Source organism: Cnephaeus nilssonii (assembly GCF_951640355.1).
Source record: "Cnephaeus nilssonii genome assembly, contig: SUPER_24_unloc_1, whole genome shotgun sequence".
Classification (NCBI taxonomy): Eukaryota; Metazoa; Chordata; class Mammalia; order Chiroptera; family Vespertilionidae; genus Cnephaeus; species Cnephaeus nilssonii.
This window is the reverse complement of record NW_027645571.1, coordinates 203,683-273,245: the sequence shown is the minus strand read 5'-3', so window position 1 is coordinate 273,245 and position 69,563 is coordinate 203,683. Positions and strand designations below refer to the sequence as shown.

The window sequence follows — 69,563 nt, the reverse complement described above, 5'->3', positions numbered from 1 at the left end:
GGTCGCCAGGCGCCTCAGGGGACGTGAAAAATACCAACACGCCTTTTCCCTTACAAACGCCTCACCTGCGGGGCGCTCACAGGATCCCACCTTTCACACACCCGCTACAAAGGGCCACATCCACTCTCACTGCCCCGCCGGGATCCTGGCCTCACACATAAAGAGGAAATCCCTCCATCAAAAAGTCAAACACAGCCCGAACCGCTTTGGTTCAGTGGAGAAGCGTCGGCCTGCGGACTCGAGGGTCCCGGGCTCACTGCCGGTAAAAGACTTGAACCTTGAGGGCGGCCACATACCCAGGAGGGTGCAGGAGGCGAATGATCGTTACTCTCTTAAAGGGGTTTCTAACTTTCTATCCCTTTCCCTCCTTTTCTATAAAAAATCAATACAATATTTAGGGGGGGGGGACACTCATACACAGACATTTCTCTTCACTGAAGACTTGGCGCCACCTGCTGGGGAAGCTGGACAATGGCTTCACAAGTGGAATCCTCTCAGCACCGTACACAGACACAGTGGCTCGCCTGCACGAAGGTTCCTGGGAAGAACGTCGCAAACATAGGGGGTTCGACTCTCCTACATCATTTCATGCCAAGCAAGAGATGTTCAATACGAAGGCATGTTTTCTTTTAAAAAAGTCTTATCTTTATACAAGACGATTCCCCCATGGAGTGAAACAAAATGAACTACCATGACAACCTTCGGTTTCAAAAAACATCGCTTCTCTTTCGTCTTTACACTTGACACACTTAGTGAATTGGGCCTTTGAGTTTCAAAGGATTCTGAAAGTTCATCAACTAGGAGGATTTCACATTTCACATGCAGAAAACAACACATCAATCATACTTTATCAAATGAAATTTCCAAATCCAATGCCTAGGAATACCAAAGGTTTTTTTTATTCTTATTTTTTTCTTACAGAGCGGAAGGGAGACAGATACCGACTTAGAAACATCAATCGGCTGCCTCCTGCACACCCACCACCAGGGATGCGCCCAAAACCAAACTACATGCCTCTAACCTGAATCGAACCTGAGACCCCCACCGTCCGCAGGCTGACACTATATCCACTGAACAAAACCCGTTTCGGATTCATGTCACATCTTTCTCAGTCAATAGGACCAGTATCACGCTAGTGCTCTGGCCGCCTGCGAAGGGCATTCCTGGGACAACAGGCTACATTCGAATCCCGCCAAAGGACTGGGCGGTAGAGACGCATCGGCGTGAACTCCCCGATTCTGATGCTTGTGCAGGAGGAGACCCTGGTTTATAAGAAATTGCCCCTGGGTATTTGGGAAAAAAATTAATATATTTGCGGGGTAATGGGGTGTCACCTGGGCAATTTCAGATTGCTCACGAAGAGAACTCTCTGTGCCATACTTGGCACTTTTCTGTAGCTTTGCTTCGAGATACGCAATTCCAGATATGTCCACAAGACGGCACCCTAAGACCACAAAACTGGTTAGACTAGGTATAGAGGTTAATAAAGCGGATTGTTTTCCCCTCGATGGAGTTACTAGTAAAGAACTGAAACTTCCCAAAAATGCCTTTTTTTTTCTAGCACTAAACTCGACATTTTTGGCATAAAGATATCTATAACGTTAACGCTTTTAGAAAATGTGACATGAACTTTTGAAGATTGTTGTCAATACAACAAAGTAGCATACATACCAAATTGTATATATATCAATATACGAGTACTTGCCATTTTGCTTGCTGGGCATTATAAAAGGTTTTGTGTGTGTGTGTGTGTGTGTGTGTGTGTGTGTGTGTGTTTTAAATCTGTTATCGATCTCAGAGGGGAAGGGAGAGGGAAAGAGAGAGAAATACCAATGATGAGAGAAACATCAATTGACTTCCCCCTGCACGCCCCACTCTGGGGATGGAGCCCACAACCCGGCATGTGCCCTGACCGGGAATGGAACTGCACGACCACCTGGTTCGTAGGTGGTAGCTCGTCCACTGAGCCACACTGGCCGGAGGGCATGGGTGGCTTTAATGGTCTCCTCTGCAGTCAAAGCTCCAGAGAACAGAGACAAAAGGAACGTTTGCTTGAAAAGCAGAGGCGACCTTACCAGATTGGAGGCTCCGGGGTCTCTGGGAGGGACTGTGTGCTCAAACCCTCGCCCTCCGCCTGTGACCCTGCAGCCACGGTCAGGCGGCCCCACACAGGGTCCTCCTGAGACCCTAGTTCCTCTGCCTCCTGAAGTGCCTCATCCCAGGCCTCCTGCCGCTGCCCTTCCACTGACAGGCCGTCCTGTCCCCACCCGCAGTCCTGCAAGCTGGCACAGCCGCCACCGTTTTCCTCTCTCAAAGAAAATAACACTTTTTTATTGATTTCAGGGAGAGGGATACACACCCACGGTGAGAATCGGCTGCCTCCTGCACCTCCACACCGGGGATGGAGCCCCCAACTCGGGAATCGAACCAGGAATCAACCCGAGACCTCCTGATTCACAGGTCGAAGCTCAACCACTGGGCCTCACTGGCCGGGCGCACCCACGTGTAAGCGCTGCGCCCTGGGAGGAAAGACGCCTGGGCTGTGGGCTGCTAACTCTGTTAACTTAGGGTTCACAGTGCATTAACTCAGGGATAACACCGCATTTGCTCTGAGGGTGTCCTGGGTTTGATCCACCCCTGCGGAGGGGTCGCCCCAGCTCCCGATCTCTTGTGGTTCGGAGGTCCTGGGGGCCTTGGCTACGTCCCCGGTTGGTTACTTTCCGGGGGGCGTCTCTGGAGCCTGGAGGGTCCCTGATTTCGGACATTTGTATCCGCTGATTCAGCGCAGTGTTGAAAGGTTCCAGTCTGTAAAAGGTTCAAGGAGGAGGACTGGCGAGAGATGAAGACTCAATGCAAAGTGCGCCTCTCAAGGGAAGGGCGTGTAAGCTGAGGGGGGGTTGTGTCTCTGGCCGCCTGCGAAGGGCATTCCTGGGACAATGGGGGACATTCGAATCCCGCCAAAGGACTGGGCGGCAGAGACCCATCGGCGTGAACTACCCGATTCTGATGGTTATGCAGGAGGAGGCCCTGGTTTATAGGAAATTGCCCTGGGTATTTGGGAGAAAAAAATTAAAATATTTGCGGGGTCATGGGGTGTCACATGGGAAAGTTCAGATTGCTCACGAAGAGAACTCTCTGTGCTATACTTGGCACTTTTCTGTAGCTTGCTTCGGAGTTCGCAATTCCAGATATGTCCAGAGGACGGCGTCATGCATTGGGTCACTAGGGCTGATGTATTTGTGATGTGATATGTAGCCTCTCTTGTTGTATTGGTACTTCAGAGGTCCACTTGTTCTGGTCGATGGCACACGCACTTACGCACTTCAAAACGTACAAAGAAGTGGAATATTGGGTCTCTGAATGGTCTGCCTCAAGACAAGAAAAGTTCTATTGGTATGTTATCCACCAGTTACCTGAAAGATGGGGGAAATGTGTAGCTCGAGATGGACATTACTTTGAACAAAGCACTTTTGATGTTTCTCTGGAAATTATCTTGTTTTTTTTCTTACTACAAAATTTGCATTTTTAACCCATTCATGGTTAATCTGCATTTTTAACCAGTACACCCAGTAGACACCACTTACTAGTACAGTACAGCGGGACCTGGGCACGAAAACGCCATCCCTATTCCTGGCGGCTGTTCGGAAACCGAGTCATGACTTTCCATGAGAAGTCGGGTAGACGGAGCCAGAAACCTTCGTGTATGGGGACATCGCGCTCACCAACCGAGCCACCAGCCAGGACCACTTCCTCTGCTTTTCAAATTTTATTGATTGTTCATTGACAGTGCACAGTCAACATGACTTTGTATTCCCCCTCACACTCCCCCCAAAAAAGAATTAATTTTTTTAAGCAGTTAATTTTTTTCTCCTGGGGGCAATAGTTTCTCTGTGAATCTAACATACTGGATGTGTATTCAATTGCCTGAATAAATATTTGCCTATTCTATTGATTAAAGGAGGTCATGCACGACTTTTCAAGTTTTTGAATAGTAAGAATTATCAAAGGCAATTCATTTTGTACAGAAATGCTCACGGTCTCCTTTGGAACGGGAAAAAAAACTGTGCTCTTTGATTTTTTTTTTTGCAAGAATTTTGGTCAAGTCACAACCGTGAGCAGTGTCCTAAAATAGCTCTTTGCTGGGAAATTTCGTATGAAATGACGTTGGACGTATAAAAACATTGCATTGTCAGGTCACCCTTGGAACAGGCACAAAGTAGACTTCTCTTGCTTGTGAACAATCAGTGTCAGACACGACGCATGTCAGAGCCATTCTGGCTTTTCTAGAAAGATCTTCGTTTCTCATGTATCAACGTGACATCTTCGATTCATCTGACGTTGTGTGTAGAAACACCAAGGCAACAAATAGCGTTCGTATGCATTATTAAACATGCAAGAATTTCCTGAAAGATGGTATCCTAGGATGGAAAGTCCCTCTAAGATTAGCCCTTCTGGGGAACCATTCCTCGGAAACTATGGCTCTCGGGTTTGGGGGTGAGGAGGCCGGCTTGGGGGGTCGGGGAGGAGGCTGACTGGCGGGGTGGTGGTGGCGGGTAGCCCTACATCTCCTTTCTTACAAATAAAACCACCAGTAAAACAGGTTGAAAATGATGAAGGCGACCGGGAACAGGATTCGGGACATCTGGTCGATCTTGCTGACGCTGTTGTACGTCTTCTCCATCTCGGGGGGCTCCTGGTCCTCGGGAGGGGCTGGCCGGCGCCTGGAGATTGGGGACAAGGTGGCGGCCTGGGCCCCGAGGACCTGCAGGCGGACCTCCTCACCCCGATGGAGACTCTGCATCGGGATCTGCTCCCCTGGGGTGCCGGGCGAGTGGCTCCTCCTCCTGGAGGTGGTGAACAGCCTTCTCCGGCCTAAGAGGCGCTGCTGCTTCTTCAAAGGAGACGAGAACGTCAGGGCGAGCCGTTGGCGGGCGAGGGCCCACGCGCGGACAACAGCTTGTCCGTGGGAAAGGGTAAGCGCCCAGGGCTCGGCCCTGGCCGGCGGCAGACCCCGCGGGCGTGGGGGGGGGGGGAAGGGGTTCGACGGCAGGCAGCGGTATTGATGGTGGAGGGAAGAGCATGGAACCACTGGCGATGCCCTGTCGTGACAGGGGCAACAGGAAGTGTCATGAAAGCCACTCAGGTCCTACAGAGACAAATGAGGTGGCGGAAGGGACTGGAGCCCGACTGGGTTTTTTTCCTACAAACGTAAAACATTCACAAATGTAACAAACCGGTCTACAATTTGTACAAACCTCTTTTATCCACTTAGAAATGACCATCATCAGAATAACTCGACTTCAAGCCTTGCCCTGCAAAAACGTGTCTTCGCACTTTATGCCTTTGACCGTGACAAGCATACTAAAGAAGAGAGAAATCTCCGTGTGACAGATACAATGATCACTTGCCTCTTGCAAGGGTGACTGGGGATGGGGATCAGACCTGCAACCCAGGTATGTGTCCTTGACTGAAAATCGAACCCAAGACCCGCCTGTGTGCTGGCTGACGCTCTAACCACTGACCCACACTGGCCAGGGCTTTTTAAATGAACTCATAAGCCAAGTACAATGACTGGAAGGCAATCATATTTTACAAACATCTTTCAGTTTGTTCTTAAATACTCAGACTTACAAAGAACTTTGTTTCAATTTGTCTTTTTATTATAACACTAGTGGCCCAGTGCACAAAATTTGTGCATGGGGGGGTGTCCCTCATCCCGGCCTGTACCCTTTCCAATCTGGGACTCCTTGGGGGATGTTGGACTCTAAACCAGCAGTCAGACATCCCTCTCGCAATCTGGGACCACTGGCTCCTAACCACTCACCTGCCTGCCTGCCTGTTGCCCCTAACCACTCTGCCTGCCAGCCTGATCACCCCTAACTGTCCCCCTGCTGGCCTGATCACCCCAACTTCCCCCCTGCCAGCCTGATAGCCCCCAACTGCCCCCCTGCAGCCTGCTCACTCCCAACTGCCCCCCATGGTGGCCTGATAGCCCCCAACTTCCCCGCCTGCCCCCCTGCCAGCCTGATCGCGCCTAACCACCTCTGCCTCGGCCCCACCACCATGGCTTTGTCCGGAAGGATGTCCAGAAGGTCTCCCAGTCTAATTAGCATATTACTTTTTTATTAGTATAGATGAGCTAGATTTTAAAAATTACCTTAGTCTTCTTTCTTTCCCAGAGTTGTGAGAAGATCTAAAGGGCAAGGACTCTTTATGAAAATTCACTGGGAAGTACAAGAGCGGATGTAGTCATGGTCCGGGTAGGAAGGGATCAGAGTAACGGGAGGAGGAACCCGCTGGGCAGCCGGACAGAGGCAGGTGGCCTGGCTTCTCACCAGGAAAGGTGCCATCCAGGAAGGCCCTCTCTGTGCAGCGACAAGTCATGGGGAGAAGTGCTCTGTGGGGTGACCTACTACTCTGTGTTGTGTCAACGAGTTGTCATCAGTAACTCAGAGGATTCTTTTCTTAATTTCAGAATTAATTCCTCAGACAGGAGTCACTTTGTAGGTAAATCCAAGAATAATATCTTTGTTCTTTATTTATTTTTTTAAAATGTTTTTATTGATTTCTGAGAGGGAGAGGGAGAGATAGAAACATCAATGATGAAAGCAAATCACGAATCGGCTGCCTCCTGCATACCCCCTGACCGGGGATTGAACCTGCAACCTAGGCATGTGCCCTGACCGGGAATCGAACCGGTGACCCACACCAGCCGGGCTTTGTTCTTTTTTAAAAATAAAAATGACCTAAGACGGGCAGGGACTGATGAAAGTGGGGATAACAAATGTATACGCGTCGGACTTTCATCCCCAATGAAAAAAATAAAGCATTTTTACAGACTTAAACTATCATTAGTGCACTTAGATTTTGGTGAAAGAAAAATTTTAACACCGCTACAACAATACAATGTTAACAAAAATTGGCAGGTACTGAGGTTATTTTAGTGAGCTACCATCATTTAAATATAAGAAAAGTAATTTCTTGGTCCAAATTAGTGAAACCTTAAAAAAGATTGTCTCTAGAGAACATTATTTGAGAACACTGTTTTTTTCCGACACATTCTGACTCTCAAGTTCACTTTATAACAACAATTATCAGCTTTTGATTCTTTCTTTCTTAAAAAGCTGTCAGATTTCCATTTCTTCGGGAGACATTCTCCCCAGTGTGCTGTTCAATCCCACAGGTTAAACTTTCTTCGTTATTAAGAACTTCATACATATTGGTGAGATTGCCATTCATCGCTTTTTCATCTTTTCGGAAAGACACGGGAAGGCTTGCAAGACTAAAGCTGACGTCTTTAAAGGCGTGCAACAAGAATATCCCCACAATGATGGTGCAGAAGCCACTCAAGGTGCCGATGACGTCGTCCACAGGCATGTCCTGCCACTCCTTAAAGAGAATGGCCGAGCAGGTCAGCACGGAGGTGGTGAAGAAGACGTAGTAGATGGGGGTGACGAGGGAGGTGTTGAATATGTCCAGAGCCCTGTTCAGGTAGTTGATCTGCGTGCTCACACAGACGAGGAGGCTCAGCAGCAGGGCCCAGGCCAGGGGGTGCTGCAGCACAGGCTGGCCAGCAAACAGCTCCTTGATCGCTATGCCCAGGCCCTTCACACAGGAGACCGAAAACGCTCCGATCACAGAGCAGATGGTGATATACACGAGAATGTTCGTCTGTCCATGGCGGGGTCCCACCACGAAGATGAGTATCAGGGACACAATGACCACAAGTGTTGCGAAGACCACAAAACCTGGAGAAGGCAAAGACAAGTTATGTTTATGTCTTTACTAATTTTTGTTTTTTAGAGAGAAAGGGAGAGGGATAGAAACATCAAGGAGAGAGAAACGTCAGCAATCGGCTGCCTCTTGCACACCCCCTACTGGGGATTGAGCCCACAACCCAGGCATGTGCCCGGACCAGGAATTGAACCAGTGACTTCCTGGTTCATAGGTCGACACTCAACTGCTGAGGCACACCGGCCGGGCAACACAAGTTATATTTAGTCAAATGTTTAAACACTAAAAGGAAACTGAGAAGCCAAAACAAAATATTAACTCAATAGGAAGGCGAGGGGTGGCCCTACAATAAAAACATCTTCTGCCCTAGCTGGTTTGGCTCAGTGGAGCACGTTGGCCTGTGATCGGAAAGGTCCCGGGGTTGATTCTGGTCAAGGACACGTGCCTGGGTTGCGGGCTCGATCCCCAACAGGGGGCGTGCAGGAGGCAGCCGATCCATGATTCTCTCTCATCATTGATGTTTCTCTCTCTTGCTCCCTCTCCCTTCCTCTCTGAAACCGATAAAAATACATTTTAAAACAAATAAACAAAATACCAGCTTCTGCTGCTGCCCCAGCAACAGCACTCATCACACTCCAGTCAGAAGATGAAACAGATTCCGCCAACTCTGACCTGAGTGCACCTTCACCACAGCCTTCCCGGCTCAGTTCCTTCCAGGCCTCTCTCACCCACGTCAGCCTGATTTCAGTTCCTTTGTCGGGCTTTGCAGACCTTCACCATCTCATCCCGCCTTCACTCTCGAGCCTGACTTCCCCCTCTGCTGTAAATACCCTCTGCTCCAGTCAGACCTGCTCCTACCCCACAGCTCACACACTCCTGCCCCCTGGACTTCTTTCAAGGTCTGATTTTAAATCTTCCTTTTAAAGAATGGTTATCTAGTTGTTTATTTTCTTTTAGCACCAGAACCTCTCCTTATTCCCTCCCCATTAGGCAACATTAATTTTTTTTGTTTGTGTGGCTCTTGCAAAATAAATATTTTTGTGTGCTACAAAGACAAAACAAAACAGACCGCCAACTACCCAGCACAATGGATAAAAACTGACCCACATGTAGGCAAATTTCAGACAGTGAGCGCCAAGAGGATACCTTAACAGGTTCCCCAAGTCAAATGACTGATTACATATAAAACAAAGATAAAGGATCAACTGTGTCTGGCTGGTCGGCAAGCAAGTGAGGAGACAAGGTAGACGAGAGACATCTGGATATGAGCGCGGATTCAAAAAGGCCCTCTCTTCTGTGCCTCTGCGCCTCCTGCAAAAGTGGCTTTACCAGAAGGAGGGGCAAACCCACGATTCAGGGAACAAGAGGTCCAGGGAAAAGCAGGAGTGACAGGGACCCCGGATGCTGATGAAGGAAACCAGGGTGACCCCCAGACAGCATTGAGTGTGAGGCCAGCAGGCTCTGGGAGAGGTTCCCAAGAGCTGAAACAGCAAGAACTCAGTGTCTGAGATTACCAACAGAGAATCAGACCCCTGAGTGAGCATTCCCGGATGGATGGACTCATTTTCACAGAAAACTAAGCAGACGAGATCACTATCTGCTCAGGGAAAACTCAAAACAAGAAAGGAAAAGTCACGCCAGAGGGACTGGTTGCCAGAGGGGAGGGTGAAGGGAAGCGGTAAGTCTGCGAGTGACGGTTACTCAACTCAGTGTGGCCACCACACCCTAAGGCATGTATGTGCATGTTAGATCACGCTACCGTGCACACAAAACTAACCTAATGTTGTATACAGACTCCACTTAAATATGAAAACCAAGAAAAAGTAATCGATAAGTTGTATGTCTAAGCTGAGGATAAAAATTATGTACTGATAATGTAAACACATCACTTAAGGAAAACCAGATAGATACAAGTAAGAGATGTCAGAGATAATGCCTGCAGCCGAGGAAGTAACCAGCCATGCAGAACAATCTGCCTCTTTGTATACACGTAACTTTTCCTTTAAGTCCTCACCCGAGTATATTTTTTCCATTGATTTATTTAGAGTGGAAGGGAGGGTGGAGGGGAGAGAAAGAGACACTGATGTGAGAGACGCATCAATTGGTTGCTTCCCACAGGCGCCCTGACCCGGGCCAAAGACTGAACCTGCAACTCAGGTATGTGCTCTCGACCGGGAATTAAACCCTCAACCCCTCAATGTGCGGGCCGACGCTCTAACCATTGAACCACCAGCCACGGCTTAAAGTTAGGATTAAAATTTAAAAAATAAAGAGTGAAAAGGCAGTAAGACTAATGAAGCTTTTAGTTTTTTTCTGACCTGGATCCCCGAGCTTGTGTGACATCTCGTTTAAAGTCTCGATCTCCTCTTCCTTTGGCGCGTGAATGACCATCACTGTGGAGCCCAGAATGCTCAGCAAGCACCCAATCTTCCCGTGAAGGTTCAGCCTTTCATTGAGGAAGTATGAAGAAAGAATGGCACTAAAAGGGGGGAGCGGGGGAAGGTGGCTAAGATTAGAATAATGGGCTACTTTTCTCATTTTTAAACATCAACACAATTCTGATTTCGAATAACGGAACTCGAACTGAAACACGGTAAGTTTATAAAGATTCTGGCTTTCGGTTAAGGTATAGAAAATGTCTCCAACCATAAAATGGAAGTTTCTAGGGAAACACCTGCTTCACCACACACTACACCGGTACAGCAACCATTTTAGGCTGCTGTCGGAAATCAATATGAAACTTACAATAAATGGAGCCAGGTAAGAATTTATATCCTACTCAAGAATCTATGTTCAAGCCAATGCTTAATATTTACTCAGCTTTAATCTGTCCTTCCTCATGGAAGCAGCCTTCTTAGATGTTCATTGAATTCTATATGATTTGCCTGTTGTCAAGTTTAAATACTTTATAGCTAGTTTTATCCAAATACAATATAAATGTATAAACATAATAATGGCAACATATACACAAAAATAAGGGTCAAAGACATACACCCTATCTTCATATACAGTATATGCACATACACGCGCACACACACACAAATCTTGTGGGTGGTGGGGGAGAAGGATACAAATCCCTGTCAATCAACTTTGGGAACAGTAGCCAGAATCCAGGCTTCCTCCTTACACATGTGGGGTCAGCTGTTCGACGAGTCTGGGACTGCTCCTTCCAGGCAAGCACCCGGCCAGTCTCAGAGGCACTTTTCCTGCCCCATCAATGACCATCTATCATTGGTATAGAAACCTACTCACCCACCACGTGCACATGGGTCAGATGATAACCGTAGTGACAAGTGCAGCTTGGAATTTTAACAAGTTCAAATCAGAGTCAAACTAGTGCTGGCTCTGAACACACAGAGACAAAGCATGAAAGCATTTTGCCCCACAAATGGACACCTTGCCTATCCACAGAAGATAACCTTTTAAAGCAAATTACGACAGCCATTTAGCAGTTCTCAAGGGTTACGTGTAAATCACACGGACGCTACTGAGTACATCCCGGTCTAACACACTGACTGCTATTCTCCCGTGCAGCAGTGTCCTTACCTGACTAGGACGCTGAGCGCTCCCAGCGGAGTCACGAGGGTGGCCGGGGCAAAGGCGTACGCGGCAAAGTTGGCCACCTCACCGGCTCCCACTTGGAGATGGACAACAAAAGAAAACTCTCAGACAGGAGCACAGCTACTCACCATGGAGAACCTGCATTCACTTACACACACCTGCATACACTAAGCGTGAAGTGACAGTGCTTCTCACGTCGTTCCCACTGGCTCTTACCACTTACCTGGGCTGCAAGCTGGATCCCTGGCCCAGCTGGGGTGTGTGAGGGAGGCAACCAATCAATGTCTCTCTCTCATAGCGATGTTTCTCTCTCTCTCACTCCTCCCTCCTACTCTCTCTAAAGAAAAATTGGAAAACTATCCTTGGGTGAGGATTAACAAAAAATAAAAAATAAAATAAAACAAAACCAATAAAAACATATCCTTGGCCGAGTCTTACAAAATCTTTTGGAGCGAGGAGTCCCGCACTGTGAGAGGGTGCAGGCTGGGCTGAGGGACACCCACCCAGTGCAAGAATTTCGTGCACCGGGCCTCTAGTATAAATATGTATGGGTATATTTTTAAACATATTTTTATTGATCTCAGAGAGGAAGGGAAAGGGAGAGAGAGATAGAAACATCAATGATAAGAGACATTGATCTGCTGCCTCCAGCTTGTCCCACACTAGGGATCGAGCCTGCAACCCGGCATATTCCCTTGATTGGAATCAAACCCGCCACCCTTCAGTCTGCAAGTTGAGATGCTCTATCCACTGAGCAAAACCAGCTAGGGCTAAATATATATTTTAAGTGACTTTAACCCTTTGCACTCGCTTTTTTCTCGATTCCTTTATTCTACTCGGGATTTAATTTTTTAAATACCCCAGACTTTACAAAGCGCGACAGTAGAATAAAAAACTGGAGTATCTTTTCATACAAACTTATTTATTTGGATTTTTTTTGTATTTCAAATTATTGATACATTCAAAGAGTATAAAAAGAGCTGCTACAGATGCTAACCATGTCGAGTCACACTCGACATCCGAGTGCAAAAGGTTAAAGTTTTAAAATTTGCTAGTAATATGAAACTGTAACTGTATCTGCAAACATTCAGTATACAACGACAACATTTCCTTGAAACAGTCTCCATACATACTTGAGAGCAGTCCAGCCCACCACAGCCACTCTTTAAGATACGCATGGCCACCTTGACCTGTGGATGAAACGACGTTTTACTTCCTTGGGAAATTATCAGATGTCCACAAACTTATGACAACTATCAGTAACGACAGACTTTAAAATCTCATGTTAATTACTACGGCTTTGAATAAAGGTTCCATCGTCTATAAAGGGATATCTTAGATAACATATTTAAGATTATACAAGAAAAGAGGATGTGAGGGTCATCAATATATTAAAAATGTTTAGGTTTGTTGAGTGAAGGGATTAAATCAATCTTATACTTCCTTGTCTTCACGCAGCTTTAGTAAACAAAATGAGCCAGTAAGAAGTAGCCCAACTTCTAAAGGGTTAGTCTGCCAGCAGACCAGTCATTTAGGAATGGTCACCCCACATCTGAGCGGTGACCTTGGAGAAAGGAGGTCCCTTACTGCCCAGACGTGAAAAGGCCGAGCGCGGCTCAGTCTGGGCTGCTGCTGCGCTCCTCCTGCCTTTTCACCCAACTTTCATCCCAACCAAAGCAACACGATCAGCAAGTGGCAGGTAAGCCACCGCCATCAGGAAACGTGCAAACGAGGCACCGACAGTGTCTCCCCGGGGCGAGTGCCCGCCTGGGTCTGACCAGGAGTGAGGGGCAACCTGCTCAAGCAGCACAGGCCAGTCTGTCTCCTCTGCCCACGGAACTGCAGCAGAGACTCAGTGTCAGCTGCCTGCTCAGGGCTAGCCATGGCGATGGCACAGGAAACGGGGAGGTGGTATTTTCCTGCCAAAGGAGGTCACCGGAGGTCAGAACCGGATTTAGAGCTGCCTCGGAGGCTGAAGGCAGAACGTGACCAGATGTCACACAACCCTGGCAACTGTCACGAGTGCCCAGGCCAGAGTGGGGTCCTGCCACACCAGGGTCCCCCAGGGTCTCCTGTCAGCAGGAACTGGGGAGACACCCGCCCCCACCCTTCAGAAGTTCACTGACGGAGGACTCTTCAACCCAGGGAAGCCCACTCATCAGGAACAAAGCCCAAGGTAAAAACCCAGTTTCTCCTGTCACAGAGGAAGCCCCGCCTTCGAAGGACTCTCCGGTTCAGACCCCACCTGCTCTGCAGACACCACAAGGGTTAGAGAAAGGGCCAAGTGCCCAGTGGCCACTGGTCCCCAGTTTGGTAATAACCGCAGGAGTACTTTACTCTTCTTGACATTTTCTCGCTTATTTTCCTGTTTAGAAGCTGGTTTGATTCTCCATAAACATTTACAGCTCTTGCAGCTGCCGGTGTTGACCACACTCACGAGGGAGGAAGAGGCGGGCTCTGCAGGCCCAGCCTGAGCACACCCCCGGGCGCCCGGCAGAGGCCCCGGGGCAGGACCTACCTGCTCTCATGGAGCCTTTGCGGGCCAGTCGCAGAAGGCCTTTCTTCTTCAGAATGAAGCTCCCTCCGATGAAGATGCTGGAGCTCATGGCCAGCCCCAGACCGATGCAGAAGTCATACTTTCCTCGCCCCGGGCTCATCTCGTTTGCTGTGGAAGAGGTGTCGGGAGTCACATGGATCACAGGACTGCGATGCTGGTGCTGCAGGCGAGGATGCGGTTTTCAAACCTGCAGGAGGCCAAACGAGATCCTCATGGGATGATCAGGACAGCACATGCCCAACCCACACGGAGCCCACTTCCCTCTCACAGAGGACACCCTGTTGTTCACCACGATCAAAGCAATGCGCTCGGTGCTGAGACGATGGCACCGTAAAATAAAGCCACTAGAGGCCGATGCATGACGTTCGTAGGCCCTCCTTCCTCCCCGCTGCCCGCACCGGCTTCCCTCTGGCAACCAGGACCCAGGCTTCCCTCCAGCTGCCAAACTCATGGGACCAGAGAACAAAGTGGGGGTACCAGTAGGGGACTAGGGGGTGGTGGGATGGGCGAAGGGGCCAAAGTTACAAACTCCCAGTTATAAGTCAGTCCTGGGGGTGTGATGTACAGCATGGGGACTATATTTAACAATGCTGTCCTGTACATTAGTAAGTGGCTAAGAGAGTGGACCTTAAAAAATATCTACATTGATTTTATAAACTCTGGTTTCATATTTTTAAAATGTTTCCAATCTTAACTGACTGTCCACAGTGACAAAACTAAGCTTCCAAGAAAAAAAAAATTCTACAAAATAAAAGTCAGGCATAAATACACAACTAGTTCATAAACACATTTACTAATTTCACAAACGTGTCCTTTGGGATAGTCTATATAAACAAACTCAAAAATTTCTCACCCCTACATTTTCTTCTCAGAAACCCACATGGATATCAGCTTATAGTAATTTCTCATCTGGTCTATGTGGGTGGGGGGTTGGGTGTGGGGAGAAGGCAGAGCTGACATTATTTTGTGATGAGGATTGCGACTTGAGCAGACAGGCGTTTTTATTCTGAGGATCAGCTACGGGGGGCAGGTTTAAAGACAGCGCAACAAAAATACTTGCTAAGTTCCACTTCAACCAGGTTCCTAAGCCAGAGATGACCTGCCCATCATTCCGCTCAGGACTGGGGTGAAGGCCCCTATCCCCATACCCACCGCACCCGCAGCCGTCCCTGTGGTTCATGTGGCAAACGCTATGCTGAGAAGTCAAGCTTCTGTGAAGGGCACCGGGGAGCTGGCTTGGAGGTTTGTACCTTAAGGATGTGGACTAGGAGGCCCAGTGAAGTAGGTGGTAACACTGAGCCAAGTTGGACAGAGACGGAAAACAGCGCTGAGAGAGAAGCAAGCGCAAAGGCACTGGGCCCTGGGCAGGCAGGCAGCTCCATATAAAAGGAAGGCCATGGAGCCCGGGCGGTTGCTCAGTGGTTAGAGCACCCTCCTGCACACGGAGGGGTCTCAGGTTCGGTTCCCAGTCAAGGCCACGAACCTGGGCGGCAGGCTTGAACCCGGCACCCTCCCTCTCTCTCTCAGCCCCTTCCACTCCTTCTAAAAACCAATGGGAACAATATCCTCGGGGAGGGTTAACAAACAAATAAGAAGAGGGCCACTGTGGCCGACACTGACTGAGTGGGCAGGGACCCACAGCTGGGAACTCTTGTGCAATACACGTACCCTAAAAACGCCTGCCATTCTCTTACCTCGTGGCTTCTGCCGAATAGCAAGAGCCACCGTGACTGAACACCTTCGGGGGCACTGTTCCCTGGACCGATACACATTATTTCCATTCGATAATGAGAAGATAATATCATTACCCCTCACCTTACCGCCAAAGAAACCAGCCCTCCCAGAGGTGAAGGCGCATGCAGAGGACCCCAAAGAAAGCCCACAGCCCCACTCGGACCCCACGTGTCAACGAGACTCCACTTCCACGCCGCCCGCGCCAGGGGACACTGCAGAGTTCTCCGTCCACACGTCAGCTCCGTGTCCACAGTTCTGAGTTGTCCAACCTCTCATCTGGCTAATTGTTTTTAAAAGGAGCACTTGTCAACACTGCAGAGCCTACCCTAAGTCTCCAACCCTAACTGGGCAAGGTTCGCTATAAATTAAGGTTTTAACTCACGTACAGGTTTACTATGCTCTCTCTTATGAAAAGATTTTAAAAAAAAGGCCGAAGCGGTAGAGACGACTCCGCTCTCATTGCCTAGCAAGTAATACATACCCTTTATTGCCATTTGAACTTTTAAACCCTGGCAGACTGGCTCCGGCCAGGAAAGAAGAAAACACGGAACTAGGAAAAAAAGTCTGACCAGTTCCTAAGGGTAAAAAATCTGGTTCCTCGGGTGGGGTAAGGGGGAAGAGATCAACCAAAGGACTTGTATGCATGCATATAAGCCTAACCAGTGGACACAGACAACAGGGAAGGTGAGGGCATGAGTGGAGGTTTTTCTTTGGGGGGGGGGGGGTAATGGGGGAATAAGGAAACATATGTAATACCTAAATCAATAAAGAAATTTAAAAAAATCTGGTTCCTCGCCTCCACGAAACAAACCTTTAGTCTCTCATTTTTCCTCTTACTCCTAAAAAAAAGGACTACCTGGGCACATGGCATGTAGAGGATTTCGAGAAACAGAAGTAAAAGCAGCTTTGTATTAGTCGAACTGGAAAAGCGAGTGAAGAGGCTAAACAAACACAAGACTCTGCGTCTCTCGAGTTCCGTGCGGAGCGGGAAAGGGGATGCGGTGACTTTATAACCAACTTCGGCGATTCCGACAGCCTCGTCGCAAACGCGTCAGCCGACGACTCCGGCTGTGTCTCGGCAGCAGCGAGAACCCCCGCCACCGCTCCCCGCCCAAGGCGACTCCTTGAGGGACCGGAGGGACGCGCGCCCACGCCAGGTGTCCGTGCCCCTCCCGGCGCCCCGTCCCGGGGAGATTCCTCGAGGCCGGGTGCGAGGAAACACCCGCTTCCACCCAGAACAGGCCGGCGCGGCGTCCCAGGGCAGGCAGGAGCCACGGAGTGCCCGCCCGCCCCGTCTCCGAGTGGCGGCCTCACCCCGTGGGCAGGCCGACGGCGCGGCTTCCCCTCGGGTCACCGCCGCTCACCTCACTCAGGCCGAGGGGGCCGACCTCCCCTGCGCTCGCGCGGCCAGCGCCTCCGTCGCCGTCCAGTGGGAGGTGCAAGCATCCGGGGCTGCAGCCGGGCGCGCCGTCTCCTCCATGGGGAGTCCCGAGGGCAAGGAGCCCGGGACAAACTCCAGTCCCGGCAACCGCCCGCTCGTACCAGGGACCGCGCCAAGCGGAAGCGCAGAACCTGGGCGCGGCCGAATGACGCAGGGGGCGGCACGCGCAGACTCAGTGCAGCCCGGCGAAGGCCCCCCCCCACCCGCGGGCTGTCGTGTCGACTTCCGGTTTCTTTACCAGGCCCTGATTAGCGGGCTTGGTGGGAATGGGCGGGCCGAGGGGACAAGTACGGGAAGCAATATTTTGTAAGATGACGTTCGCCTACCAAGTGATCAAAATCTAAGTACTGTGTGTCGCTTACAATGTCAACGCCAACGCGCGGTCAGTGTGTGAAACTACACTTTAAGCAGCGACCTTAGGGATCCCTTACGGAAGCCGTCACTCAGCGGGCCAGGGGCGGGGCTATAGCGGGACCCGGAAGAAAGAGTATTTGGGAACGCGGAGAGGCGGGACCAAGTTCTCGGGCGTGGCTATACTGGAGTCCAGATATCTGAGGTGCCGGACAACGCTGATAGGCTGGACCAGGACTGTGGGTGGGACCTCGTGCTGGAGGCGGGATTAGGTCAGAGCCCGGATGTCCGGGGTTGTTCGTCAGCGCCTATTGGCTGGACCAAATGGGTGTCGAAGAATGAGGATAGGCTATACCAGCGTAATGGGCGGGACCAAGTGTAGGAGGTGGGACTAGATCAGGACCAGGATATTCGGTGGTGGATGAAAACGCGGATAGGCTGTATAAGAGATTTGGGCGAGACCAAGTGCTGGAGGCGGGACTAGATCAGAGCCCGGATATCCGTGGTAGTCGGACAGCGTCGATAGGCTGGAAATGTCGATTGGGCGGGACCAACTGCGTGTCGGACAATGCGGATAGGCTGGACCAGGGCTATAGGCGGGATCAAGTGGTACGGGGCGGAACTAGACCTGATCCCGGATATTTGGGGGTGGCAGGCAACGCCGATAGGCTGGAAGAGTGAATGGGTGGGGGGGGGGGGGAATGTGTTTGTGTGTCCGACAACGCAGAGAGGCTGGACCAGGGCCGTGGGCGGGACCAAGTGCTGGAGCCGGGAATAGACCAGATCCTAGAGATTCGGGGAGTGGCAGACAACAGGGATAGGCTGGACCAGGGCCGTGGGCGGGACCAAGTGCTACGGGGCGGAACTAGACCTGATCCCGGATATTTGGGGGTGGCAGGCAACAGGATAGGCTGGACCAGGGCTGTGGGCGGGGCGTGTTTGGGAAAGCAGGAGGGCTGGACCAATTGCTGGGGGGCGGGGGGCCCTAGTCAGTTGGGGAACAGAGGTGAGGCCAAGTGCTTGGGGCTGGGTGGGGCTCAGGTTAGGGCTCTTTTGGTAGGAATCCGGGAATAATTGCAGGTTTGTTTTTACGTTCTGCATAAAATTTATAGCAGACTATTACCATAAAGCTGTGATTCTCAAAGGTGAGAGTGTGCACAAGTATTTCCTTAGTTCGTGTTAAAATTCAGTAAATTTACTGTGAAACCCCAGAATCTGAGCTTTAACAGGCACACACGCACACCCTACCCCACCACCAACACCACAAACAACAAAACAAACAAAAAACGTTAAACCAGTGATCCCTGGTCCTGGTCGGGGCAAATGGCAGGAGGCAACCAGTCAATGTGTCTCTCTCACATCCATATTTCTCTTTCTTTCTCCCCCTCCCATCCACTCTCTCTATAAATTATGGGAAAAATACCCTCAGGTGAGAATTAACAAAACAAACAAGCAAAACATAAAACAAAAAATAACACAATATCTAGCTAATATATGTGTCAGTGCCATTTTTCGCCAGACACTGGTGTTTGTATGTATGGAGATAAATATAGATACCAATAAAGATGTTTATATGTGTACTAGAGGCTCAGTGCATGAAATTTGTCCACAGGTAGGGTCCCTAGGCCTGACCGGCGATCAGGGCCCATCTGTGGGGCAACTCGCAGGGCATTTAGGGCCCCCACTCGCACCCACCTTGGCCTGGTGCCGCCCGCTCACCTGTTCCACCATCCCACCAGTCCTGCTCTCATCGAGCAAGGCCCATCGGGCTGGCAGTGCCTACACTGCTGCCCACTGCCAGTGCCTTGTCGCTGATGCCCACCATGTTCTTCGCTGCCCCCTGGTGGTCATTGCACATCTAACTCCAGGTCGGTCTAACTCCTGCCAGTGGGGACAATTTGCATGTTAGCCTTTTATTTTATAGGATGATATAGGATATACTCATGTATCAGTGCCTAGTTAAAAACTTCTAGTTACATATGCACGGTTTATTTCAAATAATACCCCAGAATAAAACATGTATAACATATATATGATGTCCTTCAAGTAAGTTACTGATTATAGTGTACATGTCTACAGATCTGTAGACTTACTACCCTATAACTCAGGACTGTGCTCAGCCAATTCCTGTGCAAACATGATCCTCTGCTGTCCTCCTGGGGCCGTTCAAGAAATAACATGAGAGCCACTAAGTCTCTGTCCCCAGTGCTGAGCTCCCGGGCGGAAATCCCCGGCTCCGCTTCCAACCAGGGGGAGCCAAGTCCGCCTGGAGGACACGTGCTTGCACATCTCATTGTCCCTGATGGAGGGACTTCCCTCCCGCCCAGGATCTCAGGACGTTCACGGGCACTGACCCCACAGCTGCCCCTCTGGAGGTTGTGGAGGAAAGGGGGGGTCCTGTCACCACCTCCCAGCTCACCTGCTCCTCTGGGAAAAGGTCTCCCCCTACTTGGCATGTCCCCTGAGGCACATGGTCGCCCTCTACTACCCGGGCTTTTCAGGAAAAGTGGAGATTGCACTGACCCAGTGGAGTCAAGGACAGGGAGTACTTCTCCCATGAAGCATCTCCATTCAAGTGCTACCACCCCACCCGCCCGCCTCCCGATGACCTGGCAGTATGAAAATTTACAGAGTATAGATTCTGGCATCAGGACATATAGATATTTTCAGAATAGCAAAAGGAAATTTCTCGACCAGGTTCTCAGCCATGGTAATTTTTCTGATACACCTGAACACTTTCCAAGGGAAGTAAAGGGCAAAGGGATTCTTTTAACCCTGGAGAGTCCAGTCATGTTTCTAGGGAATGACTTACACTGACCTTATAGCAGCCTTCATCCCCCTCCCTCATACCAACACAGTGTTTTAACAAACCCAAAGTTTAATGATCAAGCATCACAAAGTAATTTGGGGCCATAGAGTCAAGCAGCCCAAGGGTGGGCTTCCACTTTGGCCTGTAGAAGTGAGGAGGAAGGAGACAGGCAAGATGAGATGGCATTTTGGTCCTATCAGAGGGTCTATATGGTCATGGGAAGGGGCAGACACAGCACTGGGACTATAAGAGGGGAGGTATTCACAGAAGGTGGGGGTTAGGGTGTCAAACGTTGTCTTCTCATAGTTTTCCAGAGACTCCTGCCGAGAAGGGAGCAGGGAGATCCTGTCATCTGAAACATCCCAAGCCCTCTATATTCAGGGAGCATGGGTTTCTGTGTTGTTCTGCCCCATCCCGTTCTTTCCCCAGCTTTCTGTTGCTCCCTACTCACCATTCCTCCACTCTGGCCATTTTCTTCCTCATCAGAGTCCAAAACCAAGTCCCCTCTGGTAATGACAGGGCTGCACAGAGATGGAGAACACACTGCAAGAAGGAAACCAGAATCAAAGTACTCTTCTAGATGAACACAGGCCCTCAAGAGTCCCAAGAGAGGAGGCTGTCTGATCCAGTCCTGACTCAGTATACAATCTCAGAGGCTCCATGGAGCAGTCCCAGAAATTCCTGGGGTGGGAACAAGCAAAGAAGATAGGATGAAGGGAAAGAAGGCAAGGAATGTGCTGCTAGTAGGCAGAAGCAACGGTTCCACTCACTCCTTCTGCTCCGAGGCGGACACGTCACCTGGGTTCTCCTTCACAGTCCTTCCGCCCAGGGTCTGGGACGGACTCCTGGACTTCCCAATGGAGGCTGCTTCTGTGCCTCCATCTCCTGCTGGAACTGCTATGCGTGTCCCTTGTTCTTTCCTGTTCTGGGTTGACAGATGACCTGGGTGGGTGAACTCAGATTCTGAAAGGGGAACAGCATGACTGTGGGGGGCTCCGCATGGCCTACCCTCCTGGATGCCCATGGGGCCTGGGTTCTTCACTGGCCCAGAGGGGCCAGATTGAAGTGGTGGGCAGCCAGAGGTTCTGGGTGCTTTCTTGAGGCTGGTCCCTGAGGAAGGGGTGGGGCGGGGCTGGTTTTTGGCGCAGGTTGATGGCGTGCTGGTCTTGGTTGCTGCGGAGGACTGGGCTCCATGGGCTCTGACATGTTCATTGGGTTAGTAACAGAGCACTCTAAAAAGAAAAGAATGTTCCTTATAAAGAGAACAGACAGTAACACATAAACTCAGTCTGGGAAAATCAGGAATTTGGGGGTCTCAAGCCCATGTAATCCTTGGGTTTCTTGGGTCTCAAGCCCATGTAATCCTTCTAATGGGTTGGCTGTCTCAAAAGATCTCAGGCTACATATTCCACCCCCAAATTCCTAATTTTTCCAGATGGTCCTGGTACCTGGAAGTGGCCACCCCATGTCCACACTATATTGGCTCAAAGCAAAGGAAGACGTGACAGACATCCCAGGCTGCATCCAGCTCAGCACATCCTGAAGCTGTGGGCAAGGAGAGAGCATGAAGACCACAGTCCTGGATCCAACCACCCCACTCTCTGCCCTCTGTGCTTTGCCCTAGGAAAACCTGCTGTGTCTGTGGGGTAGGCAGTGCTTTTTCCAGCCGACACAAGTATTCAAAAAACAGCTTTTCCATAGCAGCCAGAAAGGGCTCCCCATACTCTTGTTCAAGTTCCTGCAGACAGAAAAAAAGCTGGTCAGAAAAGGACTAGAAAAGAAAGCCACATCACAGCTTCCAAAATTAGTTAGTCTCACCAGCAACTTCCAATCCAAATCCTCAGGGGCCTCTGCCAGCAGCTTTACCTGCCGGTGAAAGGCTTCCTGTGCCTCTGAGATGATCTTCAGATCCTGCTCTGTCTGTGGAAGGCAAAGAAGGCAGACAAATTAGGGGCACCAAGGATTAACCGTGGGTGGGGACTGTTCCAGGGATTACTCACAGCTTTGGGGTCCCGCACGACAGCAGGTCCAGACACTGGAAAGTGGAGATACAAGGCATTCAGGACTTGGGCCCAACGCCGGCCCTGAAGGATCAGCTCCACCACCACCTGGAAAGGCGGCTGAGCTCAGAATTCCCACTTCGGAGCAGGCTTCCCTTTCGCAGCCGCTCCCACCCCACAAGCGGCTTTTTTCCCCCAGTCTGATCCTTGCACCCCGCCCCTTCCCCTCGGCGCGTTCCCGGTCCCAGTGGCTCTAACACCTTGGCCTTCAGGCCCATACACAGGCGCTCGTGGTGGCGGTAGCGAACCAAGCCAGGAGCAGCAGCGCGCAGGGTCCGCAGAAACTCCAACACTCGCGGGAAATATTCCACGTGGCGTCCGCGCACGACTCTCCAGCAGGCAGCGGCAGCCAAGCGCAGGGCGGCGGGGCCTGCGCCCGGGGGCTCCGCCATGGCAGGCGCGCTCCGCCGCGGGGGCGGGACTTCGGTTGTTTCCTCCGAGAGGCGCTCTGGCCCCGCCCAGGGGCGGGGCTTCCGGTGGACCGCAGAGGCTCGGCGGGGCTTCCGGTGGACCGCAGAGGCTCGGCGGGGCTTCCGGTGGACCGCGGAGGCTCGGGCGCCGTTTGCTTCGCGGTCCTCAGCGCCCTTCTATAGGCCGTCAGGACTTTGTAGGTTTTTTTCCAATTTGGGCCGGAGCCTGGGTGAAGAACCTAGCGGCTCCAATGGTACCAGGACGCTCGCTCTCCCTTAAACGGCGCCGTTGTCTCGAACCCGAGGGCCACCGCGCTTCCGGCCGTGCCACCAGTTTTTCTTGCCCCGGAAAAGGGCGATAATGGAAAGCCAATGGGTCCCCCCGGAGGCGGGGGAACGTGAGCGCGCGTCCGGAAGCCCCGCCCCGCCCGCTCCATCAGATCCTCGGCGGTAGCGAGGCCCCTTCACGGCCGGTCAGGGCCCTCCCGGCCCTGCGGTTCTTGGCGAACGTGCTTGGAAGTCACGTCCCTGTCTTGGGGGCTTGACTTTCTATTCTGTACAGCGGGATCATACGGCTTGTCCTCTCCACCATCATCATCACCCACGGAAATTCCTTAAACCCCAGACCTCCACCCGGAGCTGCATCTCCCGGAACTGAATGACTGCCTCATTAATGGCGGCCTGCAGGTTACTGGCTGCCTCATTAAGAGCGTCCTGTTTGGTACTGGCCGCTTTCGTTAGCGGTGGCTTCCCCCGTACGGAACACCTCAATAATGGCGGCTTCCATGTTACGGCAAGCCCCCAAAATGGCGGCCTCTCGCGAGGACGCTGAGTCTCGCGACACTCCTAGCACCTCGCTGTACGGACTGGCTGCCTCAATAATGGCGGCCTCCTAGGTACTGACGGCAGCCTCTAGGTTACGGACTGACATCGCAAACGCACAGCTTCCTGATGTCAGTGCAGCAGCCAAGGCTCCCTTTGTAGGGCTGGGGCGGGAAGGGGTGCACAATCCAGACCCGTGGCTTCAGTGCAATCATAAATAAATAAAAATGATTGCCGCCCTGGACAGCCTCGATGATTTTGTCGGTGTTTTTTTCTTTTCTTCCCCCCCCCCCCCCCCCCGGTAGAATTTTTCGTCGTGTTCACAGGGCAATAGCGGGGGTTTCAGCACCACGGACAGAAGCACAAAGGTGTCATTCCTTGAATGGCCGCAAGAGGGTAGCAGAGGATCGTGTTTGCAAAGGAATTGGTTGACAGTCCTTTGAGGTTTGTGTAGTAAGTACAGGGCACATCCCCAGTGGGAGGTGTGCAGGAGGCAGCTGATGGATGTTTCTCTCTCATCGATGTTTCTAACTCTATCCCTCTCCCTTCTTCTCTGTAAAAAATCAATAAAATATATTTAAAAAAATTTTATCTTTGGATTTGGGTCTCTTATTACACCTTCTATTCTGTTCCATTAATTTTTCTATTGGGCCCTGCCAGTGTGGCTCAGTGGTTGAGCATCAACCTATAACCAGGAGGTTCAATTAGCATCTTAGAGCACTTGTGTTTTCCATAAGTGATTACTACCTTTGGTTTGGTTTCTAACACTGCTAAAACGCAGGAATCTGAGTTAGGTCATCATCACAGTCATTTTTCATGAGATTCTAGCCTTTCACTATGCGCTGAGGACAGATACTGCCTCCATCAGAATGCGGGTTGGTCCCAAGGTTAGCAGTTCACAAGAAAACACTTCCATGTTGAGCGGCACAGGGAACATCTCACCCTGGTTCCTGTAGTCGGTGCTCTGTGTCCAGACACAGATAACTTGCTCCTTCTCCCAGGCCATGGTGGCCGAGACTCAGACTCCAAGGGCCCAGGTAAGCAGACAAAGTGCCTTGTCCAAGCACACACACACAGGTGGTCACAGCACATGAAGGAAAGCAAGGAGATTCCATTCCTTTCATTTCTACATCCTTTAAATTAGGGGTCCTCAAACTTTTTAAACAGGGGGCCAGTTCACTGTCCTTCAGACCGTTGGAGGGCCGGACTATAGTTTAAAAAAAAACACTATGAACAAATTCCTATGCACACTGCACATATCTTATTTTGAAGTAAAAAAACAAAACGGCAAAAACACCCGCATGTGGCCCGCGGGCCGTAGTTTGAGGACATCTGATTTAAATCATCCCTCGCAAATTAGACGTTGTTACAAGTGGATTTAGTAGAAACAAGGAGTCAAGTTCACTATTTTCTTAAAGAATTTACACAAATAGAGAAGGAAAGAATGACTTTAATTCATAAAAGACCATTAGCAAAAGGCCTAACAAAAGCTAAAGAATCATTAACTTCCATTCTAATTGGTAACGACTTTTATTACAATTAGCTATCCATGTTCCCTTGCTGAAGTTCATGAATCTTTCCCTAAACTTCTCTGACCCTTTGCCGAGGAATACAGGGATGACCCCCGGCGGCACTTGGACATTACACAGGAAAACAGAAAATAAATGTAAGAACGGGAAGGCAGCAATCGGCAGCCGACAGTCTCAGACTTCCTAATTACCAAAAGCATAGACAATTTTAGGCTAGAAAAATAAGTCGATTTTATAAATTTAGGCTTTCCGATCGAAAAGTGCCCTTTCACAGGTACAAGGACACTGGCAAATAGTCCCTACAAATCTCACTGGCTTGTGACAAGAAAAACATGCCCTACAGTGACAAACGCAGCCGGGACCGGGACTCCCAACGCAGGCCACAGGCGCGTCCTCAGTTGCTGGCCAGCGACTGGTGGATCGGGGGCTGGAAGCAGCGCACGTGCTCCACGGGCGTGCTCTCCCCATCGCCAGACTTCAGGTACTTGTCCAAGACGGTGATGATCTCGTCGTTCAGGATCTGGAACTTGCGAATTCTCTCCACCATCTTCTTCAAAGGCTGCAACAGGGAAACGAGAGAGAGAGATACGTAAATAGATAATGTCTGAGTGTTTTCGAGAATCTAATGACAAACATTTCAGAAAATGAAAAAGACAAAAAGATCTAAAGAGCAGCCAAAAAGCGCACTCCGACGACCGCAAAGCAAGCCAGGAGACCAGGCGGGAGGCCAAGGGCCTGAGCGCAGGTCCCAGGAGGCTCCACATTGGGACACAGACCCAAGAACCCCGAAGAGGATAAAAATGGGCGACTTGGCATTTTCACAGTCAGACTGCTCGACTCTCCAATTTCATGACGATGCCTTTTAAAAAAAATATACATTTTTTTGATTTTTTACAGAGAGGAAGGGAGAGAGATAGAGAGTTAGAAACATCGATGAGAGAGAAACATCGATCAGCTGCCTCCTGCACACCCCCCACTGGGGATGTGCCCGCAACCAAGGTACATGCCCTTGACCGGAATCGAACCTGGGACCCTTCAGTCCACAGGCTGACGCTCTATCCACTGAGCCACACCGGTTTCGGCATGACGATGCATTTTGAGAACGAAAGGGAAGCTTCACTCGGCGGCACCTTATGTGCAGGGATGGAAAACATCGCCCGAGGAAGAAGCTGTCATAGACAGAAAGCATGCTTTACCGTGAAACTTCACCGCAGGACCCAGGGCTTTCGTCCACGTACCACGTTTTTGATGATCTCATCTTTGCCATCGTGTTTCTGGACTTTAAGCAGATGGTAGCAGAAATCCAGGATAGCAAAGCGCCGCTGCTGCCCGAGGAGAACGATGATCATGCAGCCGGCCCAGTGCAGTCCGTCGCCAAAGCACTGCCTGCAAACAAGAAGCCATAAGCACCCGGCCAGTGTGGCTCGGCAGTTGAGCGTCAACCTGTGAACCAGGAGGTCAGGGTTCGATTCCCGCCAGGTCACATGCCAGGGTTGCAGGCTTGATCCCCACTGAGGGGTTTGCAGGAGGCAGCTGATCAACGATTCTCTCCTTGTTGATGTTTCTCTCTCTCTCTCAATTTCCCTTCCACTCTCTCTAAAATGAATGGAAAAATATCAAGTGAGGACTAAAAAACAAGAAGCCCTGAGCAGAATGGGCGACCAATGAAAGTCTTTCCTGCATCTGACTCTGTCTCCACGATCCAGCCACCTGCTGGGGAAACTGGGCAGGCGGCAGCGTGTCCATTTCTGGTGAAGACCCCTCCGGGTTCCTCTGGCACCCCATTTCCTAACCCATTTTTAGATCGCAGACCCTCCTGGAAGGACTTCATGAGGCTGGGGCCCTGGCTGGAGGAATGCACACCCACGTGCCGAAGTTTCCAGGGTCGACCCCCAGAGGCCGAGCCCCGAGCCACGCGAGAACCTGCACCGAAGTAGCTTTAAAGCAGCTCAGCACCCACCTCCCCGTGCCCAGAGCGCACACTTACTCGACCGTGAACTCGTGCGTGCCCACGGGGATGCAGTACACAAACTGCATGGCGCTCCACAGCCTGTGGAACTCGACACACTCGTCCACGTGCATGACCCCGTTGCTGGGCAGAGGCCCGCGCCAGATGGGGTCGTCCAGGAAGGTCCGGATCCGCGTCAGGATGACCTCGAACATGGACAGGCCGCAGCACAGACGCTCCTTGGTCAGCAGGTCCCCCTCTTTCGCTATGGCGATTTGCTGCGGGAAGGACAGCACACGATGGGGCCCCACGGGAGGTCGCGGCTGAACCCACGAGCCCCGTTTTCCTTCTGACTTCGTGGGAAACGATCTTCACTCGCAGAAGCACCAGACAAGAGAAAGGTCAGGATTCCCCGTCTTACAAGATTCAGTGGGGTGCCCGGTGGAGGACAGAACGATGGCGCCTGCAGAGCACCGTGGCCACGTGTGCAGACACGTGCATCGCCACCACACGGGGCGAGTCTAGGGGCGGCTAACGGGCAGAGGCCAGGGACACGGCGTCACAGCCGACAAGTCACGGGAAAGCCCCACAACAAAGCACCGTCTGGTCCGAAAGGGTGACGTGCTGAGACCAAGGACCGTGGACCAGCGGAGAATTCCCCCCCCCCCCCCCCCCCCCGCTTGTTCTTAAACGCCCGGGACCAAGCCTTCGTCACGAGAGATGGACTCCGGAGCGGGCGACCCCTCTGCAGGCGTCTCACCTGCCGGGAGGGGTTCTACGCCCATTCCAGACGCAGCGATTCGAAATGCCCCGGGGCCAGGTCCTGTGACGGACCCGCTGGAGACCCTGGGCCGAGTGGAGCCATCCAGCCGCCTGCAGATGCCTCCTGGTCCGGGCCCCCCGGAGCCGGCCCACCGGCCTCACCCAGACCCGGCGTGGACGCCCCATGAACAACAGCGGCTGCCGACCCAGATTACCTGGGGGGTCCCCAGCCTCTCAATCAGAGGGACGAGGTGCAGGGGCGCGTACTTGGCTTCCAGCCGCTTCATCTTGGCATCGAGTCGCTCTCCCTCTGCAGTGGGAAAAAGCGGCAGACACTCTGTCTCGTGTGTGAAAAGCGGTCACGGCGGTTAGTTTATACAAACAGACCCGGGAAGGTTGTGAAAGGAACATGGCACATGCAGGTTATCGCTGGAAGTTCACGCACAGAACCGACCCCTTCGCTGTTTTCACAGCGGCAGGAATGAGTTTCTGTCCAACCTTCACTTTTGAAAATTTACTGAAAAATACAAATGCAATAAACAGCAAAGCCCAGGAGAGTGACCTTCTGCATTTCCAACTCCAGTCACGCTGGGCTCACACCCCGCACCCAGCCCGTCTGCTCTGGAGCCCGTGGAAGAGATCACATCACAGAGAGCCTGACACGCTTCCGTGTTCCACACTCACGTCACTGCGCGGTGTCCCAGCTCACCTTTCACGTGGACCCGCGGCAGGATGTTCTGGAAGGGGGCTGCGTGCAGCAGGTCACACACTTCTTCTAGAGACTAGGACGGAGCAGGAGAAGGCGGCGTGAGGGGGTCAGTTCGCAGGAGACGGGCAGAGCCGTCGGGGGCTGGTGGCGGGGGGGGTGGGGGGGGCGCGCGCTGATCGGGTGTGAGCGACGCGGTACACTGACACGTGGACTTCTCCGCGGAGACGCCCAGTTCACACCCATGTTGAGGGTCAGCTCCATATATGGGGGCCCTGTGTTGCTGTTCACCATGCTCACGCACTAAAACGTTCTCACACGCACTACACGGCACTTTGGGGTTTCCAGGGCAGGAACGTAATTAAAATGAGAGTCTAAAGCAGGGGTCCTCCAACTTTTTAAACAGGGGGCCAGCTCACTGTCCCTCAGACCGTTGGAGGGCCGGACTATAGTTTAAAAAAAACTATGAACAAATTCCTATGCACACTGCACATATCTTATTTTGAAGTAAAAAAACAAAACGGCAAAAACACCTGCATGTGGCCCGCGGGCCGTAGTTTGAGGACGCCCGGTCTAAAGCGTCGTGAATAAGAGGGTGCAGTCCTGCCTACCCCCTGAATGACCCCATAGACGAAGCCTCTCCCAACGCCCTCTGTCCCCCTGGGGGTGATGGCCATGCTGGGGGTGATGTCCCTCTGGGGGTGACGGCCATGCTGTGGGGGGGTGATGGCCGTGCTGGGGGCGGGGGGAGGGGGCGGCGCTCGCTCACCAGGCTCTGCTCGATGAGCAGGCAGAAGAGGACGGCGTTGCCCACCTCCCGCAGGTTCTGGAAGCACACCGTCTTCAGCTCCGCGTACTCCACGATGTCCTTCAGCTGGTGGTGGAAGAACTCCAGGATGCCTGGAGGCGAGGGGGGCAGGTTGGGGGGTGTTGGAGGGGCCCGAACCCCCCACGGCACAGCTGGGCCCACAGAGCGCCCTCTGGCACCGCCCCCAGGCCCAGGAAGGAGACGCCGCTGCCCGACACCAACCTCTCCCGCAGGGGGGGGTCCGTGTAGGCCGGGCACCGCCCCTGGGCTCCACAGCCTCTCCCCCATCCACCCCACGCCTTCCAGGGAGACGCCCGCACTCACCCGGGGAGCCGTACTCGTGCCGGGGCAGGCGGCAGATCTTGGGCATCACCTCCATCAGCGTCTTCACGTACTGCAGGATGGTGCCCTGCAGCTGCGGAGACAGGGGCTGCGTCCGCCACAGGCCGGGCCTGTCCCCGAGGGGGGACGGCCCACGGGACCCGTGACACGGGGTCTAAGACGCAGGGCGATGCGAAGGACTGACAGCCCTCCGGGCTGTGAAACCGGGGAGCGCAGGGTCGGAAGCAGCTCCCTGCAGAGGCTGTGGCCACGCGCGTGGCTGGAGGCGTGGCCCGGGGAGGGCAGGGCGCGAGGCAGCGGCACCCGCCAGGCCCGTGTCCGGACTCCTCAGCTAAACAGAGACCGGGTCACCTTGGGCCCCAACCACCTGCCAAGGGGCACAGCTTTGAGGGAGGCCACACGGGGGTCCTGGCGGGGGTCTGTCATGGGTCACGGCTGAGGCCAGTGACCCCGCTCATCTGTATTCTAACTGCTTCTGGGTCCTGACCCACCTAGCTTAGATTCTGTCATCTTAGAATTCTATCCGCTTCTGCGTTAACAGCTTTAATTACATGGACAGAAACGGAGCGTCAAGCTTCCTCTTGGTTAGTTTATAACACATGGGAAGACATGAAAATCTTGAAAACAATGGGCTCAGGATTAAGATTTTACCAAGTTCCCTCGGATAAGAGCACGGAACAGGTATCCAGGACGGCCTGCTCACCTGGGAGGAACTAGTTGCCTGAGTCCCGTGAGCTGCTCTAGCAACTGAACCCGGGGGGCGGGGGGGCGGGGAGGGGACGGGGTGGCAGGAGCCTCTGGCTGATGGCAGCTGGTCGGGAGGCGCAGGCGACAGCCCGGACATGCGGGTGGAGTCTGGGGGTCTGGAGGGCAGTCTTGTGGGACTGAGCCCTTAACCTGGGGGATCTGAAGGGAACTGGGCAGTGTCAGATCTGAGCTGCACGCCAGCTGGTGTCTGAGCATTTCGTGGGAGGGGGCAGGACCCTTCACGGGGCAGAGGCGGTGCAGCGAGGGAGCGTACCAGGCTCTTGACGACCTTCAGCAGCTCCTCCATGACGACCGCGATGCCCTGGTAGCCGAGCAGCCGGCAGATGACCTGGAAGTGGGGGGGGCCCACGAAGTTCCGGTAGCTGCCGTAAATGCTGGAGTAGGCCAGGTTCAGAGCCTGTGGACACAGGACGCGTGCTGTGAGAACTCCCGTGGTGCACTGACAAGGGGCCCCTACACACGACGATGGAGCATTACTGTGCACAGGCGCCCTCAACACACAGCACCCTTGGGGGTGGGGAGGGGGCACCCACGGAATCTGATGGGCCTGAAGACAAGCTTCGGACACAGGAAATATAAACTGGGATCTCAGTGTGCTTTTCTCTTCCCTTCTAGTTGTAGAATTTCCACTCAGCCAGCCTTCCTGTGGTTCTGGAGGATGTCCGTTTTGCCTTGTAGTTGTAGTTTTGAAATCGTTGTGCGAGGCAGCAGTTCAGGTGTTTACCTGTGCCGCCATCTTGGTTTCTCTAAACTGGGTTTTCAACCTTATTTAAGTGGCCATTCCACAGATGCCACTTCGAGGTCCTGGACTGAGACCGGAATACATCTTAGCGCCTTACTGCTGCAACAGGGCGGCCCCCAGCCTCCGGGGGACACCCTGGAGGACAGACCCCGAGGGGCAGTGGGAGCTGGGAAAGCAGCCCCTCAGGGTGGGCGCGTGATCAAGGTGCTCGGCGTGGTTTTCGGTCGACGGGGACTGCAAAGCCGTCTAAGGACGTGGGCTCACACGCAGCAGGAAGCACCCAGGCTATGCATTTCCCTCTCGGGACGTCTGTAGCTGCACCGCACACACCTTGATATATTTGCACTTGACAGCTTAATATCTTTTTATTAATATACATTTTTTTAAATATGTTTTTTATTGATTTTTTATAGAGAGGAAGGGAGAAGGATGGAGAGCTAGAAACATCGATGAGAGAGAAACATCGACCAGCTGCCTCCTGCACTCCCCCTACTGGGGATGTGCCCGCAACCAAGGTACATGCCCTTGACCGGAATCGAACCTGGGACCTTTCAGTCCGCAGGCCGACGCTCTATCCACTGAGCCAAACCGATTTCGGCTTTATTAATATTTTTAATGATTTCAGGGAGAGGAAGGGAGAAGGAGAGACAGAAACATTGCACATAATAAAAGCCTACTATGCAAATTGTCCCCTGGGGTGGGCATTCCACTGGGCGTTTGACCGGGAGTTCGAAAGACTGGGAGTTCGACCGCTCACTATGACGTGTGCTGACCACCAGGGGCGGCGTGGAACATGGCGGGCATCAGATATGATGCTGGCAGTGGAGGCACTGCTGGCCCTGATGGGCCCCGAAGAGAGTAGGACAGCGGTGGAGCAGGTTAGGGGGCAGCGCCAGGCCAAGGCGGGGTGCCCGGTGGGGCTGCGAGGCTGGCTGTAAGGCTGGGGGTGCGAGCTGGGCCCGATCCCCGCAGGCCACCACGAAGGACCCCACCCGTGCACGAATTCGTGCACTGGGCCTCTAGCCAATGATAAGAATGATTGATCAGGCACCTCCTTCACGCCACCTACTAGGGATCGAGCCCACAACCCGGGCATGCGCCCCGAGAGTCATGGGAGGCAACCAATCAATGCGTTTCTGTCCCTCTCTTTCTCTCTCTCTCTATCTCTCTCTCCCCTACCCTCTCCCTCCCACTCTCTCTAAATATCAATGGCAAAATGTCCTCCATGAGGATGAACAAAACAAAACACAGAACGAGTCTCCGAAGCCTCTGACCCCGAGACACACAGACGCCTCTGGGCAGCAGCAGGACTGAGAACAGAGCTGTGGGGACGTCTCTCAGAACCAACCCAGGAAGCTACCCCTTGAGATGGCATGACCCCCCGCTCCGGCCAGAGGCTGCGCAGACCTGGGGTCAGTCCCCGAACGCCCTCCCTTCCAAGGCCAGACTTCTGGCTCCTCCTCAGCCCCTCAGACGCCGGGGCAGGAGGAAGTGAGGACGCGACCAGGAAAACCAGCTCGGCTCCCGGTTCCTCTTTCCCACGGACCCCTCGGTGCCGTAAGCGCACGGCGGGCCGTAGCAGCCTCACTCTCCGCTCGAAATCCCACGTGTCCCCGGGAACCAGGCCGCTTCTCCCTCCGCCAGCCCCGGCTTCCCGTTCACCCGACACCCGCCTGCCGGCCCCGCGGACACGCACCGTGTCTTTCCCCTGAGAGGCCTGAAGGGGCCCTCTGTGTCGTTAGGTGAGCAGGCTCCTCGCGCGCCTGTGAGGAGGACGTCCTGCCCGAATCTCAGCCCCGAGCTTCCCGTCAGAGCCCAGGGCTGCTCAGCCCGCAGGGGCCACCCCCTCGGAGGAAGAGCACCAACACCACCCCCGAGGGCGCGGGGAAGAGGAAGCCGGTCGTGCCCGGCCCTCCCTGAGAAGCTGCGTCCTAACCCCGTGCTGTTTCCAGTGGGTGTGTCTTTTTATCTTTTTCTGGTAGAAAAGCAGGAATTTGTTGACTGAAGCAAAAAGACATTTAGAACAAGGAAGAGCCCAGAAGAAGCAAAAGCAGAGCCCGGAGAAGCCAGAGCGAAGGGGCCTGAGAGGCAGGTTCAGGGGGTCGTCCAGGACGACCTGCCGCTGCCCACTGCTCCCCCGGTTGCAAGTCTTGGGAGGTCCCTTGGAGTTTAGCAGATATGTGCCTGAGGGGGAAGGAGAGGGGGATGGGAAGGGCAGGGCCATGCTCCTCGGAGGGAGAGCACATTATTATTATTGTTATTTTTTTTAATAGTTTATTGATTGTTTTTTGAAGAGAGAGGAAGAAAGAGGGAAAGAGAAATACAACCCTGGCACGTGCACAGGCCTGGAACTGAACCAGAGACCTTACGGTGCACGAGACGACACCCAACCAGCAGAGCCAGGGCTAAGGGTGTGTCTTCGTCATCTGAGTCACTGTGCTTGGAGTTTGATTTTTTTTAACTCAATAAAATACAGCCCTGTTTCCCCAGTAACATCAGCTGTGGTGAGATGATTGTGCACCCAGTGGATAAAAAGATAAACAAACAAAAACCCAGTAACGCTTTGCCCTGTCTGGTGAGGCTCCGGCGGGTGTTGTCCGGGCACCAAAGGGCTGCCTATTCGACGCCCGGGCAGGCCAGGGCCGTGCCGGGGTTGCAGGCTCAGGGGCGTGCCGGGGGCAGCGGACTGACATTTCCCTCACACGCCAATGTTTCTCTCTCCCTCCTCCCTCCCTCTCTTTCTAAAAATCAACCCATCAATAAAACAATAACATTTCATACCTGGCATGATAGAGTTAAACCATCGTAACTGAATTGATTTAAAGTGAACTTCAAAATCTGCTAAAGTGTGACCTTAAAAATCATAACACACACACATACACAAAAAAAAAATCATAACACACACACACACACACACAAAACCATAACACACACAAAAGCCTACCTTGGACCCATGCAAATACTGGGGCTGTGCATTTGGCTGTTTGTCCCTTTGAAATTCCTGAGAAAACGGTAATACTGTCCGAACAAATCTAAAGAAGAACAAGGAAAAAGAAAATGTAACGATTTTTAAATATTCATCATTTTTCCATTTAAACAATCAGTTAAACCTCCCTCCTCGTTAACTGAAATAATAATCATAGAAAAACTCCAGGAAATCTACACCAGAACATGCCCGAGACACAAACACCGTGACGGCCGGTAAATGTGCCCGGAGTTCAGAAACGAAGAGCGTCAGGGAGCCCAGGAAACAGTCTCCAAGCCCAGGCGGCCGGGTCCGTGGGCAGCGAGGACCGCGACCGAGGACCTGGTGGGGCCTGGCCTGGCCTGCTCAGACCCCTGGGTGGGGCGCCGGGACCCGCCTGGCGGTGCTCACCGGTTGGTGGAGCCGTTGTAGCAGTAGTTGGGCAGGAAGTCGTAGTTGAGCTCCCAGAAGACGTGCAGGGTGATCCTCCCGTACGGCGCGGACACGTTGTGGTTGGCCTCCCGGAACATGGCGTCGAAGCTGTCCAGCGACAGGTACCTGCTCAGCAACTGGTGTGTCATGCGGTTGATTCCCAAGAGGCCGTCCAGCTCCTGCGGAACACAGGACGGGAGTGAGGACGGAATGAGGCCCGGACAGTGGCATCCCCTCCCAACAGGGCCAGCGCCACGGGGTGGCGGGACGGAGCTGGACACAGCGGGGTGTGTTCAGCGAGCCGGCTCACGAATGCATGAGGCGGGGTCTTCCAGGCACCGGGAGTGGGTTTCTTACACCCTCTCAGTTGCCTTTAACATGCCCCTCCTGCCCGGCTGGCATGGCTCAGTGATTAAGCATCACCTATGAACCAGGAGGTCACGCAGGGTTTGATTCCCGGTCAGGGCACATGCCAGTGTGGGGAGTTGCAGGAGGCAGCTGATGGATGTTTCTCTCTGACATCTATGTTTCTCTTTCTCCCTCTCTCTCTAAAATCAATAAAAACATATTTTAAAAATTTTACATGTTGGGTCCATGCTGTTGCTTTGCTTTTCCTTCTTCAGGGACCCTACGATATGTGTGTTGGACCTCCGTTGCCTATCTACTATATGAAATTCTCTCTCAAAGAATTCCCTGCTAAAAGAAGGCCAAGCTTAATCGGAGCCTATGATTTCATTGGTTCAATGTATCGATAAGGACGGAAATAAAATCAGCTATAACCCTCGTGACCCGAATCCAACCCCCGGCCGAGCCTGAGGGAAGGAAGGGCACGTACGACGATCGAGGTCAGGTCTTCACTTTCAAACCGTCCGATAGCCAGTTCCAGAGACTTGTACATGGCCACCGAGACGCGCTGGGTGATCAGGCGATTGAGGTCGATGGACCTGCCCAGGAGCTGGGGGTGAGAGGGTGGAGAGAGTGAACGCTAAAACAAGCAAGAATATATGTACATGTCCCCTCCAGAAACTTACCCTAATATATAAAACCCCTGGGTCGTAACGACCAGTAATGACCGGAGGCTGAACAACTGGAAGTCAGTGCTGGCCCTGCCCCCAAGCAAGCGGTTAGGGGCAATCAGGCAGGCAGACAGAGTGATTAGGGGCAGTTAGGGGTGATTAGGTAGGTAGGTGAGTGGTTAGGGGAGATCAGGTAAGCAGATGGCCCCTCGCAGGGCTGGGCCCACCCCCCAGCAAAGAAAGAGGGAGGCCTAGGCCAGCCAAGCCATTGCACCCCAGCCTGTCGCCTGCAGAGGGAGGCCACCGGTGGCAGGGCAGGGGGGCAGTGCTGCACAGATGGCAAGCAGTGGCCGCGGCGGGGGTGGGGCCAGCTGCCTGCAGCCCGGGGAAGAAAAGCCCCGATAGGCCCTGATCTCAGGCCAGGCCTAGGGACCCTACCCGCGGGATCCCGGATTGTGAGAGGGTGCAGGCCGGGCTGAGGGACCCCCCCACCCCTCAAATGCATGAATTTTCATGCACTGGGCCTCTAGTAAGAAGACAAGAAGACATAATGCACATTTAAACATGTTTTGCTCCAACCTCAATGCTTCTCTCTTTTTCCCCCTCTCCCTTTCTCTCTCTCTAAAAATCATTAAAAAGATAATTTTTGAAAAAAAAGGAGCCTGGGCAGGGCAGGTGCACAGCGCTGCACGTCTTCCCTCATGCTGCAGGTCCTCCAACAGGAACCGTCTGCCTTTGAACTCTCAGCACCTCATGAGGCAGTTTCCAATCACTCGCCATACGGACTCCTACTAAAATCCCGCGAACGCTAAGAAAACCTGGCTATTTCAGAGGCGGGTCCGGGAGCGCCGGGCAAGGCCCTCACCTGCACATGCCTCTGTTTGAGCAGCGTCTCGTAGCGGTTGGAGGGCGGGAGGTGGATCGTGGCCCCCTGGTTCTTGCATTCGGATCGTAGCCGTTTGTCAAGAAGCAAGCTAGAACGGAAGGAAGGGAGGACGCTGCTCACCTGCTCCGAGTTTTCATGCGAACATCAGATCGAGCTACTCCAGGTTCCATCCCCAAACCACAAAACACGTACCTCCCGGCCATGACCTTGTAATACGCAAATATCTGGTCAGCCAACTTGTAAACAAACTGGTCAAAGCACAGATTCACCTGAAGAAGAATAAAGCAGACATTGCACTTTGATTCCCTAAGCTGAGATCAGATAACGCACTCGATAAAGAAAACGTGATATCTTCAAGGTGGGGCAAAAGTAGGTTTACAGCTGTGAATACACGAAACACAGGATTTATTGTTTTGTTGAATTTATTGGAGTGACGCTTGTGAGCAAAATTATAGAGGTTTCAAATGTATCGTTTATAACACATCATCTGTCCATTGCATTGTGTTCACCACCCCAAGTCAAGTCTCCTTCCATCACCATTTACCCCCCTTTTCCCTCTTCTACCTGCTCCCACCCCCTTTCTCTCTGGCCCTCATGCTAGTGTTGTCTGTGCAGAGTTCATTCTGGTATTATTATTCTCTGTTCATTGCTATATTATTTTCCACATGACAACGGTAAACCTACTTTTGCCACACCCTGTATATACAATGGGATATTATACAGCCAGAAAAATAAAAAAAATCTTGCCTTTTGCGCAACATGGACGGATGTTGAAGGCATTATGCTAAGTGCAATACACTGGACAGAGACAAGTACTGTATGGTCTCACTTACAGGTGTAATTTTAACAAAACAACGAACTCAAAGGCAGAAAAGAGAGTGGGGGTTGCCAGAGGCACAGGGTGAAGGTAGTCAGAAGGTTGAACTTCCAGCTTTAACGCAAGTGAGGCCAATCAGGCCAGGGGATGCAAGTGACGCAACTGTGAAGGCAACTAGCAAAGGCTCCTGGGAGGAAGAGGCACGCGAGGGGCCGTCCCTGTGCTTGGAGCTCTTGTCAGAGCCGCCACCACGGGCGGGCGAGCCGCCGGGAGAACTGGCTCACCCCCCTCCGGCTCCTGGTCACGGAGCAGCCGCACGGAGAGGCGTGCAGACAGAAGGGCTGCCCCCAAACTCTCTTTCCCGCCTTCGCTGCTCTGCTTCACCCTCCTGTGTTGGAGGGGAGGCTTGCTGCCTGCAGCCCTCCGCCAAAGGACACGGCAGAGCCTGTTTCAGGGGTGGGAGCTCACCTCGGCCTCGATCTCGTCGTAGAGAAACTGCTTGTTGAACCTGGTGAGGGCGTAGTGGGCGCTGTCGTTGTAAAGGTCCAGGGAGTAGAGGACATACCTGCAGAGGGAGCCGTCAGCCAGCCTCGCACTCGCAGCTCCCCCAACCCCGAGCACCACCCGCTCCGCTCTCCTCTCCTCTCCTCTCCCGAGGAGAACCGATCCCGTCAAGTGCCAGGCTCGGCTCCTGCGAGGCCGGGGGAACAGCCTGGGCAGCGAACCCACCCCGTGGGCGGGGCACCAGACCCAGGCCACGCCCTAGTCACGGGCCTCCAGCAACTGCACCTTCTCCTTTATCCTGTCTCAAAGGTTTTTGCCAAAAGGATGTAGCATCCTATCCTATATAATAAAAACCTAATATGCAAATCGACCAAACGGCAAAATGACCGGTCGCTATGATGTGCACTGACCACCTGGGGGGGCAGACACTCAACGCAGGAGCTGCCCCCAGCCCGCGGCGGTGGCAGGGGGTGGGGCTGGCGAGCAGGTGGTGCCAGGCCGCCGCCAGGCCGCCAGCCAAGGAGGATGCCAGCGGGGGACCCCGATCACCCCGCCAGTCACCCCACAGAGGGAGGCGATGGGTGGCAGGGGCCGGGGCGGGCGAGTGGGCAGCATCAGGCCAGCCAGGGCGGGTGTGAGCGGGGGCTGATCCCCCCACCGGTTGCCCCACAGATCGGCCCTGATCACCAGCCAGGCCGAGGGACCCTACCTGGGCACGAATTTGTGCACTGGGCCTCTACGTTTTTTTAATAAGCACAACAATGAGGACTTTTTTTATTTTTAGCAGTATACTATTTTTGCCCGGCTGGTATGACTCAGTGGCTGAGTGTTGACCTATGAACCAGGAAGTCATAGTTCGATTCCCGGTTCGGGCACATGCCCAGGTCGCAGGTTGGATACCCAGTGGGGGCTGTGCGGGAGGCAGCTGATCGATGATTCTCTCCCATCATGGATGTTTCTCTGTCACTCCCTCTCCCAACTTCGATAGAAACATTAAAAAAAAAAAAAAAATTTAAGAAACCTGTCCCTTGGACGACTCTCTCGTCTCTCCCCTCGAATCGCGGCGTCAAATTAAGCAATGCGAGCAGCCAGGCCGCCTCGACCTCTCCCCTCCCCAAAGCCAACGAAGAGCCCCCGTCGCCACGAGCAAAGAGCCAGCAGGGCCCCGGGCACTCACTCCATCATGGACGCCTCCTTGGTCTCCAGGATGTGGTCGGTCAGGATCCAGGGCATGGACATCTCGATGGGGAACTGGATGCGCCGGCCCATGGTGAGCTCCAGGAAGAACTCGCGGAACCACAGCTGCGAGAGGTCGCAGCACTGCTGCAGGGTCTCTGGGGGGCGCACACGGCGGTGGGTCAGTCTCCGCCAACGGCACGGACGCACCGGCAAAAAGCAGACAGACGGGCGGACAGGGCGAGGGCCGTGCACCAGGCGCCAGCTCCGTTGCCATCAGCCCGGAGCCATGCGGGGTGGTGAGTGGACAGGGTCCCGGGGCACCTAACACTAGGGACGGGCGCCTGACCGCAGGCAAGCCACCGGGACTGTGCCCGTCTCACCCCGGGAAGAACAGGCGGCATCTGGGCTGCGGGTCCGACAGGGACATCGGTGCCTCTCGTGGGCCCTGTCGACCCTGGAGCCTCGGGGGCGGGGAGGAAATGTGCTCATGAAAAGGAGCAGCGAGACCGGGATGGGGGCCAGACGCAGCATTGCGTGCCCACTCCGTGTGCGTCTGCCTAGTACAAAAGGACTGCTCTTTACGCTCCTGCCCTGTGACGGAGCGAGAAGCAAAAAGCTCGCCATTCACTGCAAACCTGCAGCTCGCAGCCAAGACGCGGCCTCCCGTTCGGAGCACACGGCCGTGACGGGATAACCAAGGGCATCCACCCAGCAGCCTGGTCCCGGGGACCTGTCAGCCCGGGGCAGCGGCCTGAGCCGGGGACCTGCTCACGGCCCAGGTGGCCGCCGGAGGGGACGTTCGCCTGGTTGTCAGGCCCTGAGTGGCGAAGGACCAGCTCCGGCCCCACGGCCCTCGCCCTTCCCAAGGCCACGCCACTCGAGGGAGCACCCGGCCGGCCATGCGTTTACAGCAACAGGTGGAGGCGGCTACGGGGTCACCACACGTCACCACCTGGTGCGGGTGCAGGAGGGGGCCTTGGCGGGGACGGTCAGCAGGCGGAAGCGCTCTGGACGGTGTTAGCGGTGTTAGAGCATGCTGGGCCGGGCGTGGTCAGCAGGTCTCTTACCGCTGAAATTTATCAAGTGAGTGTAGAAGAAGGACTCCCGGTGGAACTTTTCTATGTCCAATATGGTGGGCCCCTCAAGGCTACTCCTCAGGGTTTTCTTGGAGCCACTTTTGTCTGCAATGAGGGACTCTAGCATGGTTCTCACCATGTAAAGCTGCGGTATCCGGGGACACGTTTGCGGGAGAGAACACACAGGAGCATTAGTTGCACCAGATGCTGCTCGGCCCCCGGAGGGCTGCTCCGAGGCCCTGACCTGAGCCGGGCTCCCCCGGCTCCGCTAAGGGGTCCGGGCGCCCGTCTACGTGGCCGCGTGGCTGCTGCCTGGGAGGAAGGACTGCGAAGGAGGCACCTCGCCTCCGTGCCCTGAACGTCAGCAAGGTAAACGAACGGTGTCTTACCCCCGAAGGTTAAGAGAGGCGGATAGGTGTAGGACTGCCTCAGAAACGCGTTAACCACATGCACCAGCCTCTCCATGCCCAGAGACTTGAGCTGCCGCAGCAGCTCAGCGGAGCTCAAGGACTCTGCCATGGTGCGCACCAGGTACAGCTAGACACGGACAGACACGGGAGAGGCGGAGAGAGCGTTAGTCACACGACACGCAGAGCGGGGGACACACACACACGGGACGTAGGGCATACACCGCAGGCGGGCCCCGGACGGGGCTTCCTCCCAGATACGGACGGAGTGTCCCCTTCACAGCCAGCAACGTGCTTTGCTGGGGATCCTGGTGACCGGCAGGCAGGGCCGGGCCCCCATGGGAGGAGAAAGCAGAGGGCGGAGGGGCAGGTGTGAGTCAGGAGAAAGCTGCTTTTTGGGGGGAGGCACGAACGAGAGAAACAACTTGAGCGGTGGTGACTCAAGTCCGGGACACACAAAAGCTGCATTTTTAAGTCTCTCCAAGTTGTCTCTTCAGGAATGACACTCTGCAGCACAACATGGAAGTCGTACCCATGCCCCGAAACAGCCACCGAGAGACAGGTGAACACAGACACAGAGGGTCACCCACACTTTGGACTCGGGCACTGGGCCATCAGATTAAGGTCTGCATGCACGTGGGCGAACCGGGCAGTCCCCACGCGGTCCCGGCCAGCACTCGGACCCACGCGGGCCGCGGACAGAGGGGCCGGAGACCCAGGCGAGACGGGATGTGCCCAAGAGTAGAGGGGACCCCGTGTCACCCCTGGCTGCGCTTCCCGACCCCCCGCGCAGGGTTGGCCCTCTTGTGGGACGGCAGAGGCGGAGGACAAGGGGCGAGAACCTGCGTGCTGGAGGGTCCCACGGCGCGGCGGGGCACTTTAATGTCGAAGCCGCTCTTGGGGTCCTTCTCGCCCCGCAGGGCCGGGTCGTTGAAGGGCTCGTGCCCCGTCTCCCAGTCGCACACGGTCTTCCTGATGGCCTGCAGGACACTGAACACGGGCAGGAGCGCTGACGCCGTGGGGACACTGACAATCACAGCGTCTCACCTGACGCTCACCCAGCTCCACAGGAAATTTAAAAAATAGACGGTTGCCCGGCTGCAGTGGCTCTGTGTTTGAGTGTCGACCCATGAACCCGGAGGTCACGGTTCTATTCCCGGTCAGGGCACAGGCCCAGGCTGTGGGCTCCATCCCCAGTGTGGGGCGTACAGGAGGCAGCCAATGAATGTTTCTCTCTCTCTCCCCCTTCTTCTCTCTCTAATACCAATAATATACATATATATACATATATATCTTAATATATAAAAAGCCAGGTGCCACCATGACCTAAACGACTGGATGGACGACCAAACAGCAGGCTAGGGAGCTGTGGGCCCCGGCCGGCCAGGGCACAGCGGCACTCTGGGTCTCGTGTGATCAGGGGCATGGTCGGCCTTCAAACGGACCCTGACAGGAGGGAGGAGGGGGCCCCATTCCTTGCAGAATTGGCCGTTGGTCAGCTTGCTGTCAGTGGCAGCCAGCCAGGAATCCCATTCACCTGCACCCCAGACCCTACCTTGGGAGGGCATTGGGGGCAATCAGGCAGGCGAGTGGTTAGGAGCCAGCAGTCCCCGATTGTGAAAGGGATGTTCCAGATTGGAAAAGGTGCAGGCTGGCCTGAGGGACACACCTCCAGTGCACGAATTTCGTGTACCAGGCCTCTAGTATATATATATATATAAAACCCTAATGTGCAAATAGATCGAACGGCGGAACAACCAGTCACTATGATGTGCGCTGACCACCAGGGGGCGCGCGCGGAACATAGCGGGCGTTGGCCGCGGCAGGATGGTGGAGCAGGTGAGTGGGGGTGCTAGTCCAACCGTCATTAAGACGAGACTCTGGTGGTTACTGAAAATTCTTTGCTACTGCGTGCCACGGTCCTGACTGCCACTCACACCTGCTGCTGGCACCGGCCCCCATCGCTCCGCGCCGTCAGTGGTTACGAGTGGGGCCGGCGCGGGAGCGCGTGGGAGCAGCGGCGACAGGAGTGGGGCTGCAGGCAGACAGGGGACTGGCTAGGGGCTGGGTAGGGGCGTGGAGGATGGGGCGAGACCTGCTCCTGTGCCCACTGCAGCCTCGCGGCCCACAGTTCCTTTAAAGGAGCATGCATTCATGCACTGGGCCCTCGTCTGTAATCATAAAATCGTAATACGCAAATCAACCAAACAGCCGACCAGCAGAACGACCATCCAGACGACCACACTGTGACACGCACTGGCACCAGGTCCGTCAGTCAGGGCGGGTGCGATGAGGTTGGTCGGGGGGCCGACATCATCCCACGATCGCCCAGCAGAGGGAGGCCAGGCCACTCTCTGAGGGGCGATCAATACGGGGGGGGGGGGGGGGGGCCCCTCCTCAATTGATCAGCCCACAGAGGGAGGCCTGGGCCACCGGCTGGCGGGTCGATCGATGTAGGGGGAGTTCTGCAATTGCTCCAAAGAGGGTGTCCCAGGCCACCCTCTGCGGGGTGACCCATCAGGGGGCTCCATGGAACTGGGGGTGTGTGACGGCAGACGCGGGCAGCGCCAGGCCAAGGCGGGTGCGGGCGGGGGTCGGGGCTGCGAAGGCCTACCCTTGCATGAATTTCGTGTACCAGGCCTCTAGTGCGTACATAAAGGAAATTACTGACTGCACGGCCACGTACACCTACACCGACCCTCTGACCCAGGCCCCGAGCGCAGGGCGCTGACCTCTGGATGACGTTCTTCTTCTTCTTGATGGCCTGCCGCAGCGGCTCCCGCAGCGTGACCTGGGAGAAATCCTGCAGGGCGGCGTAGACCGTGTGCCGGATGGCATGGTTGAACACGCTCTCCATCCTGCCCATCAGCACCTGCAGGCCCTTGATCATGGCGATCACCTGCGGGGACACCAGGCTCGGGGGGTGACTGACGGACGGGGGGTGCACATGCCGGTCTCCCCCCACCCCCTGCGCTCCTGCTCGGGTTTGTTTAACGAATGTGTTGCCTTTTTAAATAGAAGATAAATTTCTATTAATAAAAAAAAAACAAGCAGCAAATCCTGCCCTGGCCAGTGTGGCTCAGTTGTTTGGGACACTATCCCATACACAAGATCGTGGGTTCGATTCCTGCTCAGGATTGATGATTCCTCGTCGATGTTTCTCTCTCTCTCTCTCTCCCCCTTTCCCTTCCTCTCTGTCAATAGAAACATATTTTTTTTTAAAAATAGGAAACTGTAAGGGAAATGAACAACGTGTGTTCACCAAGACGCCCGAGGACAGAGGGCGCCCAGGTGCCCACCACCCCAGGCACCTGGCAGAGCCTGGGAACTGGGGCTCCCGGGGGGCAGAGGGCGGGACTCCTGGCTCTCAGATGCCAGGTTGCTGCTTGTCCCCCTCGATCTGCCCACGGGAGCTGTCGGCAGAGATCGGTACCCACGGCCAACGGTGAGATGCCAAAGGGCTGCCCCGCGGAGAAGCAAAGACAATGCAGGCAGTGTATTCCCATTTCCCTCTCCCTTGGGAAAGGGAGCCCACGGGAGCCCACGGGAGCCCAGGGGCGACGGAGGCAGAGACCACCGACAGACGCACCTCCACGAGGGCGAACTTCTCCTCGCTGGTGTAGTTGTAGCGCGTGGCGCGCTCATACTCCTCGGCGTTGTCGGGGCAGTCCTTGTTGGAGTACTTGTCCGTCGGGTGCACGAGTTTCCAGGAATACTGGTCAGAGAGACGGGGGTAAACAGACTGTACGCGCTCCGATACCGTTCGTGCAGGAGGTAGACAGACACGGGCCGTGGGAAGGACAGGCACACAGACACGGGCCGTGGGAAGGACAGGCAGACAGACACGGGCCGTGGGAAGGACAGGCACACAGACTCGGGCCGTGGGAAGGACAGGCAGACAGACACGGGCCGTGGGAAGGACAGGCAGACAGACACGGGCCGTGGGAAGGACAGGCACACAGACTCGGGCCGTGGGAAGGACAGGCAGACAGACACAGGCCGTGGGAAGGACAGGCACACAGACTCGGGCCGTGGGAAGGACAGGCAGACAGACACGGGCCGTGGGAAGGACAGGCACACAGACACGGGCCGTGGGAAGGACAGGCAGACAGACACGGGCCGTGGGAAGGACAGGCACACAGACACGGGCCGTGGGAAGGACAGGCAGACAGACACGGGCCGTGGGAAGGACAGGCACACAGACTCGGGCCGTGGGAAGGACAGGCAGACAGACATGGGCACTGGGAAGGACAGGCACACAGACACGGGCCGTGGGAAGGACAGGCAGACAGACACGGGCCGTGGGAAGGACAGGCACACAGACTCGGGCCGTGGGAAGGACAGGCACACAGACACGGGCCGTGGGAAGGACAAGCCAGGGATGCGAGGTCACCGGGGCGGAAAGCAACGGGCAGGATTGGGGCCTACAAGAGGCAGCTGATCAATGTTCCACTGTCACATCGATGTTTCTCTCCCTTCCTCTCTCTGAAATCAATAAAAATATATTTTAAAAAATATCGTAACGTTACAATTTAAAGTCTATCAATGCTAACAGATGAGGCCATTGATTTGTAACATGGGTGCATGAACCGTATGTTCAGTTGTCTTCCATTTAAATTGATATGTAACCTTATTTCTAGGGCCCAAAATAAAAAGCCAATTTGTTCTTGATCCAAGAACCAAAGTTAATGGAGAAAAAGTATCATTTAGTCTATTTTTTTAATAGGAAAGGGACTGAAGCTCTTTTTTTAAAAATATATTTTATTTCATTGATTTCTTACAGAGAGGAAGGGAGAGGGATAGAGAGTTAGAAACATCGATGAGAGAGAAACATCGATCAGCTGCCTCCCACACACCTCCTACTGGGGATGTGCCCGCAACCAAGGTACATGCCCTTGACCGCAATCGAACCTGGGACCCTTGAGTCCACAGGCCGACGCTCTATCCACTGAGCCACACCGGTCAGGGCATTTAGTCCATTTCTTGATGAGTCTGGGGGGTGGGGAGGGGAGGACGCTGTCCAGGTTCCCTGTGTTCCCGCCTCCTTGCAAGCGAGCAAGGGCACCTACCACTTCCATCACGTGCGCGCTCCACTGGGACAGCAGCTGCAGGCCCTGCAGCGCCAGGTCGAAGAGCTTCCGGTACTCGGCGTCTGTCTTCTGGGCCTCCTGGCGGCCGGAGCCTGTGACAACCTGGAGCATCACAGGAGCATCGAAAAGTCGTCCCAAATCCGGAAATCTGGCCCCGAGTCTCCCCCGTCCCCACTCTAGGGACCCACCCCAAGGGCACTGGCCCAGAAATGTGACGTGACGGGGCACACAATCCATCTGGGCCCTGCCAGTGCTGCTCAGTGGTTAGAGCCTCAGCCTGAGCCCTGAAGGGTCCAGGGTTCGATTCCCGGTCAAGGGCGCGTGCCTGAGTTGCAGGTTCCATCCCCAGCTCCCCCCTCAGGGCACATGTGGAAAGCAGCCAATCAATGTAATCCAATGTGTTTCTCACACATCGATGTTTCTCTCTCTTTCTCCCCCCTCCCCCACTCACTCTAAAAATGGATGGGAAAAATATTATTGGATGAGGATTAACACACAAACAAACAAGACATCCATCATTAATAAACAGGCTGCAGCTACACAAGCAAAGGGCAAGTCGAGTGCCTGTAGGGAAAGTCCTGGCTGACCCCCCCGCCCCCCGCCACTCTTCACTGCCCCTGCCCTTACCCGCTGTCCTAACCCCCTAAGTCCCCAGTAGGGGGTGATCTTCCCTGGTGAAGAGGGTACCTGCTAAACCCACACCCACAGCCCCTCCTGGCCGCTCTCTGCACCTCGTGTGGGACCCCCAGGGCCCTTTCCCCTGCAGGACTGCGAGGGATGCACCTAGTTCTTCCTGAGCCCAATGATGGCTGTGGTGGAGGTGGCCCTGCATTCCCAGTACGACCCCCAGGCTGGCCTGCCCACCTCGCTGTTGCTGTAGCGCGCCAGCTCGGAGATGAAGCGCATGTGGTCCTCGCGGATCTGGATCATCTGCTCGCAGATGTTGTACTGGGGGCTGCTGCTGGAGGACGTGCACGTCCACCTGGCGGGAGGGGAGCAGGGGAGCAGGTCAGCGGGTCAGCGGGCGGGCGGGCGCCTGCCCCCCTCCCGCCTGCTTCTAAAACGTCGTCGTGAATTCTCCTTCGTCACCAAACTGCTTCCCGACAAGTGCAGCACAGGGAATAGTCCGTCACGTGGGACAGCTGTGTGTGGGGCCAGCTGGGTGCTGGGCACGTCCGGGGGTCCCCTTGGTGAAGGACATGATTATCTAACCCCCTCGCTGCCCAGGGAAAGCAATGCAAAGTCATGCTGCATGTCACCTGGGACGGAAAGGTAACACGAGCCCTGGCCAGTGTGCATCAACGGTCAGAGCACCGGCCTGCACACCAAACGGCTGTGGGTTCAATTCCTGGTCATGGGCAGGTACCTGGGCTGCAGGTTAAATCCCTGCATAAATAAATTGGGGAGCATTTCTACATAAATAAATTGGGGAGCATTCGAGAGGTCACCAATTGATGTTTCTATCTCACATAGGTCTCTCTCTCTCTCTCTCTCTCTCTCTCCCCCCCTCCCTCTCCCTCCATCCCTCCCTGCGATGGAAAACATAGCCTAAGCTGTGGGTTTGATCCCCAGTTGGTGTATGTAGGGGAGGCAGCTGATCGATGTTCCTTTCTCATGTCAATGTTTCTTTCCCTCCCTCTGTCTTAAAACACACACAAAACAACGACAATAGAAACATCTCAGAACATTCTAACTGGGCAGCTCACGCCTGTACCGAGATTTGTTTTCCTCGTAGTGGGCGCTGGTCTTGATGTATCTTGCGAGTTCTATCTGCATGTCCCCGAACAGTGGAACCACCTGGAGCTGCTGTAGTCAAAGAAAAAAAAAAATAGGGTCATCATGTATGTTTAGTGACCAAATGTATAATACGTGAATGAATAATGCCATTGATTGTTGATGGTTAAAAGCATTCTCTGCAAATCATTTAGTGCAAAAAAAGTGGTGAACAACTTCTACATTCACTTCAAGAACAAAATACAAGTACCAACATTCATAAAATCATTTAAACTATTTTAAATGTGGAAATTAACCTGACTCTGGCTTGATCCATGGTCAAGCATTTCTACATAAATGAAAAAATTCAACTGCATTTCTACATACTAGCAACAACTAGAAAATGAAAATTTAAGGAGAGAATTTGCAAAAGCATCCAAAAATTTTAAAAAATGTATGAATACATTAAACAAAATATAGACAATACCTCTAAGCAAAAATACTACCAAAAATTCCAGAGAATATGTAAAGTTTTAAGTGAATGGAGACATATATCAGGTTCACGTATTGGAAGACTTGGTATTTTAACAAAGTCCATTCTCCCTGAATTAATCTGTACATGCAATGGAACCCCAAACAATATCCCAGGAGGAAGGTGGTTTACGAGTGGTGAGCGATCACAAGCCAGTTCTAAATGCATTTTGAAAGGTGAAGGGATGATACGCACGAAAATCCTGAAGAACATAACTGAAGACTTCCTGGTGAGCAGACCTACTCTACTGGGAAGCCACAGCCACTAGGACAGTGTGGCCTTGGAGCATGGATGGAGACCAGTGGGGCAGGACAGAGGACCTAAGACAGAGCCACAGACAGACAGACACCTGGTTTATGACCCACCAAACACAGAACAACGTGGGAAAAGATCGTCTCTGCAATGAAAGGACACGTCAGCTAGATCTCCATATGGAGAAAAAAAATCCAAGAATGTCAACCCCTAGCCCTGGCCGGTGCGGCTCAGTTGGTTGAGCGTGGTTCCATGCACAAAAGGGTTGCAGATTCGATTCCCAGCAGGGCACATGCCTGGGTTGCAGGCTCAATCCTCAGTAGGGGGTGATCATGAGGGAGCCAATCGATGATTCTCTCTCATCATTGATGTTTCTATCTCTCTCTCCCTCTCCCTTCCTCTCTGAAATCAATAAAGATATTAAAATACTCACAATGATCCTAACTGGTTTGGCTCAGTGTATAGATTGTCTGCCTACGGACTCAAGGGTCCCAGGTTCAATTCCAGTCAAGGGCATGCACCTTGGTTGCGGGCATGTGCCCAGTGGTGGGGGGTTGGGGGTGCAGGAGGCAGCTGATTGATGTTTCTCTCTCATAGATGTTTCTAACTCTCTCTCCCTCTCCCTTCTTCTGTAAAAAATCAATAAAATATATTAAAAAACAAAAACAAAACTAATCACAATGAGAGAGAGACAGAGAAGAATGCCAACCCCTACCTCATGCCGTACAGAGACCAGTTCCAAGGGAAACTATAGGTCCAGATGGAAAGGGAGAGTGATGTGTCCCAAAGCTAGCACGAGAAAATCCCACTGTATGGGGAAAATCCCTGCTGTATGGAAACATTTCCTAAAGTAGACATTAAAGGCGGACACATGGGATTACAATAAAACGAAGAACCTCTGTTCATCAAAGGACACCTTTAAGGAAGTGGACGGAGCCGCGTAGGGGAATGGCTGCATTTTGGGGCACATGCACCTAGAATACGTGCAGAAACAAGTCACAGGGAAAAACCAAGAACAGTCAAGTGACGCTCCATAAAACACACCAAGGGCTGAGGCGTCGGGGGCCCAACAAGCGCAGCGGCACGCCCGCCCGCCCTGCAGGACGCCCGCGCCCAAAGGTGCTGGCGAGGAAGCAGAGCAAGGGGAACAAGGGGAACGCTCGCTCACTGCCGGCAGGGAGGCCCACGGAAAACGGTTAGGCCGTGTCTACAAACACGGAAAACCTTTACGCTCGCGACCCCAATCCCAGCCCCGGGCTAGCGTCCAACGGACGTGCGCAGACGTGCCCTCAACCTGAGCGGCCCTGTGCTCACCAGTGAGGACCCAGAAACCACCTCCTGCCCATCACGACAGAATGGACCGACAGACGGTGGTGTGACCATCCGGCGGCCTGCGACCCCACGATGGAGCCAAGGACTGCCGCTGTGGGCGCCCACAGGGACAAGTCTAACAGAGCGACCAGCCAGACCAGGGACGCAAGGCGTGGTCCCCTTCGTTCGGGACCACAGCCCGGCAGAGCCTGTGTGGGGAGGAGGGGCGGGAGCAGGCACAACGTCCCAGGACCCCTCACGGTCACACGTCTATAGAAATGTCACTCACTCACCTTGAAAAACTTGTCGATTTTGGACAAGTTTATTCTTTTCTTGGCGTCTAGTTTATAGATGTTGCTGACACTCCCATCCATCAAGTACAGACCAAATCCCATGACCTGAGGAAGCACAAATGGCACAGGAAGCTCAGACCCACAAGCACCTCCAGACATGACACTTCACTCTTTCTCCAGAAAAGCCACTTCAGCCCTGGCCCAGGGGTTGAGTGTCGACCTAGGAACCAGGAGGCCATGGTTCCATTTCTGGTCGGGGCACAGGCCCAGGTCGCAGGCTCGATCCCCAGTAGGGGGCGTGCAGGAGGCAGTTGGTCAATGATTCTCTCTCGTCATTGATGTTTCCCTCTCCCTCTACCTTCCTCTCTGAAATCAACAACAACATATATATATATACAAAAAGGTTGACGAAAGGATCGCAGACCCTGGCTGTCCCTCTCTCCTGGGTCCCTCCCGCCGCGAGGCCCTCGACAGCCGTCCCCGCCCGCGTACTTTGAGGAGCATGTGTTTCTCGCTGGGCGTCAGGTACATCCTGTTCTCGTAGTAATCCACACACAGGTTCACGATGTCCGCCAGGAGCTCTTCGTAGCCAGAGATGACTTCAAGCTGTTGCTGCAGAGACTGGAAGAGGGGAGCCCCATGTCACCAGCTGCTGCAGGTCCTCTGGCCCCCGGAACCCCAGCCATGCCCCCCATCCGCCAGAGCAGGAGCGCACGAGCCTCACCTGTGTGATCTTGTTGTGGTTGGCCAGGAACATGGACAGGTTCTGTGACTCCTGGATGGACTGCGGGTCTGCCATTTTCCGTAGAAACTGAGCAGCCCTGTGCGAGCCGGAGAAAAGAAAACAGTTAATCCGCTAACATGCTTCATGACTCAGAAAAAGAAGAGCCCAGCTGGGGCGGCTCAGTGGTGGAGGCTGGACCCATGAACCGGGAGGTCACAGTTGGATTCCCGGTCAGGGCATAGGCCCGGGTTGTGGGCTCGATCCCCAGTGGGGGGCGTGAGGAGGAAGCCAATCGATGATGCGCCCCATCCGATGTCCATTTCATTTTAAAGACACAGCAGCAGTCGCATGATTTCAGAGGCCATGTAACTACAGCCTATTCAGAGGCAAAGTAAAAACTCTTCCAACTGAATTTTAGAGCTCCGATTCCTGGTGTGGCACGAGGGAACATCAGCCGGCACCTTGTCATCTTGTTCTAGCCAGCCATGACGTCAGCAGGACTGAGGACGGACTCTAGAGAAAGTCTGTCCGTAGACAGCTGGCTCTGCTCTGACCGCCCACCTCCCCGTCCTTGCCACCAGCCACCCACACGTGTTCCAGAAGCACACACCACGCCATGCCCGCCTTTTCCAATCATCTCCTCCGCATTCAAGAAGAAAACCGCCCTGGAGGAGAGCGGGTCTGGGAAACTGGGAAGCTCCACGTGACCGCACGGTGCCAGTCCACAGGGCCAGCTCCACCCACTGCTGGGATGGCACCCTCAGGCTGCAGACCCCACCTGCCCCTTGCCAAACGCCCGTACAGTGACCCCACGGCTCTGTGAGCAGGAAATGGTCTTGTGTGCTTCTGTCTTCCAAGGGTGCTGAGCACCCAACACACACGTGAGTCAAGGGCACATCCAATCCTCGGTTCCAGGCAAAACCCCTGGCCCCGGTCAGGGAGCATGCAGGAGACGACCAATCGATGTGTCTCTCACATCAATGTTTCTCTCTCTCCTTCCTCCCTTTCACTCTCTCTAAAAATCAGTGGAAAAACGCAGTCAGGCGAGGATTCACAAACAACAGCACAGTCCTGGGCCTGGCCAGTCAGCACCGCCAGCCAGCGGCAGTCACTTCCGCACCCCTGGATGCACACCCACCGTGTGCAGGAAGCACAGCTCACCAGGCACTCCCGGGCGCCCTCAGAGGGGCTCAGGCGCAGGGCACGGCTCACCTCTTGTAGGCCGAGTGGTCGTTCTTCACGCTGCACTTCATGTTCTTCAGCTCGTCCAGCACGGCGAACATGTTGATGAACTTGCCCAGCGTGACCAGGTAGGCCTCGGACACGAAGTCCTTCCTCCGCTCCGCGTGGCACAGGCGCCGCACCTCCCCACAAAAACGCTCGATGGCGTTTCTCTGGCGGAAAGAGGGGGGCCAGGAAAATCACTGCCAGCACGGGCAGCCCCATGTGTGGCTTTAACTGCAGAGTCCAGACCCACTCGTAAGACACCACCCGCCCTGCAGGCTGGCCTGCATCCTGGAGGGTCGTGGGTCCCATTCCTGGTCAAAGGCACGTACCCGGGTTACAGGTTCAAACCGGGACCCATGTGGGAGGCCACCCATCGACGTGTCTCTCTCACATCCATGTTTCTCTCTTTCTTCCCATCCCCTCCCTTCCACTCTCTCTAAAAATAAATAGGAAAAATATCCTCGAGTGAGGATTAACCAAGAAATTAAAATTAAAAAAAAAATAAAGTCCTGTCCCTGCGGCCACTCTGCCTAACCAAGGAGCTAGAGGAGCCAAGGCCAGGGAGAGGACCACGTGAGCGAGGGATCAGGGTGAGTTTGAGGAAGAAAACACCCAAAAACCGGATGACTGTAAAGTATAAACCGGCAGAAAGACAAAAGCACCTGGAACCGAGAAAGCAATCTTTACACTCTAGCCGGTTTGGCTCAGTGGATAGAACGTGGGCCTGCGGACTGAAGGGTCCCAGATTCAAGGCCCAGTCAGGGAACACACCCATGTGGCACGCTTGATCGCCAGTGTGGGGCGTGCAGGAGGCAGCCGGTCAATGATTCTCTCTCATCATTGGTTTCTCTCTCCCTCTTCCTCTCCCTTCCTCCCTGAAATCAATAAAAATATTTTTTAAAAATTAATAAGTAAATAAAATACAGAATTCTGCATCCCTCTCAAAACGAAAAACAAGTAACGCAGTCTTCGTGAAGAAACACGAACTGGCTCTCAGAGAAGAGAAGTGAAACGAAAGTGTTTCTTCTGAAATAGCAGGCCACCCTTTCCCCTGCCCGAGGCTCAGCTCCCTTCTGTCTCTGAAGGATTGTGGCTGCTGTGACTCACACGCAGGTGGCTTACTGGGACCCTAGCCCCTGGACCAAACCCTAGGGACATTCTGCTGCCTTACCTGGAAGTACATAAAATTCATCAGTTTTGTGACCTCAGGCTCAAGGACCTCCACGGTTTTCTCGTAAATTTCCACTCTGTTAGGTTGCTCATTACATTTCACCTGGGAATAAACAGGTATGACAAAAGTAAGGCTTCAGCCAGCTAGAAACGAGGGAGGGAAGGCGCTGCCAGCGCTGGGGGTCCCTGACTTCTCATGGGTAGAATTCAGGTGGGGCTGGGCTGTGCAGGTTGGGGGCGCCACCTTGCTGAGCGTGGCCTTGTTGGGCGGGACTGGAGAGGGGGCGTGGCCTGGCTGGGTGAGGCAGGACAGCAGAGTACCTGTGGGATGGCCCGAGAGCAGCTCCTCCAGGTATACAGCATGACGGCGTACCCCTGGCCCTCTTCCAGCATCTCGTTCTGTAAGGGGGCGCAGGGCAAATGTGAGGCACGCAGGGGAGCAACCCTAGCAAAGGAGACGCCACACCGCTCACAGCTACAGGAGCAACCTATCCTGACTCTGCCTTTCACAGACACCACCAGGAGCGTCCTGCTGGGTAGGAGACAGCTGTTAGGAGCTGGTGTCACCGATGCAGTGGTGTGGCTATGACGACCACACCGCTCCTCCCTGCACCCAAAGGTCACGGGTTCGATTCCCAGTCAGGGCACATACCCAGGTTGTGGGTTGGATCCCCGGCCAGGAAGCCGAAGAGAGGCAGTCCATCAATGTTACTCTCTCACCTCTCTCTCTTTCTCTCTCTAAAAAATCAATGAATATGTCATCACGTGAGGATAAAAAAAAGTTACATTGTAGACGTTTACAAAATGTGAAATCTTAAAAATACATAATTAGAACAATGCACTTCATTTACACCATCTGCATCACAAAGGGGTGCATGCATGCAGGGACATGAGAGGGAGAGAAAATGGGCGTCCTCAAAATTCTCTCTGGGCCGTCCGATGATACATTTTCAGAAAGAGCAGGTATTGTTTTATAACAAGAAAAAAAAAGGCTTTTTAAAAAAACAACAACGAGGCATTTCATTCACTCTCTTCTTCCCCAGCAGGCACCCTTTCTGGGTGATACAAAAACGGGGTCACCTGCCACTCGATGTGCCATTACCCCACGCGGGGGGCGGGGGGCGGGGGGCTTACCATGCCAGAATGCACGGTCGCTTGTTCAATGTATCTTGCAATACCCGTGACAAATGCATTTCTGTCTTCAAAGTTCGTGTTGAAATTTGGCTGAAGGGAAGAGAATGACTATTACGTGGAGGTCCGCATCCCAGGAGGCCAGCGTCACAGGCGGCCTGCGGCGGCCCCGGCACCCACCTGGTAGAGCAGGGAGGACGGCGGGGGCTCGATGCAGGGCTGCTGGTCGGGCAGAGGCAGCTCTTCCAGGAGGTCCACGTTGGACAGCGCGTCCTCCAGCGTCACCTGGGCCGCCATCCTGGCCTAGAACACAACGCGAAGCCACCTGTGCTGTGTGGGAGGAAGGGCAGGGCACCCGACTGTCCTGCTCAGGGCTCACCCGCCAGGGAGTCACCACGCAGCCTTGCTGGCTTCGGAGTGGCACGATGCAGGCACACGGGTCACCACGCATGGTTTCACTTCCTGGCCCCCTTCCCACCATGGGCCGCTGTCTCTAGAGGGCTCTTTGGGGGGGGTCGGACACTCCTGCAAGCAGGTTCCATGCTAGGACTCCAAGCACAGGGCCAGCGACAGGGCCGGCTAAGGTGAGGGCTGGGGTGGAGTGACAGGGAGGGCATGTCAGCCGAGCTCAGCCCCAAGGCTGCGTGGGGCAGCGCAGACGCAGAGCGGGATGTCCTCTAAGCACGTGTGCCAGCGGCAGGGGCAGGACGCGGCGCACGGCAGCCTGCCTCCCGCTGAATGCGTCCCTGGCCCGGCCGGGAGACGGGGAGCAGCTCCGTGTCTCGTGGCGGCTTACTCACTGGGCAGCGTCTGAGCGAATCACCGGCCACTGGCAATGCTCAGTGTGGATGCATCTAGCAAGAGGCTTCAAGCCACAGCAGCGGGCACGGAGGCAGAAAGGAGAAGGAAGCCCGCAGGAGCAGGAGCCTGCACCACTCCGGTCACTGGCGATGAGTCAGCAGGAGCCCAGGCCAGGAGCCCAGTGGGACCACAGGGAGCTCGCTGGCATTCACAGAACAACTCCTGACCACGGCCGGGCTCTCCCGCAGGCTTCCAACTTAAAATGTAGCCAATAGTTTCCAATCTACCTGGCATTTTGGGGAAAACACAGCCTTTTTTCTTTCACTACCAACTTCCTTCTATCAGCACAACTTCCTGTTCCACCACTCGGCACAGCGCCCGCCTGTGGACTCGGCCAATGCCCTGCAGAGCCGGCGCGGAGCCCAGTGCATGCCAGGAGCCTCAAAGCGGGCAGCCTCCTGGGTCATAGGTCGGCGCTCAACCAGAGCCACACCGACCGGGCTGAGTTCTCTCTAGAACACGCCTCACGTGGCGGTCCCATCCTAGAGTGCCTACCGACCAACCTCCCAGCAGAAGGGGGACTGCCTGACCGTGCCCTGTGGCCTGTGCAGTCCTGACCTCTCTAGAAGCTGGTGTGGGTGAAGCCAGATCAAAAGCCAGGACAGACAGTCACACAGTGAGAGGGCAGAGGGAACCCTGGCCCACAGGGGAGCCCACCAATGGGTGGGCCCTGAGCAAGCCCCGTGCCTTCCAAGAATACGCCAGCGTGCAAAGATCTCCAAGATCTTGGTGGAAGTGAGCCAGGATGACCGAGTGAGAAGGCATGACGACACGTGCACTACAACCTCCTTGTTCCCAAAGTAACACACACATGAAGCCACGAGTGTGTGTGTGCGCACAGAACAGGCGTGACTGCACGACTGAAGGGGCGGTGCTTGGGTTCCGTACCGTTTACATTTCCTGAGGAGCTGGAGTTCTGAAATTTTTCTCATGACTTAAAAATAGGATTTGAATCGTGACCTAGATACACTTTTCAGACCTTTGTGCCTGCACCCCTCAGCGGCAAAATGGAAGATCCTAAGTGCGGAGTGCTCCGTGAACTAAGCCAGACTGAAGACCACATAAGGACATTCAAAGCCGTAGGAATGGGGAACAGCTGGGCAGCTGAGGGAGTTAGAAACCGGGGGGTGGGGATGTCTACAAAGGACAGCAGGAAGGAACTTGGGGGGATGGCGCCGTTCTGCATTTTGATGGTTGGGCCCGCCACAAGACGACGCATTTGTCAAAACTCGCTGAAAAAGCCCTGACCGGTGTGGCTCAGTGGACAGAGCCTCGGCCTGCTGACTGAAGGGTCCCGGGTTCGATTCCGGTCAAGGGCATGTACCTAGGTTATGGGCACATTCCCAGTCGGGGGTGTGCAGGAGGCAGCTGATGGATGTTTCTCACTCTCTCTCCCTCTCCCTTCCTCTCTGTAAAAAAATCAATAAAATACATTTTTTAAAAAAAAACTCGCTGAAATGTACACCCAAAAGTGAGTTTGACTATATGTACATGTTAAAAATTCCAATACACACACACACAGTTCCCTTCAGCCGGCGGTCTGTCAGCACCAACAGATGGAAGCATTTCCCACCGCAACTCAGCTGGCGGCGACACCCCCTTCCGCCCCCACCGCCCGGGGAGAGGGGGGCTCGGGCCAGCGAGACCGGCCGGGGCCCACGTGACTCGGACGGACTCTCCCTTTGGGCTTGGTCCGAGCCTGCAGACCGGCCGGCTCTCCACCCCGAAGCCACGAAGACCTGCGGACACAGGGGCTCGGCGCCGGGCCGCGCTGCTCCGCGGGGGCGGCGGGCGGCCTCGAGCAGCGACCTGAGCTCCATCCCCGCGGCTCCAACCCCGGGTCCCTCGGGAAACGGGCCCGACACGCCGCCGGGCTCTCGAGGCCGCAGCGAGCCTCTGCGCGGGGCCCCGGGGGCTGTCCCGCTGGGAAGGAACCGCCGCTGAGTCTCGGTCGACCCCCCGACGCGCGGGTCCTGCGGTTCCGGGGGGGGGGGGGGACCCGCGCCGCGGCCCGTGCCCTTTGGACAACGCGGGAGAGGAGGCCCGGCCGCCATTCGGCCTGCAAAACGCGTCCCAAGCCCGTGTCCCAATCGCTCTCCACGTTTCTCTCTCTCCGCCCCCTGCGAGCGCCGCACGCACCCGGGCTCACCCCGAACCCCGCATGGCTGTGCGGGCGGCGCTGCACCCCATCCCCGCGCTCAACAAAGCCCGGGTCACCCCGGGGCCCGCCCCGCGCTTCCGCGGGGCCGCCCCGCTCCCTGCTCCCCAACCATCACCGCCCAGGGCGGGGCCCCGCGGCCGTGCGGCGGGGGAGGCCGCGTCGCCGGAGGCCAAGTCCTGGCCGCCGGCGGGGCGCCTGTCCCGGTTCCGAGGGCTGCCCGGACCCCGCAGGGCCGCGAGGCGGGGCGGTCTCGGTCCTAACCTGGGTCCGCGGCGGCGGCGGCTCGGGGGGTCCCGGGCGGGCCTGGGAGTTTCCAGCCGGAGTGAGTCACCCGGGCGGGTCGGGAATGCGCCAGGAAACACCCGCCTCCTCCCCTTCCTCCCGGGGCGGGGGCTCTCCCGGCTCGGCCCCTTCCTCCTGGCGCTCCTCCCTCCCGCCCAGCGCCGCGCCCTGCGCACCTGATAGGCTGGAATAGTGAATTGGGCGGGACCAAATGCGTGTCGAACAACGCCGATAGGATGGACCAGGGATATGGGCGGTACCAAGTTTTTGGGGCGGGACTATACCTGAGCCAGGAAATCCGGGTATGGAGGAATGCGCGAATAGGCTGGACCAGGGCAATGGGCGGGATCAAATGCTGGAGGCAGGCCTAGATCAGAGCCCGGATATCCGGGGGTCGGCACACATCGACGATAGGCTGGTCCAGGGCTATGGGCGGGGTGTGTTGGGAATGCGGAAGGGCTGGACCAATTGCTGGGTGTGAAGGGGGCGGGACTGTAGCGAGGTGAGGCCAAATCCTTGGGGCGGGTAGGGCTCAGTTTAGGGCTTACTTGGTAGGAATCCGCGAATAACTGCGGTTTTATTATTATTATTTTTAAATTCGTTCTTTTTAAAAAATATGTTTATTGATTTCAGAGAGAAAGGGAGAGGGAGAGACAGAAACATCGATGAGAGAGCATCACTGATTGGCTGCCTCCTGTGGATCCAGCCCTCACCCCCGGCTCGTGCCCTGACCGGGAATCGAACCCGGGACCCTTCAGGCCACAGGCGGGCGCTCTATCCGCTGAGCCACACCCGCCAGGGCTAATTCATTCTTTTAAAAAATATTTTTAATTGACTTCAGAGAGAGGAACATCCATGATGAGAGGGACGCACGGACCGGCTGCCTCCTGCACGCCCCCCGGGGTCCCGCCCGGCACCTGCCCAGGAACCCGGGGGTTCGAGCGGGTGGACACGGTGAAGGGGTGAAGCCGCACCAAGTGGCAGTTACAACAGGCAGGGGGGTAACGTACCGCACGGGGACTACGGACACCTTCTTCTGTCTGAAGTCAGTGAAAACCGGTTTTAACAAAGAAAGCCGTCCCCACAGGACTTCCTGTCTCCTAGCTCTGCCCCAAGATGTGCACAGGCCGGCACTCCCTCCGGCGGGAGCGGGCCAGGCTCCTCATTTCTACAGGACCCGCCGGGTGAGGAAGCAGAATACGAAACAGCCACAGACACGTCCAATAACGGGTAAGACACAGCAGGTGTCCGGCTGGAAATGGTATTTTATTTTAAAACACACCCAGGTTAATCAATACTGGAAATCTCAATAAATAGCCTTTTTATTTACATAAGGCAATGACATGCTCGGACTACTGCTAGACAGCGGAACGGAAGCAGGTCTTAGCCGTGGACACGTGTGCGCGCGCGGTAACTGGACGCTCCCGGCACATGGACACGGAAACCCTGTGCCGCAGCCCATCCGCCTTCTACATGTTTTCATCCCCATGTCTCCCTCTCTTTCATGATCCTACCCCACGTCACAGGAAAGGAATGGTTATTTAAAAAGGCAAAAAAAAAAGACTCAGGAATGATACTTAAACACAGTAGCCTTGCGTTTTCCCAAAGTGCAGAAACAGTGGCGTGAACGTGTGTGTGTGTGTGTTGGGGGCTGTTATTCTATCCTGACAAATGAAATACCTTCTGCACGTGACCCACGCTTTGGCACTAGTGGCTCGGGAGCTCCTGGCCCTCACCTGTGCCAGGTGGTTCGTGGTCGGGGGAGGCGGCTGGAAAGCAGGAGGCTCGGCTTCCTTCACTGCAAACCGAAGGCGCCAGCACCCGCCTGGCTCACCAGCCACAGACTCTCCCGCCGGGTCCCCTGGGCAGAGCCTGCGAGGAGCCGTCACCACGGCCCGGCTCGCCCGGCGCGGCCTCTGAAAGCCCGTTTCGTTCCCAGGTGGCGGCGGCAGCGGGATGCAGGAAACCCTTGCTTTTTAAAACAAAAGGGAGAATGAAAGCTTCACGGGACGATGCCAACTTCTCACCCAAGCGCCTCCCCTTTGCTTCGTCGGTGCTGGAAGCAGCACGGTCCTGAGCTGACAGGAGGCCGGGATGGGGCCGCATTTCCACGGGGTCCCCCCCCCCCGGCCCCCTGACACCGTCACCGCCCCCGGAGGCTGCCAGCAGGTGCCCAAGTGCAGGCACCCCGAGACAGGCGACCTGGGGAACCATCCCTCCCTTTTCGAGGTAGAGAGACGGAGGCACAGAAAGGTGAAGGGACTCACCGCGAACGAACAGGTTCAAGGAGAAAGAGGGAAAAGAACGCCAACCCTGTCCCGGCCACGCTCTGGGCCTCGGCTGCGCCCCGTACCACGGGCACATGGGAGCTGCGTTGACTTACACGTCCCCGCTCCACCGCGTGTCCACTTTCTACTAGATGGTATGTTTTTTGATGTGACAAACTGACATTTCCTTAAAATAGAATTATCTTGTTGCATTTACGAGCACGTGAGGAATGTGCATGGGAATACATTAGTGAGAGGAGGCCAGACCCTCCTTCCCGTGTCCGTCCTTCTTCGTCTGTTCACGTACCAGACGGGAGGTGTGAGGATCTGGCCATCGAAGCTACAGGACGAAGGGGAGTGGGCGGAGGAATGCAGACAGCGAGGTGCTAGACACGACTGGCCGTCCTGCGTGATGTCTGGTGGGCAAACACTCTCTCCCTTTCTAACTCGAGTCCCAGACTCCTAACTGGGTGGGAGCGCACCTCCGGGGCCCGCACATGGACGTGTTCCTGGGAGCAAGGCGAAGCGAGCAAAGGAGTTCCTGTGATGTTGTGGGTCCCTGAGAAGGCAGAACGCCAGGTTCCGACCAGTCCTGCTCGGTGGGCGGGGGGACCAGGCCTTCGGAGCCCGGGAGCCCATCAGGCAGCACAAGCGCGCTTCCCTGTCCAGCTTCCCCTCGGCCACAGGAGGCCCTCGCCGGGACCCAGGTGGCGTCCGAAAAGAGCCAGGGGCAGAGGTCCGCCGGCAGTCAGAGCCTCTGGGGCGGCTCCCGAGGGGCCGAGCAGGCTGGGGAAGAGGTGTCTCTCCCAACAAGACTCACCCCGTCTCCACGGCCAACGTGGCCGCCCTCCCGAGAGACACGGGTCTCGAGGGCGTTACGACCGTCTAACCGCCTGGAGCCAGCACAGAGCTGACAGGGAGCTGAGCTGTGGAGAACCAGAGGCGACCACACCCTCTGATGGTCCCTTCCCGTGGACGGAAACCCAAAGGGGAAGACCAAAGAGCAATCAGGGCGGCTGGGATGAGCTTCTGCAAACAAAGGCAAATGCAATCACGGCCCGGCCGGCTCGGCTCAGGGGTCAGCGTGGACCTAGGAACCAGGAGGTCACGGTTCCATCCCCGTAGGGAGCGTGCAGGAGGCAGCCGCAATCCCAAATGAATGACGAAGACATGGATCTGGAAGATCAATAACCTGTCGGTCAGGTGTGAACCTGGGAGGCCACCTGGGCTGGGACCCACCACTTCCGAGGGGTTATTAATACTTCGAGGCTTTGACTCTAAAAAAAATAAAATAAAATAAAGCACAGGGATGGCAATCCCGACGCCGCCGTCTCCTGTAACAAGGACCACCAGCGGGCCCGGCAGCTGAGCCTCACGTGAAGCCGTCACAAAGCACATGGCTCGTCCATCGGAGCCACCACCTGCCCCCCACGAGCAGCGGGCGGGGCCTGCATCCCCACAGCGGCCGACGACCGAAAACCAAACGTGGAGAGCTGATGGGGAGGGACGACGCCTTTGAGCACGTGGCAGCTATCATCAAGCAAGTATTTTTAACGTTTAAGTAATTTTGTTGCTGCTGTCAGCTCGTGCACCCCCGACAAGCCTCGATCGTCATGTGAGCTTTGACCTCGTAAATGGGCTCTTCCCTCGGTTAGACCCTCGCCCTGCTGGCCGCCTCTTGGCTCACGCGTGAGGGGCCGACCAACCGTGGGTCTTGAGAAGGGTTCTGGTTTTTGGCTGGAAAAGCCCATTTTTTCCTTCTCTGAGTGACTTCCACGGGGGATCATCTGATGCCGAGGTCGGCTCCACGGAGTCCACGCCCCCAGCCTCACCTTCCAGCTCGGCACAGCGCCGTTTCGCTATGACCTCGCCCGCGAAGGACACATTATTCCGTGAACAGCACGGCGCACGCTCGGCCTGGTCCCAGGTAACACACGCGGGAGGGTCTCTGACCCAAATCCTGGCCTCACCGGCCGCCAGGCTGCACTTCAGACGCTGAATGAGGCGGGTGAGCGACCCTGGGGGCTCTGCCGTCCCCGACAGCCGGGCGCAGGCCGGACGCATCGCTTTCACGTTTCGCGGGGAACTCACCGTGTGTGTTCCTTCCAATCGGACGGGCCTCGGCCTCCCTGGGCCCCCCGCCTCGTTCCGAATCACAGGGGACGCACAGGCCAGCCGCTGACCACGCACCCTCCCGTCTAACAGCCCGACGACCAGGTGTCAGAGGTCACGTCTTCTGAGCGGCCACGACGTTCACGGGATTTGGGATCCCAGCCCCACGGACGGAAGGCGGACGAGGGGCCTCCTGCTCCTCCGGTCACGTCCTCACGGGGCAGCGACGACGTGTGCACGGGCCCAGCTCTCTCACGTGTCTTCCGTCCTGACTCTGCCCACGCTGTCACCGACGGCCCCTTCGCACACGCGTGTTCTGACAGTCACATGACAGCGTGAGCGTTGCTGTCAGCCCAGAAAGCAGACGCACAGCCACGGCCAGATGAAGTGCAAACAGTTCAAGTGGTAAAGGCACTGAAATCGACGCACGCTCCTGGGCGTCCCCCCAACAGCGGGCGCTGCCGGCCGGTCCCTCTTCTCGCTCCACCTGCCACGGACGGACGCGTCCCGGTGTCGGGGAGGGGGAGCCAGCTGGAGGATCAGACACAAGTGAACGCAGACAGACAGCCGACGCGGATGAGGTGAGGGGGGCTTAATGCAAACAACACGCCGACGGGGCCATGTCCGTGTGGAGCCAGATCTCCGGGCCGGCCGGCCCTCCCTTCCCGGGAGGCACCTGCTGCCGGCAAGGACGAACCGGAGGGAGCCCATCCTTCTTTGCCACGAGAAACAACGTCCGGAGGCTGACAGGAACGGGGACACACACGGATCCCTCTCCTCAGAGCGACGGCGCCCCGGACCAACGTGACCCCGGGGAGGGCGAGGCCCCGGCTGCCCACCGGACCCCACGCCCGCCGAGGCCCCACCAACTCCAACGCCCGCGACGTCGGGGCTCTCGTCCTGCGCCTCCATCAGATCCCGAAACCACACCCCTTCCCTGCTCCTCGGGGGGGCCCCCCCGGCCCCCGCCTCCTAGTCCGCCTTCAGGTTGGGCTTGTTCATCTCCCCGAGGCTGAAGTTGAACTCCTTGAACACCTGGATGAGGACGATGCCCACGGACACGGTGGTGAAGCCGCAGGCCATGCCCAGCGAGTCCACCAGGCCCACGTTGCTCCACTCGCGGAAGAGGATGGCGGAGGCCAGCAGGACCAGCGTGGTGAAGACCACGTAGTAGATGGCCCCGAACACGGACGAGTCGAAGCACTCGAGCGCCTTGTTGATGTAGCGGAACTGCACGATGATGCTGCAGCCCAGCACGGCCAGCAGCACCAGGCAGAGGCACAGGGCGCGCCGGCTGCTCGGGTTGTTGTGCAGCAGGTCCTGGGCGGCCAGCCCGATGCCCTTGGTGGAAGGCACGGTGAAGCTCCCCAGCAGGGAGCAGATGCTGATGTAGACCATGATGTTGGTGGGTCCGTGCGCCGGCGCGATCCAGAAGATGAGCAGCAGCAGCATGAGCAGCACGATGCACAGGTAGCCCACGAACACTGCAAGACACGGCGCGCGCCGGCTTATCGGACTGCGGCTGTAAAAAGCACCTTTATTGCCCTGGCCGGTGTGGCTCAGTGGATAGAGCGTCGGCCTGAGGACTGAAAGGTCCCAGGTTCGATTTGGGTCAAGGGCACATGCCTGGGTTTCGTGCTCAGCCCCCAGTGCGGGGGGAGGGTGCAGGAGGCAGCCAATCAATGATTCTCTCTCATCATCGATGTTTCTCTCTCTCTCTCTCCCTCTCCCTTCATCTCTAAAAAATCAAATATATTTAAAAAAGTACTTTTATTGATTTTAGAGACGAAGGGGGAGGAAGAGAGAGAGAAACATCCACGATGAGAGAGAATCATCGGCCCTAGGTGGTTTGGCTCAGTGGATAGAGCGTCGGCCTGAGGACTGAAGGGTCCCGGGTTAGATTCCGGTCGGGGCACATGCCTGGGTTGTGGGCTTGATCCCAGTGGGGGGCGTGCAGGAGGCAGCCAGTCCATGACTCTCTCTCATCAGGGATGTTTCTCTCTCTCTCCCTCTCCCTTCCTCTCTTTCTAAAAATCAATAAAAACGTATTTTTAAAAATACGTAGAAAAAAAGAGAGCGGCCTCTGTGGGGAACGTGAAGGTAAGTCACCCAGGGTCAGGGCTCTGTGTCACATGGGGGGACGGGGGGGAGGGGGGGGCGTGGGGCCGGGACACAGGTGGCCCCCAGCTCGAGGCCCAGAGCGGACCCAGCTGGCCAGGCCGGAGACAGGGCCACTGCATCAGGCCGGCAGAGGGTCTCGGGGTCACGCCACGGCGCTTGGGGGCGGCAGAGGGCTCACCTGGGTTGGTCAGCTTCTCCTCCAGCTCGGCCTGCGTGGTCACACTCTCGGACTTCGGGGAGTGGATGATCAGCACGACAGAGCCCGCACAGCTGAGCAGACACCCCAACTTGCCCAGGATGTTGAGCTTCTCTTTCAGGAGGTACGAGGCTAAAATGGACCTTCGAGGAAAGGAAAGAGGAGTCCAGGCTGGAATCGGGCCCTCCGACCGGCTTCCACTCAAGAAAACCCACCTTTCCTCGGCGGCCGGATTTTACTTTTTGGTTTTTAAGAGTAGAAAAATGAGCAACTTCTTGGGCATTAATTCAACACAAATAGGATTTTCATACAAACTCCACGCATAACCAATACCCCGTGAATGACTCCACTCATCGTTATTCAGTGGATATGAAAGGCACCAGGGTTGCAAAGTAAGTTTTACGGCTGACAAAAATAAAAATAATGCACCTTATTTAAAATATCCTAATAAAATGGCAATATGCAAATTAACCATCACTCCACTACATAAGCCACGCCCACCAGCCAATCAGGGCGCCCTCACCCGTGCACCAGGCCTCTATCCTATCTAATAAAAGAGTAATATGCAGATTGACCATCACTCCAACACACAATATGGCTGCCCCCATGTGGTCAAAGATCCTGCCCCCATGTGGACACAAGATGGCCACCACAAGATGGCCAACAGGAGAGAGCAGTTGGGAGGCACCCAGCCTGCAAGGGAGGGCAGTTGGAGGTGATCAACCCTGCAGGAGAGGGCAGTTAGGGGTGACCAGGCCGGCAGAGGAGGGAAGTTGGGGGCAAACAGGCTGGCAGCGGAGTGGTTAGGGGGTGATCAGGCTGGTAGGCAGAAGCGGTTAGGGGCAATCAGGAAGGCAGGCAGGCAAGCAGTTGGGAGCCAGCAGACCTGGATTGTGAGAGGGATGTCTGACTGCCCGTTTAGGCCCAATCCCACCAGGATCGGGCCTAAACAGGCAGTTGGACATTCCTCCAGGAGTCCCAGATTGGAGAGGGTACAGGCTGGGTTGAGGGACAACCCCCCGCCGTGCACGAATTTCGTGCACTGGGCTTCTAGTATATATATAATCAAAACACCCATGTTAAGTAGGCAAGTGGGATATCAAAATTGCTAAAATAATGACAAGTAACTCATGATCAAAACATGTAAGACCTGGCCGGTATCCCAGTGGTTAGAGCAGCAGCCGACGCCTGGCAGAGTCACGGGTTGGATTCCCGGTCAAGGGCATGAACCTGGGTTGCAGGTTCGATCCCCAGACCCGGTCAGGGCGCAAGCGGGAAGCAACCAATTGATGTTTCTCTCTCACATCAATGTTTCTCTCTCTCTCTCCCTCTCCTTTCTTTTTTTTTTTTTAATATATTTTATTGATTTTTTACAGAGAGGAAGAGAGAGGGATAGAGAGTTAGAAACATTGATGAGAGAGAATCATCGATCAGCTTCCTCTTGCACACCCCCTACTGGGGATGTGCCCGCAACCAAGGTACATGCCCTTGACCGGAATCGAACCTGGGACCCTTGAGTCCGCAGGCCGACGCTCCATCCACTGAGCCAAACCGGTTTCGTCTCCCTCTCCTTTCTACTCTCTCTAGGAATCAATGGAGAAAATATCCTTAGATGAGGATAATTCACACAACTGAACGTGGAGGAATAAATTAAACCACACTGAGGAAAATACCAAAGAACTTTCTTCAGCGACAATTTCACTTTTACTGTTTGATCAGAAACACTGAACATAAAAAGTTCATATCATCATCTATCTATCCATCCATCTAAACAACACATCCCAGCTCTCACCCGAACGGCACGCCGAGGGCACCCAGGGGCGTCACCAGGACTGTGGGCACCGCCGTGTAAGCCAGGAAGTTTCCGATCTGGCCGACAGCCACTGCCGAGAGAACCAAAGGGCGTCACTCAGAGCCGCGGACCGCTCCCGTCCGCAGAGGCTCTGCCCAGGAAAGCGTCTTCTTCCCACTCCTCGCGAGAAGCCAGAGGTGGGGCGTCTTCCTATCGGCCAGGCCAACGCATCCCTTTCAAAAAGAACCGTGCAGCCCAGCCCGCTGGCCCGGGGGTCACGCTTCAACCAACGAACCAAGAGGTCCCTGGTTCTAATCCCGGTCGGGGCACAGGCCCGGGCTGCGGGCTCGATCCCCAGTGTGGGGCGTGCAGGAGGCAGCCGATCCATGGCTCTCTCTCATCATAGATGTTTCTCTCCCTCTCCCTCTCTGAAATCAATAAACATATATTTTCTTGATGAAAGGAAGGAAGGAAGGGAGGGAGGGAGGAAGGAAGGAAGGAAGGAAGGAAGGAAGGAAGGAAGGAAGGAAGGAAGGAAGGAAGGAAAGAAGGGGGGAGGGAGGGAGGGAGGGAGGGAGGGAGGGAGGGAGGGAAAGAAGGAAGGAGGGAGGGAGGGAGGGAAGGAGGGAGGGTAGAAAGGAAGAAGGGAGAGAGGGAGGGAGGGAGGGAAGGAAGGAGGGAAGGAAGAAGGGAGAGAGGGAGGGAGGGAGGGAAGGGAGAGAGGGAGGGAGGGAGGGAAGGAAGGAGGAAAGGAAGGAGGGTAGGAAGGAACGAGGGAGGGAGGGAGGTCAAGGTCCCCCCACACAGGGTACTTACTTGCGATGGTGCCTGCCCACCACACCACGTCTGTTAAGTAGGAGGTGCCTAGGACAGAGTGAGACACAGGTCAGAAAAGCAAGAAGCCAGAGGTGGCCCTGGCCGGTGTGGCTCAGTGGATGGAGCGTCAGCCTGCGGACTGAAGGGTCCTGGGTCCAATTCCCCTCAAGGGCACATGCCTAGGATACGGGCTCCATCCCCAGTAGGGGGCGTGCAGGGGGCAGCCCATCCATGCTTCCCTTTCATCATGGATGTTTCTCTCTCTCCCCCTCTCCCTTCTCTAAAATCAAGAAAAATGTATTTTAAGCCCTAACCAGTGTGGCTCAGTGGATAGAGCGTCGGCCTTCGGACTGAAGGGTCCCAGGTTCGATTCCGGTCAAGGGCATGTACCTTGGTTGTGGGCACATCCCCAGGAGGAGGTGTGCAGGAGGCAGCTGATGGATGTTTCTCTCTCATCGATGTTTCTAACTCTATCTCTATCCCTTCCTTTCTGTAAAAAAAATCAATAAAATATATTTTTAAAAAAAAGACAAGCGTGATGCCAGCCGATGTGCCTTTAAAAAAAAAAGTATTTTAAAAATTAAAAAGAAGGCGGCGGCAGTGGTTTGCAAGCTGAAGAAAAGAATTACGTGACAAATGAAGCTGGAGGCAATGAGGACGCCCTGTCCAGTGAGGCTCAGTGGGTGGGAGGGAGGGTGAGAAAGGCAGGGGCTCGGCAGGCCCCCGGCTGCTCCGTTGCCGCCCTCCCCCAGCACACAGGGGAGTGGAGCGTCCCCTGGCAGCCGGGCAGCCGGGCGTGCAGGTGACTCCAGCCCGACCCCGCCTGGCCCCGAGGGAGAGCTGCCATCGGCGTGCAGCCCACGCCGGGCACCAGGACAGGTGAGTGAGCCGGCCCCACCAGCCTCCTCTCTCTCTCTTCTTCGTGTGGAAACAGCCTCAGGTGAGCCAGGCCCCGGCGTCTAGCTCTCACCGCCTTCCTTATCGGAGATCTCCCCTCGGGCTGGCCAGCGGCCCACACGGCTACCGTCTCAGGCCTGGCAGGACCCGGGATCCCGTGACCTGGCGGCGGCCACAGGTTCAGTCACTCCGCTCCGAGTACCTTCAAGAAAGCTCTCCACTCTTTCCATCAAACAGGAGATCCAGCCCGGCCAGCGGGGCTCAGGGGCCCAGCACCGACCTAGGAACCGGGAGGTCACGGCCCGATGCCCGGTCGGGGCACAGGCCCGGGTTGTGGGCTCGACCCCCTGTGGGGGTGGGTGGGCAGGGCATTCAGAAGGCGGCTGATCCCTGAGTCTCTCTCACCGTGGATGTTTCTCCTCTCCCTTCCTCTCTGAAATGAACACAGACATATTTTTAAAACGATAAACAAAACACCCATGACTTGATCGTTCCACTCCACGTCCCAGGCCCCTCCATGTGTCTCCGGAAGGCACTCCAGGCGGATGGAGGGCTCTCAGAGAGGCCGGCCTGCGTCTGGAATGTGAGCTGTGACATGAATGTCATTCTCCACCGCAAACCTGGAACCCGGGCGTCTCATCCTGCCCCAGGGGCTCTTTTTCTACCTTTTAAATGCTTTCATTTTTATTTATTTATTCACTTACTTATTTTTATTATATTTCTACAGACTTCAGAGAGGAAGGGAGAGGTAGAGAGAAACACCCCGCCCTGGGGATCGAGCCCACAGCCCTGGCCTGTGCCCTGACCTCCCGGTTCCTAGGTTGCCGCTCGGCCCCGGGGCCACGCCGGCCGGGCCAGCAGCTCCGAACCCACTCGGAGGACCCCGCTGACGCCCGTCGGTGTCGGTGCACAGCAGCCGCCCGCGCCCTCAGCAGTGTCCCCGCGCCCCCGGGCACGCGGGGCCGGGCGCACGCTCCCGGCACGGTCACCCCCAAGCGCAGGGCGGGGCCGGTTTGCTGGGGCGTCCCCCGCGCAGGGCTCCGCGGGCCCATTTCGGGGTTATTCACGGGCCCGGCATCTCCTCCGCTCGGGGTCAGAGGGTTCACATCCGAACCCAAGAAGGATCCACGCAGGACCCGGGCGCAGCGCCCCCAGGAGGGTCCAGCCCCCTCGCCGCCCGGCCGGCCGAGCGCGCAGTGCTCACGGGGCCACGGCGGAACCGGGCGGGGCTGCGGCCACTTCGGGGGCCCTGTACCCCGGGCGGTTTCCCGGGGACGGACCGGGAAGGAGGAAGCCGCGGGCGGGACCGACCCTGTCATCGGAACCAGGCCTCCCCGGCCACCCGGAAGGGAGGGAAGCGGTGGCGGCGACGGAACTCGCGTCGCTCGCTCGGGGCGCCCGGGGAGCGAAGGGCGGGGGGGGGGTCCCGGCTGCTTCGGAGGCGGCCCAGGTGGAGATGGGTCCGGTGCGCGCCGCGTCCCCGTGCCCGGTGGAGGCGGGACCCCGGGCGCACCGGGTAGCGGCCACCCCTCCACCCCCGCGGCCCGCCCTACCTCGCCGCTTGGCGCGCACGATGCCCTTCTTCTGCAGCACGAACGTGGACCCGTTCACCAGGCTCGACACGACGGCCACGCCCAGGCCGAGCGACACGGCCGCGGGGCTCGGGCTGCGCGCCCCCTCCCCGGCCGCCGCCGCTGCCGCCGCCGCCGCAGTCCCCATTCCGCCCGCGCCGCTCTCTGCGCCTGCGCCTGCGCGCGCCGGGGCGGGGGCGGGGCAAGAAGGTGTTGGGGCGGGGCCACGCTGAGGGGCGGGATGGAAAGGGCTCCTGTGTCCCAGGGTCCTGGACCAGGTGCCCTGCTTTGTAGGGAGCAAAAATTTTTTTTTTAATATATTTTATTGATTTTTTACAGAGAGGAAGAGAGAGGGATAGAGAGTTAGAAACATCGATCAGCTGCCTCTTGCACACCCCCTACTGGGGATGTGCCCGCAACCAAGGTACATGCCCTTGACCGGAATCGAACCTGGAACCCTTGAGTCCGCAGGCCGACGCTCTATCCACTGAGCCAAACCGGTTCAGGCTAGGGAGCAAAATTTTAAAATATATATATTTTTATTGATTTCAGAGAGGATGGGAGAGGGAGAGAGAGACAGAAACATCAATGATAAGAGAACCATTGATCAGCTGCCTCCTGCACGCCCCCTAGCCAGCAACCCCGGGCATGTGCCCTTGACTGCAATCGAACCTGGGA

At 55.2% G+C, this 69,563-nt stretch overlaps 3 protein-coding genes and 1 pseudogene across 4 annotated transcripts; all 4 read right to left on the bottom strand.

Moving 5' to 3' along the window:
* Window positions 1–6,527: 6,527 nt before the first annotated feature.
* Window positions 6,528–17,177, bottom strand: NIPA2 (NIPA magnesium transporter 2). Its single transcript, XM_079800865.1, has 6 exons — window positions 16,951–17,177; window positions 13,814–14,039; window positions 12,429–12,485; window positions 11,281–11,371; window positions 10,053–10,213; window positions 6,528–7,748 (listed from the first exon to the last, which is right to left on the bottom strand). Exons 2-6 carry the CDS (start codon window positions 13,950–13,952, stop codon window positions 7,117–7,119), a joined length of 1,080 nt encoding a protein of 359 aa, XP_079656991.1. The 5' UTR covers window positions 13,953–14,039; window positions 16,951–17,177; the 3' UTR covers window positions 6,528–7,116.
* Window positions 17,178–20,760: 3,583 nt separating this feature from the next.
* On the bottom strand, window positions 20,761–22,800 carry LOC307095103 (TERF1-interacting nuclear factor 2-like; annotated as a pseudogene). Its single transcript, XR_013815236.1, has 6 exons — window positions 22,448–22,800; window positions 22,188–22,295; window positions 22,006–22,107; window positions 21,818–21,925; window positions 21,636–21,732; window positions 20,761–21,419 (listed from the first exon to the last, which is right to left on the bottom strand). The product of XR_013815236.1 is annotated as a TERF1-interacting nuclear factor 2-like (transcript).
* Window positions 22,801–24,911: 2,111 nt separating this feature from the next.
* On the bottom strand, window positions 24,912–57,231 carry CYFIP1 (cytoplasmic FMR1 interacting protein 1). The gene is given in 32 exon segments (XM_079800864.1): window positions 24,912–25,567; window positions 26,247–26,394; window positions 26,996–27,234; window positions 27,934–28,028; window positions 28,428–28,500; window positions 29,194–29,324; window positions 29,557–29,647; window positions 30,596–30,739; window positions 34,029–34,116; window positions 34,461–34,660; window positions 35,317–35,436; window positions 36,363–36,471; window positions 36,576–36,652; window positions 37,669–37,765; window positions 38,882–39,038; window positions 39,951–40,224; window positions 40,227–40,496; window positions 41,209–41,356; window positions 43,099–43,265; window positions 43,956–44,081; window positions 45,436–45,558; window positions 46,321–46,438; window positions 47,171–47,262; window positions 49,558–49,662; window positions 50,050–50,178; window positions 50,282–50,378; window positions 51,494–51,675; window positions 52,680–52,781; window positions 53,000–53,077; window positions 53,813–53,902; window positions 53,990–54,112; window positions 57,093–57,231. Coding segments are annotated over 31 exon segments (4,152 nt in total). The 5' UTR covers window positions 54,107–54,112; window positions 57,093–57,231; the 3' UTR covers window positions 24,912–25,402.
* A 1,129-nt stretch (window positions 57,232–58,360) lies between these two features.
* On the bottom strand, window positions 58,361–69,045 carry NIPA1 (NIPA magnesium transporter 1). The gene is made up of 5 exons (XM_079800862.1): window positions 68,868–69,045; window positions 66,418–66,465; window positions 65,602–65,692; window positions 63,792–63,952; window positions 58,361–62,976 (listed from the first exon to the last, which is right to left on the bottom strand). The coding sequence occupies exons 1-5, from the start codon at window positions 69,031–69,033 to the stop codon at window positions 62,465–62,467; spliced, it is 978 nt and encodes a 325-aa protein (XP_079656988.1). The 5' UTR covers window positions 69,034–69,045; the 3' UTR covers window positions 58,361–62,464.
* Between the last annotated feature and the right edge of the window lie 518 nt (window positions 69,046–69,563).

Coding starts and splice junctions, on each gene's coding strand:
- NIPA1 (XM_079800862.1), bottom strand. CDS start 69,033: ATGGGGACTGCGGCGGCGGCGGCAGCGGCGGCGGCCGGGGAGGGGGCG. Junction 65,693..66,417: donor GTGGGCAGGCACCATCGCAA/GTAAGTACCCTG, acceptor TTCTCTCGGCAG/TGGCTGTCGGCCAGATCGGA. Junction 62,977..63,791: donor GGAGAAGCTGACCAACCCAG/GTGAGCCCTCTG, acceptor CGTGTCTTGCAG/TGTTCGTGGGCTACCTGTGC.
- NIPA2 (XM_079800865.1), bottom strand. CDS start 13,952: ATGAGCCCGGGGCGAGGAAAGTATGACTTCTGCATCGGTCTGGGGCTG. Junction 11,372..12,428: donor GTGGGCTGGACTGCTCTCAA/GTATGTATGGAG, acceptor TCCATCTCCAAG/TGGGAGCCGGTGAGGTGGCC. Junction 10,214..11,280: donor GCGCTCAGCGTCCTAGTCAG/GTAAGGACACTG, acceptor CCCCCCTTTTAG/TGCCATTCTTTCTTCATACT.